Source organism: Rattus norvegicus, chromosome 14, assembly GCF_021556685.1.
Source record: "Rattus norvegicus strain SHRSP/BbbUtx chromosome 14, alternate assembly SHRSP_T2T, whole genome shotgun sequence".
Classification (NCBI taxonomy): Eukaryota; Metazoa; Chordata; class Mammalia; order Rodentia; family Muridae; genus Rattus; species Rattus norvegicus.
Window position 1 is genome coordinate 21,732,718 of NC_141547.1, and position 72,089 is coordinate 21,804,806.

The 72,089-nt window shown below is 39.5% G+C and overlaps 2 protein-coding genes, 1 non-coding gene and 1 pseudogene across 5 annotated transcripts in view; 2 read left to right on the plus strand and 2 right to left on the minus strand.

Moving 5' to 3' along the window:
- Window positions 12,954-13,493, minus strand: Rpl23a-ps20 (ribosomal protein L23a, pseudogene 20; annotated as a pseudogene).
- Tmprss11b (transmembrane serine protease 11B) lies at window positions 17,805-41,559 on the plus strand. Of its 2 annotated transcripts, NM_001412524.1 has the most exon segments (11): window positions 17,817-17,911; window positions 22,263-22,378; window positions 26,538-26,656; window positions 26,745-26,812; window positions 35,325-35,485; window positions 36,136-36,174; window positions 36,683-36,857; window positions 37,823-38,082; window positions 38,545-38,687; window positions 39,504-39,840; window positions 40,348-41,559. In NM_001412524.1, coding segments are annotated over 10 exon segments (1,251 nt in total). In that variant the 5' UTR covers window positions 17,817-17,903; the 3' UTR covers window positions 39,666-39,840; window positions 40,348-41,559.
- On the minus strand, window positions 25,540-25,646 carry LOC120096866 (U6 spliceosomal RNA). Its single transcript, XR_015637813.1, has one exon. It is a non-coding gene; the product is annotated as a U6 spliceosomal RNA (small nuclear RNA).
- Window positions 41,560-63,576: 22,017 nt separating the features above from the next.
- Tmprss11f (transmembrane serine protease 11F) overlaps window positions 63,577-72,089 on the plus strand; it is a 105,286-nt gene continuing 96,773 nt past the window's right edge. The window contains exon 1 of one of the 2 annotated variants that reach the window (XM_087584042.1): window positions 63,577-63,747. The gene's annotated coding sequence lies outside the window, so the exon portion shown is untranslated. 2 annotated transcript variants of the gene reach the window in all.

The following is a 72,089-nucleotide window of genomic DNA, read 5'->3' on the forward strand; positions in this document are numbered from 1 at the left end:
TTAATTCAATGTCAAACAAAGCCAGCGATTCTTCTATGAGGATTCAAGTCTCAAGCTCCCTTAGCTGCCCTTGAGTATATATTGTTAGTAATCCAAGATCTTTCAGAAAATGCCTGCTTTCCTTTAGCCTCTCTTAACATCGTGCAGATACCTAGTGCCTGCAGAGGGCAGCAGAGGGCAGCAGAGAGCAGCAGAGGGCAGCAGAGGGCAGCAGAGGGCAGCAGAGGGCAGCAAAGGGCAGCAGAGGGCAGCAGATGCCCTGGAACCAGAGTTAGAAGAGTTAAATCTGGTTTTCAGGCACCATGTAGTTTCTGGGAACTAAACCTGGGACTCCTGGAAATGCTGAAATGGTTTTTAACTTCTCAGTCATCTCTCCATCCCTCAATACAATGTACTTTTAAATCTTTTTGTTTTGGAGGATACTGATGAGAAGAACTATTTATTATGTGTAGGATGGTAATAACTTTATTAATCTAAATAAAACCTAAAATTTCAGAACATTTTTGTGGTCCTCTTTTATGTTGTTCCTTTACAGTCTAGGGCCTGTGATTTATGCGAAATCCAGTGCTATGAACATGAAATACAAAGACTTCTCTTTAACAGATCTCCAGCTGGTGGACTGCCCACATAGTAAGTGCTTCTTACTGGGGTTGTGAGTCCATTGGAAATCTTAGTAATCAGAGAGTATGTTTGCTAATGTGCTGAATCAAGAAAGCCTTTCAATTATGTTAGCTTGAGCTGCAGTACAAAATAAACAAAAGATGAAAACAGTGGGCACAGAGCCCTAACTTTGTTACTCAGGGCGATCAGTGGAGAAGTGGGAGATTTTGGAGTACAGGTAATTTGTTCTTTAGTACACACACTTCGCCAGAGGTGATTTATATGAGAGCATATAGCATGCCTATGTTTCACAGCTATGTGGCAGGTTAGAAGACTAGAGTAGAAAACTTTGTCTCCAGTGTATGTTGAGAGGAATAAAGGGAAATCAGCTGTGGAGCCCAGCCACTCCCCTGCAGAGATTATGCGGGAGGAGTCCTCCCTCTAGAAGGGTAAGGAATCCCTCTTTCTTTCATTTTCTTGACTTCCCATGGCAGATGATTCAAATGATGATTATACTGGATCCAGGCCCATCCCAGTGAAACAAAGGAAATTGTTGGTTTGCTGAAGAGGCTGTATGGGGAATTGGATAAAAAAAATGGCAGCTACACATCTGATAGGGGATTAACATATAGGATATATAAGGAGCTAAGAAAAGAAAACACCGAACACTGTGAGAACAGGCAACCCACTTAAAACCTGGATATGGGGCTGAAAGAGAGAATTCTTGTAAGAAATACAAATGGCTAAGAAATATTTTAAAGTGTATTCATTATTCTTATCCTTCAGGAAACTGACAAACCACTTTGAGATGTCATCTTAGAGTAGTCAGAATGATTTAGATTAGGAAAACAGACAAAAAATATTGGTATTAGGTAGGAAACAGAGGACCATCATGTTTTGTTCTTGGGAATGTAAATCAATAAAAGTCACTGTGCAAATCAGTATGGCAGTTCCATAGAACACTAGAAACAGATCCTTCATTCCACCCAATTGTACCACCTTTAGATATACACCCGAAGGACTACATTTAACTATGAAGATGTATGCGCTTCCACATTCACTGATGCTCTATTCACAGTAGCTAGAGCATGACAGCAGACTAGGTGATTGGACGGAGAAAACATGGTAGCCACGTATTAGAGGGTTTCATTAATCTCTGAAAAAAAAGTGAAACTATAAAGTTTCCATAATTGTGAATTGTATATGGAACTGGAAAAATTCCAGTTACTGACTGAGGTAACTCAGACCTAGAAAGACAAATATCATATGCTTCAGTCATAGGTGAGGCAGTCAGAGTCATTCAAGAGGCAGAATGGCAAGGAGGCAAAGAAGGCACTTGAGGTAAGGGGGATGGTAGACCGCAGGTGATGTGAAGGAGGGAGTGTGAATAATGGGGAAAGAGGCTTAAGTGGGAGGAGGAGTGGGAGTGTAGGACAGAGGATTGAGATGGGGAGGGGTAACTAACTCTAAGGATGCTAAAAACATAAGGAAATCTATTTTATAATATACATTATACAACACATGCTGTAAAATATGTATCACATAATACACGCACGCACACACACACACACACACACACACACACACACACACACACAAACACACACACAGGTTGGAGATACCCCGCACAAGAGATTACTCTTATCCCTGAAGACATAGATACCAAACAAAAAGTTCAGTGCCAGATGTAGGATACCTCTTCTTATGCTGTTGGTCAAAGATATCTGTAGGTGGTTTGTTGTCCCCATCCCTCCACTGGGGGTGCTGTCTGACTATTGGAGGTGGTCTCTTCAGGATTCATATCCCCACTGTTGGGCATTTTCGCTATGGTTACCCACATGAAGTCCTGGGAGTCTGCCCGATTCCAGATCGCTGGTACTTCCTAGAGATTCCAAACACTGAGAAGCACCCAAAGAAATGTTCAGTATCCATAGTCATCAGGGAAATGCAAATCAAAATGATCCTGAAATTCCACCTCACACCAGTCAGAATGGCTAAAATCAAAAACTCAAGTGACAGCAGATGCTGGCAAGGATCTGGCGAAAGGAGAACACTCCTCCATCGGTGGTATTGCAAACTTGTACAAACACTGTGAAAATCAATCTGGTGATTCCTCAGAACATTGAAAATAGTTATACTTGAAGACCCAGGTATACCGCTCCCGGGAATATATCCAAAAGAGACTCCACCATATCACAAGAACAAATGCTCCACTATGTTCATAGCCAGAAACTGGAAACAACCCCAGATGTCCCTTAACCAAAGAATGGATCAGAAAATGTAGTTTACTTACACAATGGAAAACTATCCAGCTATTAAAAACAAGGATATGATGAATTTTCCAGGTAAATAGATAGAACTATCATCCTGAGTGAAGTGACCCAGACACAAAAGGACATGCATGGTATGTACTCACTGATAAGAGGATATTAGCCAAAAAGTACAGAATATCCATGATACACCCCACAGACCGCAAGAAGGACTGCCCAGGTGAGGATGATTCAATCCCACTTAGAAGGGGAAACAAAACAATTATGGGAGGTAGAAGGAGGGGGGGGCCTGGGTGGGAGTGGGGAGGGGGAGTGGAAAAGGGGAGGAGGATCAGGTATAGGGAGACAGACAAGAAACCGAGAGGGCAAGGAGAATAAATGGATATATGCAGCTGCCGTGGGCAGGGGTCTGGGGGGGTGTGAATCTCTAGAATGTTCCAGAGACCTGGGATGGGAAAGGCTCTAAGGACTCTATGTGGGTGATCTTAGACAAAAAGCCAACATTGGGGAGATGGAGCCTGAAGAGACCATCTCCAGTGGTTAGATATGGCCCCCAGTGGAGAGATGGGGATACCAACCTATCTTCAAAATTTTGACCCAGAATTGTTCCTGTTTATAAAGGAATGCAGGGGCAAAAATGAAGGGAGACTGAAGGAATGGTTGACCAGTGACCAGTCCAACTTGGGATGCATCCCATGCACAGGCACCAATCCTTGACACTATTACTGATGCCATGTACTTACAGACTCACACGGCTGTTCTCTGAGAGGCTCTGCCAGCAGCTGACTGAGACAGATACAGATATTGATAGCTAACCATTGGACTGAGGTTGGAGACCCCTATGGAAGGATCGAAGAGGATGGCAACCCCATAGGAAGAACAACAGTCCCAACTAACCTGGACTCCTGAAGTCCCCAGAGACAAAGCTACCAACCAAGAGCATACACAGGCTGGTCTGAGGCCCCTGGTACATAGGTAGCAGAGACTGACTGCCTTGTCTGGGACGGGATGCATCTAGTTCATGTGTCATGCCCTAGGGAAGGGGGATACCAGGATTTGAAATGGGAATGAGGGAGTGGGTACCCTCTCAGAGGTGAAGGTGAGGAGGAATGGTGGAAGAACTTTGGGAGAGGGGACCAGGAGGGGGGCAACATTTGGCATGTAAATAAAATAAGTAATTAATAAAATTTTTGAAAGCTATATTTTACAATATTACAAATTAGGTGTTGGCAGTTTTCTCAGATGTGTTGTTAAATGCCCTAAGTATTATTTGCTAGAGACTATGGCTAATCAGGTTTTTTATTGCCTTTCATTCCATTGTAGGAATGATTTCAGAAGCACCACCTCGGAAGCACTTGGTATTTACATGTCAAGACATTTTATGTTTGTAGTTTATAGTCACTAAGGTATTAACAAGAGAAGCTCACATTTTAATAATATGTTACCGTTCTGCATAGTCATTGTGCTTAATTGTGAACAGAATTTCATTATACTTTCTTGTGGGTTTTGCTTCAAATGCTTTATAACTTTTAATTTGCCACAGCACTTTCAGTTGACCAAACAAAATTTACTCTAATTTAAGAATCATATTTTAAAATAGCTACATCCAACAGTGTAACAGATATTCAAATCCTAGGCTCATGTTTACTAATTCACCTGCCACATTACGCAACCCACGATTTTAATAGTGGAGAACTTAATAGAGAAATTAATGACAGGTTGTTCTCTTATTACCCTCCCTTAATTAATTTATGAATTAATTAATTAAGACAGGATTTTTTCCCCCTGTAACAGCCCTGTCTGCTCTGGAAGTCACTTTGTAGACCAGGCTGGTCTTGAACTCTGTGATTCACCTGCCTGTGACTCCTGAGTACTGGGTGTGTGCCACCATCTGGATTCCTTTTGAAGAAAATATGGCATGACGCCTAAATTATTGGCCATTTCCCTTATTCCTAAAGCATTAGGGAAGTATTGTTCAGAATTCTGTCCAGTATTTTCCTCTTATTTAGAATCCAGCCCTGCCTCTTCTACTTTCCATCTCAACAGCATTAAAGAAGAAAACCTAAGCCCTTTAGAATGAATTATAAATCCACAAAGTTTGATTCCCTCTTTCCACCTCACGATTGAAACGCAGTTCAAATATGACTTACAGTAGGAGGCATATTGACATCTGCAGGCAGTTAGTCGAGATTGCCCAGAGCTTTATTTCCCATAGACATAAAAAGTAATCTGTCCACATAGAGGAGTATTATCCCAGACTACAGTACTTACAGGGATGTTTTTAATTTCTGTGTTAGGGGATGTGCAGTTGACTCAGGGGGAGGTAAGTTTTGTGTTTGAATAAAACTGCAGTGCATTATCATGATCTGGCTTCTATTTTTGTCTCCTGTGGTGTGTGCTTGTATATAATCTGGTTCCAAAGGGAATATTAAAATTTCTGAAGCATGAAATAGTGCGGACTTTGTCTGAGATACCCACTTCTGACATTTTTGTATTGAAAAACTTGCACAGAATTTTAGAAGTTTGCTTGTACACTTATGAAACCTGTTATTCACTGTGTTCCCATTGATTTTGTGCTTAGAGTCACTGTATTAGGGCTCTCTAGAGTCACTGAACTTATGGAATGTCTCTCTATCTTGAGGAAGTTTATTGTGCTGATTTATAGTCTGTGTAGTTTAACTAAACAAACAATGGTCAGCTGTGAATGGAAAGTCCAAGAATCTAGCAGTTGCTCAGTCCCATAAGGCTAGTTGTTTCAGCTGCTCTTCTGTATAAGCTGGAATCCGGAAAAAGGAGGTAATAACAGATGCACTGGCAAGTAAGTGAAAGCAGATGAAGAAGAGTGAGTCTTCATTTTCCCAGTGTCCTTATGCAGGTCGTCAGCAGACGGTGTGGCCCAGATTAAAGGTGTGTACCACCACACCTGGATCTGGGACTTGCTTTGTCTCAGGCTGACCTTGAACTCCTTGCCTCAGTCTCCTGTGATTAAAGGTTTGTACTCCCTTGCCTGGGCCTAAGCTTTTCATGGCCACTATGCCTCAAGATCTCCATGCCAAGATCCAGGTCAGAAACTTGTGTCCTCCAGCCTCAAGATCTGGATTACAGGTGAGCCCTCCAATTCTGGATTGTAGTTCACTCCAGATATAGTCAAGTTGACAACCAGGAATAGCCACTATAGTCACCAAGTGGCCATCTCACTCTTGAAAATCTGAAAAACAGACAAACACTAAATTTTTTAGTTAATATTATTTTGACATTGACTTTGCAAAAATTTATATTTTATCCACAATATTGTTTTTCTCTACTTGGATTTATGATGATACCCATTTATTTATTTTTTTTTTAATTTTTTTTTTATTAACTTGAGTATTTCTTATATACATTTCGAGTGTTATTCCCTTTCCCGGTTTCCGGGCAAACATCCCCCTCCCCCCTCTCCTTCCTTATGGGTGTTCCCCTCCCAACCCTCCCCCCATTGCCGCCCTCCCCCCATAGACTAGTTCACTGGGGGTTCAGTCTTAGCAGGACCCAGGGCTTCCCCTTCCACTGGTGCTCTTACTAGGATATTCATTGCTACCTATGGGGTCAGAGTCCAGAGTCAGTCTTTAGGTAGTGGCTTAGTCCCTGGAAGCTCTGGTTGCTTGACATTGTTGTACATATGGGGTCTCGAGCCCCTTCAAGCTCTTCCAGTTCTTTCTCTGATTCCTTCAACGGGGGACCTATTCTCAGTTCAGTGGTTTGCTGCTGGCATTCGCCTCTGTATTTGCTGTATTCTGGCTGTGTCTCTCAGGAGCGATCTACATCCGGCTCCTGTCGGTCTGCACTTCTTTGCTTCATCCATCTTGTCTAATTGGGTGGCTGTATATGTATGGGCCACATGTGGGGCAGGTTCTGAACGGGTGTTCCTTCAGTCTCTGTTTTAATCTTTGCCTCTCCGTTCCCTGCCAAGGGTATTCTTTTTCCTCATTTAAAGAAGGAGTGAAGCATTCACATTTTGATCATCCGTCTTGAGTTTCATTTGTTCTAGGGATCTAGGGTAATTCAAGCATTTGGGCTAATAGCCACTTATCAATGACTGCATACCATGTATGTCTTTCTGTGATTGGGTTAGCTCACTCAGGATGATATTTTCCAGTTCCAACCATTTGCCTACGAATTTCATAAACTCGTTGTTTTTGATAGCTGAGTAATATTCCATTGTGTAGATGTACCACATTTTCTGTATCCATTCCTCTGTTGAAGGGCATCTGGGTTCTTTCCAGCTTCTGGCTATTATAAATAAGGCTGCAATGAACATAGTGGAGCACGTGTCTCTTTTATATGTTGGGGCATCTTTTGGGTATATGCCCAAGAGAGGTATAGCTGGATCCTCAGGCAGTTCAATGTCCAATTTTCTGAGGAACCTCCAGACTGATTTCCAGAATGGTTTTACCAGTCTGCAACCCCACCAACAATGGAGGAGTGTTCCTCTTTCTCCACATCCTCGCCAGCATCTGCTGTCACCTGAGTTTTTGATCTTAGCCATTCTCACTGGTGTGAGGTGAAATCTCAGGGTTGTTTTGATTTGCATTTCCCTTATGACTAAAGATGTTGAACATTTCTTTAGGTGTTTCTCAGCCATTCGGCATTCCTCAGCTGTGAATTCTTTGTTTAGCTCTGAACCCCATTTTTTAATAGGGTTATTTGTTTCCCTGCGGTCTAACTTCTTGAGTTCTTTGTATATTTTGGATATAAGGCCTCTATCTGTTGTAGGATTGGTAAAGATCTTTTCCCAATCTGTTGGTTGCCGTTTTGTCCTAACCACAGTGTCCTTTGCCTTACAGAAGCTTTGCAGTTTTATGAGATCCCATTTGTCGATTCTTGATCTTAGAGCATAAGCCATTGGTGTTTTGTTCAGGAAATTTTTTCCAGTGCCCATGTGTTCCAGATGCTTCCCTAGTTTTTCTTCTATTAGTTTGAGTGTGTCTGGTTTGATGTGGAGGTCCTTGATCCACTTGGACTTAAGCTTTGTACAGGGTGATAAGCATGGATCGATCTGCATTCTTCTACATGTTGCCCTCCAGTTGAACCAGCACCATTTGCTGAAAATGCTATCTTTTTTCCATTGGATGGTTTTGGCTCCTTTGTCAAAAATCAAGTGACCATAGGTGTGTGGGTTCATTTCTGGGTCTTCAATTCTATTCCATTGGTCTATCTGTCTGTCTCTGTACCAATACCATGCAGTTTTTATCACTATTGCTCTGTAATACTGCTTGAGTTCAGGGATAGTGATTCCCCCTGAAGTCCTTTTATTGTTGAGGATAGCTTTAGCTATCCTGGGTTTTTTGTTATTCCAGATGAATTTGCAAATTGTTCTGTCTAACTCTTTGAAGAATTGGATTGGTATTTTGATGGGGATTGCATTGAATCTGTAGATTGCTTTTGGTAAAATGGCCATTTTTACTATATTAATCCTGCCAATCCATGAGCATGGGAGATCTTTCCATCTTCTGAGGTCTTCTTCAATTTCTTTCCTCAGTGTCTTGAAGTTCTTATTGTACAGATCTTTTACTTGCTTGGTTAAAGTCACACCGAGGTACTTTATATTATTTGGGTCTATTATGAAGGGTGTCGTTTCCCTAATTTCTTTCTCGGCTTGTTTCTCTTTTGTATAGAGGAAGGCAACTGATTTATTTGAGTTAATTTTATACCCAGCCACTTTGCTGAAGTTGTTTATCAGCTTTAGTAGTTCTCTGGTGGAACTTTTGGGATCACTTAAATATACTATCATGTCATCTGCAAATAGTGACATTTTGACCTCTTCTTTTCCGATCTGTATCCCCTTGATCTCCTTTTGTTGTCTGATTGCTCTGGCTAAAACTTCAAGAACTATATTGAATAAGTAGGGGGAGAGTGGGCAGCCTTGTCTAGTCCCTGATTTTAGTGGGATTGCTTCAAGTTTCTCTCCATTTAGTTTAATGTTAGCAACTGGTTTGCTGTATATGGCTTTTACTATGTTCAGGTATGGGCCTTGAATTCCTATTCTTTCCAGGACTTTTATCATGAAGGGGTGTTGAATTTTGTCAAATGCTTTCTCAGCATCTAATGAAATGATCATGTGGTTCTGTTCTTTCAGTTTGTTTATATAATGGATCACGTTGATGGTTTTCCGTATATTAAACCATCCCTGCATGCCTGGGATGAAGCCTACTTGATCATGGTGGATGATTGTTTTGATGTGCTCTTGAATTCGGTTTGCCAGAATTTTATTGAGTATTTTTGCGTCGATATTCATAAGGGAAATTGGTCTGAAGTTCTCTTTCTTTGTTGTGTCTTTGTGTGGTTTAGGTATAGGAGTAATTGTGGCTTCGTAGAAGGAATTCGGTAGGGCTCCATCTGTTTCAATTTTGTGGAATAGTTTGGATAATATTGGTATGAGGTCTTCTATGAAGGTTTGATAGAATTCTGCACTAAACCCGTCTGGACCTGGACTCTTTTTGGTTGGGAGACCTTTAATGACTGCTTCTATTTCCTTAGGAGTTATGGGGTTGTTTAACTGGTTTATCTGTTCCTGATTTAACTTCGATACCTGGTATCTGTCTAGGAAATTGTCCATTTCCTGAAGATTTTCAAATTTTGTTGAATATAGGTTTTTATAGTAAGATCTGATGATTTTTTGAATTTCCTCTGAATCTGTAGTTATGTCTCCCTTTTCATTTCTGATTTTGTTAATTTGGACGCACTCTCTGTGTCCTCTCGTTAGTCTGGCTAAGGGTTTATCTATCTTGTTGATTTTCTCAAAGAACCAACTTTTGGTTCTGTTGATTCTTTCTATGGTCCTTTTTGTTTCTACTTGGTTGATTTCAGCTCTGAGTTTGATTATTTCCTGCCTTCTGCTCCTCCTGGGTGTATTTGCTTCTTTTTGTTCTAGAGCTTTTAGGTGTGCTGTCAAGCTGCTGACATATGCTCTTTCCTGTTTCTTTCTGCAGGCACTCAGCGCTATGACTTTTCCTCTTAGCACAGCTTTCATTGTGTCCCATAAGTTTGAGTATGTTGTATCTTCATTTTCATTAAATTCTAAAAAGTTTTTAATTTCTTTCTTTATTTCTTCCTTGACCAGGTTATCATTGAGTAGAGCATTGTTCAATTTCCATGTATATGTGGGCATTCTTCCCTTATTGTTATTGAAGACCAGTTTTAGGCCGTGGTGGTCTGATAGCACGCATGGGATTATTTCTATCTTTCTGTACCTGTTGAGGCCCGTTTTTTGACCAATTATATGGTCAATTTTGGAGAAAGTTCCATGAGGAGCTGAGAAGAAGGTATATCCTTTTGCTTTAGGATAGAATGTTCTATAAATATCCGTTAAGTCCATTTGGCTCATGACTTCTCTTAGTCTGTCGACATCACTGTTTAATTTCTGTTTCCATGATCTGTCCATTGATGAGAGTGGGGTGTTGAAATCTCCCACTATTATTGTGTGAGGTGCAATGTGTGTTTTGAGCTTTAGTAAGGTTTCTTTTACATATGTAGGTGCCCTTGTATTTGGGGCATAGATATTTAGGATTGAGAGTTCATCTTGGTGGATTTTTCCTTTGATGAATATGAAGTGTCCTTCCTTATCTTTTTTGATGACTTTTAATTGGAAATTGATTTTATTTGATATTAGAATGGCTACTCCAGCTTGCTTCTTCTGACCATTTGCTTGGAAAGTTGTTTTCCAGCCTTTCACTCTGAGGTAGTGTCTGTCTTTGTCTCTGAGGTGTGTTTCCTGTAGGCAGCAGAATGCAGGGTCCTCGTTACGTATCCAGTTTGTTAATCTATGTCTTTTTATTGGGGAGTTGAGGCCATTGATATTGAGAGATATTAAGGAATAGTGATTATTGTTTCCCTTTATATTCATATTTGGATGTGAGGTTATGTTTGTGTGCTTTCATTCTCTTTGTTTTGTTGCCAAGACGATTAGTTTCTTGCTTCTTCTAGGGTATAGCCTGCCTCATTATGTTGGGCTTTACCCTTTATTATCCTTTGTAGTGCTGGATTTGTAGAAAGATATTGTGTAAATTTGGTTTTGTCATGGAATATCTTGGTTTCTCCATCAATGTTAATTGAGAGTTTTGCTGGATACATTAACCTGGGCTGGCATTTGTGTTCTCTTAGGGTCTGTATGACATCAGTCCAGGATCTTCTGGCCTTCATAGTTTCTGGCGAGAAGTCTGGTGTGATTCTGATAGGTCTCCCTTTATATGTTACTTGACCTTTTTCCCTTACTGCTTTTAATATTCTTTCTTTATTTTGTGCGTTTGGTGTTTTGACAATTATGTGACGGGAGGTGTTTCTTTTCTGGTCCAATCTATTTGGAGTTCTGTAGGCTTCTTGTATGTCTATGGGTATCTCTTTTTTTAGGTTAGGGAAGTTTTCTTCTATGATTTTGTTGAAGATATTTACTGGTCCTTTGAGCTGGGAGTCTTCACTCTCTTCTATACCTATTATCCTTAGGTTTGATCTTCTCATTGAGTCCTGGATTTCCTGTATGTTTTGGACCAGTAGCTTTTTCCGCTTTACATTATCTTTGACAGTTGAGTCAATGATTTCTATGGAATATTCTGCTCCTGAGATTCTCTCTTCCATCTCTTGTATTCTGTTGGTGAAGCTTGTATCTACAGCTCCTTGTCTCTTCTTTTGGTTTTCTATATCCAGGGTTTTTTCCATGTGTTCTTTCTTGATTGCTTCTATTTCCATTTTTAATTCCTTCAACTGTTCGATTGTGTTTTCCTGGAATTCTTTCAGGGATTTTTGCGATTCCTCTCTGTAGGCTTCTACTTGTTTATTAATGTTTTCCTGTGTTTCCCTAAGTGTGTTCATGTCTTTCTTGAATTCCTCCAGCATCATGATCAAATATGATTTTGAAACTAGATCTTGCTTTTCTGGTGTGTTTGGAAATTCCATGTTTGTTTTGGTGGGGGAATTGGGCTCCGATGATGGCATGTAGTCTTGGTTTCTGTTGCTTGGGTTCCTGCGCTTGCCTCTCGCCATCAGATTATCTCTAGTGTTACTTTGTTCTGCTATTTCTGACAGTGGCTAGACTGTCCTATAAGCCTGTGTGTCAGGAGTGCTATAGACATGTTTTCCTGTTTTCTTTCAGCTAGTTATGGGGACAGAGTGTTCTGCTTTCAGGTGTGTAGTTTTTCCTATCTACAGGACTTCAGCTGTTCCTGTGGGCCTGTGTCTTGAGTTCACCAGGCAGCTTTCTTGCAGTAGAAAATTTGGTCTTACCTGTGGTCCTGAGGCTCAAGTTCGCTCGTGGGGTGCTGCCCAGGGGCTCTCCGCAGCGGCAGCAACCAGGAAGACCTGTGCTGCCCCTTCCGGGAGCTTCAGTGCACCAGGGTTCCAGATGGTCTTTGGCTTTTTCCTCTGGCGTCCGAGATGTGTGTGCAGGGAGCAGTCTCTTCTGGTTTCCCAGGCTTGTCTGCCTCTCTCAAGGTTTAGCTCTCTCTCCCACAGGATTTGGGTGCAGAGAACTGTTTATCCGGTCTGTTTCTTTCAGGTTCCGGCGGTGTCTCAGGCAGGTGTCCTGCCGCTCCTGGGCCCTCCCCCACGGGAGCCCAGAGGCCCTATACAGTTTCCTCTTGGGCCAGGGATGTGGGCAGGGGTGAGCAGTGTTAGTGGTCTCCTCTGCTCTGCAGCCTCAGGAGTGCCCACCTGACCAGGCGGTTGGGTCTCTCTCTCACCGGGTCTGGGAGCAGAGAGCTGCTGCGGGCCGGGATCCGCGGGTGTGGCACCCATTTATTTTTTAAAAGTGCAGCAGGTTTATTTAATTTAGAAATATTCATCCCATAAGGAAATCTGAATACTTTATCATTGTGAAGAAAGTGAACCCATTAAACTTAGACTATTGTTTTTCTTTAATTGTCCTTTCCAACTCTGCACAGAATTTTGTTTTTAACAGTGAACCCCATAGGATCTTTTCACATAGTTTGTTTTTAAACTTTTATAAATATTAGAACCCATTTGTAAAAGACAGTATTCTTTCTTTTAAAAAAACTTTAATTGTACCATGATATATTATATATTATTTTATTTAATTACCCATGTGTAATACTTTTTTTTATGGTGGAAAAAAAAGTATATATTTAGAATTAACCATCTGGACTCACTTTAGATGATCCCAATCTTGTTGGCAACATCTAGAGCATCATAATCAGGAGCCAAGCGAACATATGCCTTCTTCTCTCCGTCAGGCCGTATCAGAGTATTGACTTTGGCCACATCTATGTCATAGAGTTTTTTCACGGCCTGTTTGATCTGGTGCTTGTTGGCCTTAACATCCACAATGAACACAAGCGTGTTGTTGTCCTCTATTTTCTTCATAGCCGACTCGGTGGTCAGTGGGAATTTGATGATAGCATAGTGGTCAAGCTTGTTTCTCCTGGGTGCACTCTTTCGAGGATATTTTGGCTGCCTCCGGAGCCGCAGGGTCTTGGGCCGCCGGAAAGTGGGTGACGTTCGGATCTTCTTCTTTTTGTGACTGTGGACACCTTTCAGCACTGCCTTCTTAGCTTTCAAGGCCTTCTCTTTGGCTTCGGCTTTGGGAGGGGCAGGAGCTTCCTTCTTTGCTTTAGGCGCCATCTTGGCGAAAAGGGTCCATGTGTAATATTTTAAGTATATACATAAAGCACAATATATTTACTCAGTTTACACACACACACACACACACACACACACACACACACACACACACACACAGAAGAGAGATTCAGGGATAGAAAGACAGAGAAAGAGACAGACAGGGAGAGACACAGAGCTAGATAGATAGATAGATAGATAGATAGATAGATAGATAGATAGACAGACAGAGAGATAGATACTTTAAATAGGGAAAGGCATGTTCAGCAGAAAGGACTTTGAAGACATTTTCTAAACTACAAAACTTTTGAAAGGCTCTGGACTGAGCCACAGTGATGACTCACAGAGCAGTAGAGAAGTGAGTGCTGTGGGAAGCTATTTTTCGGAACTGAACAGGTAAGATCCGGGAACTATACCATCAGCATTTACTTCCTTGTATCCACAAACTGTTTCTTAGCTCCAGGAAGATGGGGAGTGAGCTAATTCCCCATCACAAGCTAATTGTCTGTTGCTGGAGAACCATAGAAGTCTCATCTCTGCATTAGAAGGCCTCTTGGTGGCTTCATCTAATAAAAAAGAAACAGAATTTGTATGTAGAATTCTAACTGAAAGGAACTATGGGAGATGTAGGTTTTAGACCCTCAGTTTCTGTTGTACCAGAGGGGGACGTTAGAACAGAGAATGGCTGTATTAGACCATAAGACCAACTATAACTTCATTTCCATTCCCATTGAGTAATAATGTTCCATGTACTGGGAGTTGGTATTGATATAAAATGATTAAGTTGGCCATTCTTTGTTGAATAACTTGTTTCCATTTGTCCCTACTAAGGTTTTTGTAACAAATTTCTTCTTGTATTTCTACTTGAATATATGGGCTAAGATAGGTAATCACTTGGTTATGGACAGATTATTTTAAATTTTAGATTGGTGATCTGTCCTGAGAAGGTACTGTCTCAATTCTAAGTTCAGTTATCCAGATGTGAGGATGCATTTCTCTACATTCTTACCGAATCTTCACCCGATTAAAATGTTTGCTTTTCTTTTCTTTTTCTTTTTTCGTTTTTTTTTTAAAGACTGGGTCTCATGTAGCCTTGGCTAGTCTCAAACTCATCATGTAGTCGAGGGTGACTTTGAACTCATGATGATCTTGCCTCTACCTCCCAAGTACCAGGCTCTCCAAAAACTTATATTCCTTTTAAAGATTTGTTTATTTTCACTTGTATGTTTTCTGCATGTATGCCTGTGCAACACGAGTATGCAGGGCCTGCAGAGGCCAGAAGATGATGTTGACTGAACTTGGAACTAGAGTTGCAGATTTTGTGAGCCACCGTGTGAATGCTAGCCACAGAACCCAGGTCCTGTGGAAGAATAGTTAGTCCTGTTAACCACTAAACCAACTCTCCAGCTTTTTTTTTTTTAAGAATCTTTAAGTAGTAAATATTTTAGTTTTAGTACTGACACATGATTTTATTTTTGTTTCTGTAAATGTTAGTTATAATGCGAGTAAATTCAATTTTGTGATAATTGACCACCTCTGTTTTTCTCTGTGAAAAATTTGTCAGAACCATATATCTGTTTGTGTGTATAATATACACTTGAAATTGCATTTAGGAGCAACTCATCTGCAGGCCTCAGGACACACAAACCCAAGAGCAGTCTGGGACAGGACCCTTCAGGTTGCTGCCTGCACCTGGAGCTGAACTGGTCCCACAGCTCTCTGTGCCCAGATGGTACAGAGAAAGAGAGGCAACAGGTCTACAGGAGTGCTGACACACAGACTTACAGGAGGGTCAAGCCGCTGTCAGAGAGCAAGGCAAGCTAACACCAGAGACAACCTGATGGCAGGAGGCAAGCACAGGAACCTAAGCAACAGAAACCAAGACTACTTGGCATCATCAGAGCCTAGTTCGCCCACTAACGCAAATACTGGATATCCAAACACTCTGGAAAAGGAAGATTTGGATACAAAGTTACCTCTCATGATGATGATAGAGGACTTTAAGAAAGACATAAATAAAAATTGCACATTTAATATATTTTGTTCAATTGTAGGAAGCACCCACACATTTTAAGCACATATCTGAAACATAATTATAAATATAATGTTATAAATATAATATAAATTATAATTTATTTGCTAACATCCACTGAACACTATGTTTTATGATCAGCTTCTGAACAACAGAAATGTATGACATAGATCTTGCTCTCAAGTTCTATCAGCTTATATTTAAAAGAATTTTTTTAAAGATTCATTATGTCTACAGCATTCTGACTGTGTGCATGTCTGCAGGCCAGAAAGAGGGCACCGGATCCCATTACAGATGGTTGTGAGCCACCCCATAGTTGCTGGGAATTGAACTCAGGACCTCTGGAAGAGCAGACAGTGCTCTTAACCCCTGAGCCATCTCTCCAGCTTACATTTAAGCGATAAGATTACCCAAAGGACGATTACAAATAGAAATTGATATAGTGGTAGATAATCAAACACAAAACTAGCATCGATAAGTCTATATAATTATGAAGAAGATAAGGCTTTGCGAGAAAGTCTTGGAGAAAGGAATGTAACTAGGTCGGGCCATGAGGCAAGAATACTCACTAGGTAAGATATGTGGAAATTTGGGGAGCATCATGAATCCTGAATAAGATTAAGATGGCAGGAAAACACTTGCCTTTCAAGACAGATGAAGAAGTGGCCGAAGTGAAATCAAGCTGTAATTGTTCAGACAAAACAAGCTGGGTGATCAGTGGTATACATCTTTAATCTCGGCACTAGAGAAGCAGAGGCAGGCAGGTCTGTCTCTACAAGTTGGAGGCCAGCCTGATCTACCGAACCAGTTCCAGGACAGCTAACAATACACAGAGAAACCCTACCCTGAAAAGCATAAAACAAACAAACAAACAAACACCAAATCCAAAAACAATATTCTTGGCACCGTGACAAGCACTTGTCAATTAATGCAACAGTCTCCCAAACACAGTCCTGTTGGCTCACATATATGTACTTATGACCTTGTCCTCAAGGTCAGAAGATTTATGTCAAACAGTCAGTTGTCACTCAGTCTGGCGTTGGAGTGGAGGCCATGTCTTCTCTGTTATATCATGGTATTATGTGGATAAAGAGAGACTGTGCTATGAGTGGTATAGAATAACGTATTTTGAGATGCAATTGTCACCGAACCCAGAGCTTGCCATTTCAGCTAGATCGGCAGGCCACAGATTACAGGGACCCCCACCTGTTTCCACCTTATTAATATTGAGGTCATGAGCATGCTGCTGTGTCTGGATTTTATGCATGTTCTGGAGACCCAACCTCAGGTTCTAATGCTTGTATGACAAATACATTATTATTTAGATTATTACCTCAGCCATTAATTTTTTTTTAATGAAAATGTCACATGTAAGTAATAGTGCAACAAGCTACAGCAATTATATCATTATTCTGGTCTTTGCTCAAAGCTTCATCTTCTAGGTTTGTCTGAGTACTCTAAAGCTAGCCATCCTACCCATCACATTTTCCACTTTCTACTCAACTATCCTCTCTTTCTAGCATTGTTAAATCTCTTATTCAAGTATAGATTCACTATTCTATATTTGTTGGTCTTTCCCACCAGTGTATAAGGGTGTATCACTATTTCTGGAAACAATATGAAACTTCAGGAAGTATGTAAGATACTAACCTAATGCGAAGATAGGGAAATGTGTTCTTCAAGACACCGAAAATAGTCACAAGAATCAAGGCAGTTGTATTACAAATACACAAATGGATCCCGGAGCTGTTTTTATAAGAACTTAGCATGTCACTCAAAAACTTGATACACCTTCATTCGTTAAAAGATCTCTCAGCTGCTTAATTAGTTTGTTCCATTTTCTATACAAAGAGTCATAAAAGCAAAAGGTGTTTCTCTAAACCCTACTTTTCACCTGCAATTTCATTCCTATAACAATGCTCACCTATCCCCATGAGACTCTTTAAATTAAGGACATTTCAAATGACTTAGGCTCTCATAAGGTTGTTTATCCTAAGAGACACAACTTACAGTTAAGTGATTTGTCTGGTGCTTGCTAGTTTCTCCGGGAAGAGTCTCTGTGCTGAAAGAACGGATAGTTCCTGAGTCAGAGCACTGACTCACTATAGTGTGGTGGTAGTTTGGGGTGGGTCTTTCTGATGACCAAGTCAGACGCATTGTTTGTATTCTAGGTTTTCAATTCAAAGATAATCTTTGTTACTTCCTCTAAGCTGCAGATCCTCACTTGTTACCACACCTGTTAAACAAGTTTCTTTTTAAGGACTTTCGGACCAGCCCTTAAAATCTCAAATATCCTCGTAGCTAGCTGGCACATTTACCCAAGAACCACTATCAACACATAAAGAGTTCAGAAGTTCCCTCCACATTAACATCAGCCAGCACTGTACCAGCAAGTTATGTACAGGTAAGTGGTAATTCGCCTGCCTAACATTCTGACGAAACAGAATTTCCTTTTCTCCCCTATTTGAGTCTTATCTGAAGGACTGTGGCAAAAACAATTGTGTCTAGGTGGTGGTAGTGATTTCACAGTCTTTTGGAACTTTAGCATGGAGACGGATTGCCACAAATATGCATTTGTGTTTGCAGTCTCAAGTGTTAAGCCCTGTTTTGAGGGGTGCTTCAAAACAGGGGTGTGTAACTTAATACCATGTGAATGAAAAATATGAGGACTGTGTGACTGTTCTCCAGTAGAGAGGTAATAGTGGAGCCATTTTATTTCCTTGTGACTTAAATGCGCAATGTACTTAGAAAGGATGATGATCATGAACTCTATTTGTTTAAAAGTTCATGCTTTCTATCATGAATTATATATATTGTCTTGGATTTCACAGTATTGCTACATCATGGATGTATAAATGTATATCTACATAAATATTTTTCTGAATATACATTATTATATCTATATATTTAGGACAAAAACAGCTCCTAAGACACATCTATATTGGTAACATCCAGTGTTATTCTAACTGTACTACTGGAACAGATATACTCATTTATGCTAGAACCTACTAACAACATCTTTATTAAAGATTTATTGTGTGATTTTTGTTTTGTATTAAAGATGCTATTTTATTTATGATCTTTATTTTTTCTTATTTTCAATAGCTCTGATATAAAGTAAAAGAGCCATCAAGCAAATTTAAGTTTTACAAAAAAATACAGTATGATTGGAATTTTGTTGTTGGTTTTTTTTTTTTTTTATAAATAATTATCGCCTTTAGTCTGGGTAGATGATAGATTTTATTTTTGTAGCATTTCAGTCTTTCTCCATTACTAGTCTACACCTGTGTAAAGTCCTAAGTTGAGAGAAAGGTAAAAGGATTAAGCCACAGTTCCAAGAAATTTGAGATGCCTAGGCAAAGCCCTAATTCTGTAATCAGCTTCTCAGAGTAAGACAGGGAGCCAATTACATTCCTGAGCTAGGAAGGATTAGGAAACGTGGTTGATTGCACTGGCGGTTTTCAGGCTTGGATGAACTTTCGGATGCATGTAGGTGCTTGAATGATGAATGGTTGCACGTAGTGAAAATAACATCAGATGGATTTCAGAACCAAATGTTACCATTTTCAATGCTTCCTTAGCATTAAAGACAGCCTGTAGAATAGAAAGAAAATCTGACTTACAGCCTAATGAACATGACAGTGAGAAATTCATGCTCAGCCGTTCTTATGGCAAAACACATCTTAGATTCCATATCATCTTGAAGTATCTCTCATGAGATTTTCCCAAAGAATATATGGGGTGATATCAGGAACTGGCCACACCGGAAAGAGTTTTCTCTTGAGCTTGAGCAGTTTCCTTCTGATCGTTAGCATTTATTTAATCAACTCTGCTAGATTATAGTTTGGGACGTCTTTATGTGATTGCCAAAGAAAGCTAAAACTCAGAAAAGAAAATCTGGACAGTCCCATGAAATAATCTAGAGGGAATATGGATAGGGAGTGAAATGTAAAACCCTGTGTCCTGTGGTAATTTCAAAAAATAAGATCAGTAAGTAGCAAGCTGCTTCAATTCTTTTCCTTCAAACGGAAGGAAAAATGAACACTAACAGATTTGGTTTGGCAAAAGTTTAATAAAAGTAAATACTTTGTGTTTTAATTCGAATATACAAAGTGACATGGAAACTTGAACTGAACTAAAAGTCTCTAAACAAAACTTATCGAAAGCAGAGGTACAAACATGAATCCTCGATTAAGAGAGAATTAGAAAGATAATAATTTGTAAAAGTTCGCAGAGGACAGACAAGCAAAGGGTATGGATTATGACTAGGAACCCTTCAGTGAGGGACACGTTGTTGAGGATGACTGTTTCTAAGCTGAGGTAAGTAGCCACTCAGGAGACAGGATTTCTATTCTTCTGGAGCAAGGTGGGCATGGGTGTGGGGTGTGGAGAGTGGAGGTGCAGGGGTGTGGGTAAATTCCTCTTCTCAGAGATCTGTCGGGGAGAATCTGTGTGAGGGGGTATTGTGAGGAATGGGTCAGACATTGGGATGTAAAGTGAATAAATACATTAATTAAAAAAGACTTATACCTTGAAGGGGCCACCAAGATTTTAGAATTGAAACTTCAGGAAACACACGAAAGGCTTATGACAACGCAATCACTATTAGACTGGAAACAAATATTTTACGCTGGAAAGGGAAATTATAATTTGGTGAAGCATTTTAATCCCTTTCCCACACTGGTCCAGTTTTACCGTCTCTGTTCTCCCTGCATGCGATGCTTGCTAAGTTTGCATCCACAGTTGTGGTTCCTTGGTTAAGCAACAGCATGGCACATCGGGTATGTACTCGAAATCTGTAAATCCTTCAAACTCCATGTTTATAAAACATTACGAGCTCCCATATAAAACATATCCCTTCCTTTTATTAATATAGTTCTTAAGTTCTGGTAAATATTTTCTCAAATGGTTCATTTTTTTCTCCTTATCGATATTCACCTCCCAGGTTCCCATTGTTCCGTTCCCAAGGATCATAATAGTCTCAGCTCTGGATTTTTTTACTTTTTAAAATTTTCAAAAGGATTCTTTATTTCATGTATATAAGTACACTGTTGCTGTCTTCAGACACACCAGAAGAGGGCATCAGATCTTATTGCAGATGGTTGTGAGCCACCATGTGGCTGCTGGGAATTGAACTCAGGTCCTCTGGAAGAGTGGTCAGTACTCTTAACCACTGAGCCATCTCTCCAGCCCCTCAGCTCTGGATTTTAATAGTCTCCACAGTCCTTTTCCTCTTCTTTCAACTATGGTCATGGGCACTGCCTGCTGGTGTTTTTCTTCCTAAGCAGTATAAGTCGTCATGTTAGTAGCTTTAAGAGGATAAAAATTCAAGTCGTAAACAGACTGTATCTTTTTTGCTAGCTTTATCCCATAAGATATACAGTTGTTGATCTTCCTGTTTTCATTCATCTACTTGTTCCATAAACATCTGTGATACCTGGCTCCAGACTATGATCAAAGCATAGAAACAACAGCCCTAGACTGCAGGATGCTAATGACAAGAGAGAAAGGGAATGATATGTAAAAATTAGAAAATATTCTTAATGTGAGACCATAGGAAGGTTGGACTTGATAGATGATGTCAATAAAGAGAATTCGCCAGAATAGAAAGATGATGTTTGAATGACAGGTCACTGGGGTAACATGAGGTGAATATATCAGGCAAAAGTACAGAGTGTGTAACAGAGACGTGGGGTTGTAGAGTCTGGTGTGTCCTCAGAACCTTGTGAGGTTTGACATGGTGAGAATCCACAATATCTCTTCATGAGTCAGATTCGTGCCTCAGTGTGATCCAGAAACTAAACTACCAGTCATCAGCCGTGATTTGAGTACTACATGTTGTTTCTTCTCCCTAGACTGTCTGCCCAGACGTTTTTCTTGATAAATTCCTGCAGAGCTTAACCTCAACTCAACCCAAGGCATTCAACCACATAGGTTGCTATGAAACATAATACATGTCTAACTTGTAGATCTATCGTTCCGTGCTTTTAGAGAAAAGATTTATTTGATCCACCACAATAAGCTAATAAGCAGGATAGACACTGCCCTCTCCCAGGACAGAACGTGATATTTTCACATGTACTGTGCACATCATAAGGACATAATAATATTGGCACATAATCATATTTAGATTTAGTGTTTAGACAGTCTTAGCTATAAATTTTTCTAAGGCATTTCTCTTCTTCTCTCTTCCTGTCTGCCCTGACATCTTTCCTGATGGATACGAACTCTATTTCTTCCCAATGATAATGGGGAAGAAATGGATCTTCCTAATGTTAGATATGACAACAGCAAGCATCTTCTGGGAAAAGCTTCTATAGTATAGATATGGGGAAAAAGGAAAAATTTCACAGTGTAACTTTTAAGGAAAGCATTTTTTACCTTTTCCCCTTCTTTCATTTTCTTTAATTTTTTTTACTACATTTCATTTGTGTGTGTGTGTGTGTGTGTGTGTGTGTGTGTGTGTGTGTGTGTGTGTTACACCATGCTACATTAAGTGTATATTTGAGGACAGCCCACAAGACTCAGCTCTCTCCTTCCATAATGTGAATTCCTGAGATAAAATTCAAGTCTCGCGGCTCAGCAGGAAAGCACTTTTACCTGCTGAGCCATCTTGCTAATCATTTGTTCTCCTTTCTTCTTTGTCTTTTAATGTTTCTGTACCTAATTGTGATGTTTTCGTAGGCAGCAAGAGTAAAGTAGTAGAGAGAAATATGTATGTTTTATGATGTGTTTTTCATTTCCTTCATTTGCAGACCAGTCATAGCATCCCGCAAATCTTTCCCACCATGGATGATCATCCTCGGTGTGCTTGGAGTGCTGGCCATCCTTGGGCTAATTATTGGACTCTTAGTTCACTTCCTGGCAGTAGGTAGGTATGCATTTGCGTTAATTCTGCTATGCTGTTTATTTCAATTTCTATGAGATATAAAGAAGCAATTGCAATTCATGAATCATCTCCCACTATTGGGGACCTCTGGTCCTGCAAGAAAGTATTAGCATTTGCAAATGCTGTACTGTGGCAACACTTCTCCTACACACAGGTATAAGACTGAATATCAGTTGAGACACAAATGTACAGAACCTGATAGACTAGCAAAAGAACTTATTCTGTCATGCCACATGTTCGTTACAGTGTGATTCAAGTTTTAGAGTTATTGTGTGTGAAGAAGAGAATTCAAGAGATACTGACATTTCAGCTAGTTATTTATTAATAAGAAAGAATATAGAATTCATTCTTAACAGATTAAAATGTTGGACATTTTTAAAAAGAATTATTTATTTATTTTATGTATGTGAGTACACTGTCACTGTCTTCAGACACACCAGAGGAGGGCATCAGATCTCATTACAGATGGTTGTGAGCCACCATGTGGTTGCTGGGATTTGAACTCAGGACCTCTGGAAGAGTAGTCGGGGCTCTAACCACTGAGCCATCTCTCCAGTTCCGACATTTTTTAAATTAAAATGGAGCCATATCACCTTACCTTGTAGTCTTTCCTTCCTCCAGCCTGTCCCAGCTAGCTTCTCTCCAACCCTTCCTATGCCTTCCTCTTTTATGACCACCTCATTTCTTTGATTGTTATTGTTGCACACATACACACATACACACCCGCCAAAGTATATAAATGTAACCTGCCAAGTCTGTTTTTGTTGGTGGTACATATATGGTTTCCACTGTGTATTGGATGAGCAATAAAGGGTTCGTCCTTGAGAAAGGCTCCCAAGTATCCCCTTCCAAGTATCATCAGTTTGCTTCCTATAGTCCTTGTCTAGGGGTGGAGACCCATGAAAATGTCTTAGAGTTAACACGTGTGTTGACTTCGCGATTCTTCCAGCCTTGTTTTTGCAGCCACTTCATCTTTTATTCCCCTTTATTGCAAATAGATATTCTCCATGCTGTCTATTCTGCTTACATTAGAGAATAATCGACATCAAGGGATAATAATAAAGTAAAACAAACAAATAAAAAAATAAGACAATACAAAAAATAAGCAAACGAGAAAAAGGTCAAGGAAAAAGCACAAGAAGTGTAGACAGATGCAGAGACACAAAGTTCACACAGGAATCACATAAAAACACAAAGCCAGGAATATACAAAGCGAAGGGTTATTAGGGTTAATAAATGCCCCAAATTAACATTATGAGGCAAGGAACCTTCAAAGATGGCATTGAGTTCATTTGGTGCTGGGCCATAAGAGTGTTTGTAACACCATAGGAAGAACAACAATACCAACCAACCAGACCCCCCAGAGCTCCAGGGACTAAACCACCAACCAATGAGTACACATGGAGGGAACCATGGCTCCAATTGTATATGTAGTAGAAGATGACATTGTTTGGCATCAAAAGGAGGAGAAGCCCCTAGTTCTGTGAAGGCTCAATGCCCCAGTGTAGGAGGATACCAGGGCGGTGAGGTGGGAGTTTGGTGGGTGGGAGTGAGAGCATCTTCATAGAAACAGAGGGAGAGGGGATGCGGGGGTGGTTTCAGAGGGAAAACCGGGAAAGGGGATGGGGGAGCGGTTTCAGAGGGGAAACCGGGAAAGGGGATAACATTTGAAATTTAAATACATAAAATATTCAATTAAAAAAGGAGTGGTTTATTTCCTGAGAGAAATTCCCTTGGAGACAATTATTTTTCATTTGCAAGTGGTTATCAAATGGAGATAGCTGCTGTGTTAGAGATGGGGGCATATATCCACTTCTCTCAGCTCTAAAATCCCACCTGTTGTACACTTGTGTGGGTCTTGTATGCAGCCATTCCTAAGACTGCAGACTTCTGATATTATGGCTGTCACATTTCCATACCCTACTCCATGATATTCTCTGAGGCACAGATGAAGGAGCTGTGATAGGGTTCTGTGTATTCAAGCTGGTTTTCTGTGATCTGTTGCTTTCCTTATTTTATCCAATTGTGTTTGTCTGTGATGGTCTCCATTCCCTGAAAAGAGAATTTCCTTTGATGGGGTCATGCTTGTTTGGTATCCGGGGTCACTCTATGTTGTATACTCACATCTGAAGATTTGGAACCAGGGATATCAGATGAGAGAGAACATGTGGTATGTGTCCTCCTGGGTCTTTCTGAGTTACGTTACCCAGTATAATATTTCCTAGGTCTATTTCTTCACCTAAAAATCTCACAATCTCATTTTTCTTTACAGTGTGAATAGTATTCCTGTGTGCACATGTGCCGCATTGTTATTATCTGTCCATTGGTTCAAGGGCCGCTAGGTTGTTTCCATTTCCTAGTCATTGTGAACACAGTGATGAGCATGGCTTTGCAAGGGGCTGTGGAGTAGGATAGGGGACCCGTTGGTCATATGTCAGAGAGCGCTCATACTGGATCATGTGGTAGATTTTCTTTTTGAGCATTTTGCAAACTGATTTCCAGAATTACTGCATCAAGTTGCCTTCCCAACAGCAGTGAATGAGAAGTCAGAGCTCCTTTCCCCTTACAGCTTGGCCAGCATTTGTTGTCAGTTATTTTGTTGTCTTTATCATTTTGACTGGGGATTGTCTTCTGACAACAGCAAATGCCTTTTGACATTATTTATATTAAACATAAGATATTGTATATATTGATTAGGCTAGTATCTGTGAAAGTTGAATGTAATGTGTTAGTTGTATGCCTTAGAGTCAGATGATTGAGTTTTTAATCATTGGTTCTTCTTAATACACTATAATATTAGGTTCATTACCTAATTACTCTGAGACTGTATTTCTCTTGAAAAATTAGTATGTTTCTTAAGATTTTTCTATAGTATCATCTAGTAGTAATAGTTAATGAAGGTATCTTTAAAAATCTATAGTCTGGCAACTGGTTACTCAAACAGAAGCAATTGCAGTGTATAGTTCTTTCTGTCTTAATCAAGATGCCATTCTTAAGGCTGAGGAAATTTGCTCAGTTGGAATGCACCTTGCCTACTGTCTTAGTTTGGGTTTTACTGCTGTGAACAGACACCATGACTAAGGCAACTCTTTTTTTTTTTTAAGGGATAAATTATTTTTAATTCTTTTTTTTTCTTTTTTTTTAAAAATATGGAACACTTCACGAATTTGCGTGTCATCCTTGCGCAGGGGCCATGCTAATCTTCTCTGTATCGTTCCAATTTTAGTATATGTGCTGCCGAAGCGAGCACGACTAAGGCAACTCTTATAAGGACAAACATTTCATTGGGGCTGGCTTACAGGTTCAAAGGTTCAATCTATTATCATCAAGGCAAGAGCATGGCAGTATCCAATCAGGCATGGTGCAAAGAGTTCTGAAAGTCTTCATCTGAAGGCACTAGTGGAAGACTCACTTCCAGGCAGCTAAGAGTAGGGTCTCAAAGTACACACACACAGTGACACACCTACTCCAACAAAGCCACACCTACTTCATCAAAGCCATATCTTCAAATAGAGCCATCCCCTGGGCCAAGCATATACAAACTATCACATCTCCCAATTTGAGGAATGGGGTTAGACTCCAGAACCCAGGCAAATACAGATCCAGTAGTGCACATCTGTAATGAGAGTATTCCCATGGGAAGATGGGAGTTTGATATAAGAGAACCCTTGGAAGCTGACAGGCCAGTTAGCCAGGCATATACTGTAACAAACAAAAGAGACCCTGTCTCAAATAATATAGAAGGTAAGGATTGATTCCTGAGGTTGTCCTCTGACTTTCACACATGCACAGTGGCACTTGTATGTCCCAACTCACACACACAAATATGCAAGTACATATGTATATTAGACACACAAACCATTCATGTATATGTACACACATACATACAAAGATAACAAGATGTTATTATTCTTTGTAATTCTTTGTTATTCTCTCTCTCTCTCTGTTTTTTATTATTTGTTTTAAAAGCATTTTCTACAACACCAAGATGATTTACTCAGTTGTTCCAGAAATACTAATCATAAGGGGCAATCAAAATCTAAGGAGCACAAAACATCCTGTTTTGTGTTATTATGCAATCTGAGTCTTGATTTGAAGTACATGTAATTTGAATAGTTCTTGGGTCATTTTTATCTTACAGAAAACAAGATCTACTACTATCAAGGTAGTTTTAAAGTTCTGAATATTCCATATGACAGAAATTATGAAAGAGAGACATCACTAGAAAGTAACTACCTCAGTAAAATCCTCGAGATTAAAGTAAGCTGGATTTTCTTGTATTTGTTAACTGCCTAAAGTATAACTATATTATTGAAATTTGATGTTGAACTTTGCTTTCTCTTAACAGATGGTTGATGCCTTTGAGAGTTCTAACATTTATAAACAATATATCAACTCTCAGATCATCACATTGGTGTAAGTAGCTATCATTAATCATCAGAAAAAGAGATAAAGCCATCATACGTATAATTATACTTCATGTGCTCCAGGGAGAATGAATCTAGAATCTTCTGATATGGCACAGCCATTGCCAAAAATGACTAAGCACTGACTCTATCATACAAGTCAGCCTAATTGTTCAATATAACACCAGAGCAAAACTTGTGCTTATGTGATTAAGTAATTAGGTTTAAGGGAATCATTAAATGGTTCCCAAGTCAAACATTTGATGATCCTCTATTAGTTTTTTTTTTTTATTAACTTGAGTATTTCTTATTTACATTTTGAGTGTTATTCCCTTTCCCGGTTTCCGGGCAAACATCCCCCTAATCCTTCCCCCTCCCGTCCTTTATGGGTGTTCCCCTCCCCATCCTCCCCCCATTGCCGCCCTCCCCCCAACAATCTAGTTCACTGGGGGTTCAGTCTTAGCAGGACCCAGGGCTTCCCCTTCCACTGGTGCTCTTACTAGGATATTCATTGCTACCTATGAGGTCAGAGTCCAGGGTCAGTCCATATATAGTCTATAGGTAGTGGCTTAGTCCCTGGAAGCTCTGGTTGCTTGGCATTGTTGTACATATGGGGTCTCGAGCCCCTTCAAGCTCTTCCTGTTCTTTCTCTGATTCCTTCCTATTCTCAGTTCAGTGGTTTGCTGCTGGCATTCGCCTCTGTATTTGCTGTATTCTGACTGTGTCTCTCAGGAGCGATCTACATCCGGCTCCTGTCGGTCTGCACTTCTTTGCTTCATCCATCTTGTCTAATTGGATGGCTGTATATGTATGGGCCACATGTGGGGCAGGCTCTGAATGGGTGTTCCTTCTGTGTCTGTTTTAATCTTTGCCTCTCTCTTCCGTGCCAAGGGTATTCTTGTTCCCCTTTTAAAGAAGGAGTGAAGCATTCCCATTTTGATCATCTGTCTTGAGTTTCATTTTTCTAGGCATCTAGGGTAATTCAAGTATTTGGGCTAATAGCCACTTATCAATGAGTGCATACCATATGTGTCTTTCTGTGATTGGGTTACCTCACTCAGGATGATATTTTCCAGTTCCAATCATTTGCCTACGAATTTCATAAAGTCATTGTTTTTGATAGCTGAGTAATATTCCATTGTGTAGATGTACCACATTTTCTGTAACCATTCCTCTGGTGAAGGGCATATGGGTTCTTTCCAGCTTCTGGCTATTATAAATAAGGCTGCGATGAACATAGTGGAGCACGTGTCTTTTTTATATGTTGGGGCATCTTTTGGGTATATGCCCAAGAGAGGTATAGCTGGATCCTCAGGCAGTTCAATGTCCAATTTTCTGAGGAACCTCCAGACTGATTTCCAGAATGGTTGTACCAGTCTGCAATCTCACCAACAATGGAGGAGTGTTCCTCTTTCTCCATATCGTCGCCAGCATCTGCTGTCACCTGAGTTTTTGATCTGAGCCATTCTCACTGGTGTGAGGGGGAATCTCAGGGTTGTTTTGATTTGCATTTCTCTTATGACTAAAGATGTTGAACATTTCTTTAGTTGTTTCTCAGCCATTCGGCATTCCTCAGCTGTGAGTTCTTTGTTTAGCTCTGAACCCCATTTTTTAATAGGGTTATTTGTCTCCCTGCGGTCTAACTTCTTGAGTTCTTTGTATATTTTGGATATAAGGCCTCTATCTGTTGTAGGATTGGTAAAGATCTTTTCTCAATCTGTTGGTTGCTGTTTTGTCCTAACCACAGTGTCCTTTGCCTTACAGAAGCTTTGCAGTTTTATGAGATCCCATTTGTCGATTCTTGATCTTAGAGCATAAGCCATTGGTGTGTTGTTCAGGAAATTTTTTCCAGTGCCCATGTGTTCCAGATGCTTCCCTAGTTTTTCTTCTATTAGTTTGAGTGTATCTGGTTTGATGTGGAGGTCCTTGATCCACTTGGACTTAAGCTTTGTACACGGTGATAAGCATGGATCGATCTGCATTCTTCTACATGTTGACCTGCAGTTGAACCAGCACCATTTGCTGAAAATGCTATCTTTTTTCCATTGGATGGTTTTGGCTCCTTTGTCAAAAATCAAGTGCCCATAGGTGTGTGGGTTCATTTCTGGTCTTCAATTCTGTTCCATTGGTCTATCTATCTGTCTCTGTACCAATACCACGAAGTTTTTATCACTATTGCTCTGTAATACTGCTTGAGTTCAGGGATAGTGATTCTCCCTGAAGTCCTTTTATTGTTGAGGATAGTTTTAGCTATCCTGTGTTTTTTGTTATTCCAGATGAATTTGCAAATTGTTCTGTCTAGCTCTGTGAAGAATTGGTTTGGTATTTTGATGGGGATTGCATTGAATCTGTAGATTGCTTTTGGTAAAATGGCCATTTTTACTATATTAACCCTGCCAATCCATGAGCATGGGAGATCTTTCCATCTTCTGAGGTCTTCTTCAATTTCTTTCTTCAGAGTCTTGAAGTTCTTATTGTACAGATCTTTTACTTGCTTGGTTAAAGTCACACCGAGGTACTTCATATTGTTTGGGTCTATTATGAAGGGTGTCATTTCCCTAATTTCTTTCTCGGCTTGTTTCTCTTTTGTGTAGAGGAAGGCTATTGATTTATTTGAGTTAATTTTATACCCAGCCACTTTGCTGAAGTTGTTTATCAGCTTTAGTAGTTCTCTGGTGGAACTTTTGGGATCACTTAAATATACTATCATATCATCTGCAAATAGTGATATTTTGACTTCTTCTTTTCCGATCTGTATCCTCTTGACCTCCTTTTGTTGTCTGATTGCTCTGGCTAGAACTTCAAGAACTATATTGAATAAGTAGGGAGAGAGTGGGCAGCCTTCTCTAGTCCCTGATTTTAGTGGGATTGCTTCAAGTTTCTCTCCATTTAGTTTAATGTTAGCAACTGGTTTGCTGTATATGGCTTTTACTATGTTTAGGTATGGGCCTTGAATTCCTATTCTTTCCAGGACTTTTATCATGAAGGGGTGTTGAATTTTGTCACATGCTTTCTCAGCATCTAATGAAATGATCATGTGGTTTTGTTCTTTCAGTTTGTTTATATAATGGATCACGTTGATGGTTTTCCATATATTAAACAATCCATGCATGCCTGGGATGAAGCCTACTTGGTCATGGTGGATGATTGTTTTGATGTGCTCTTGGATTCGGTTTGCCAGAATTTTATTGAGTATTTTTGCGTCGATATTCATAAGGGAAATTGGTCTGAAGTTCTTTTTCTTTGTTGTGTCTTTGTGTGGTTTAGGTATAAGAGTAATGGTGGCTTCATAGAAGGAATTCGGTAGTGCTCCATCTGTTTCAATTTTGTGGAATAGTTTGGATAATATTGGTATGAGGTTTTCTATGAAGGTCTGATAGAATTCTGCACTAAACCCATCTGGACCTGGGCTCTTTTTGGTTGGGAGACCTTTAATGACTGCTTCTATTTCCTTAGGAGTTATGGGGTTGTTTAACTGGTTTATCTGTTCCTGATTTAACTTCGGGACCTGATATCTGTCTAGGAAATTGTCCATTTTCTGAAGATTTTCAAGTTTTGTTGAATATAGGCTTTTATAGTAAGATCTGATGATTTTTTGAATTTCCTCTGAATCTGTAGTTATGTCTCCCTTTTCATTTCTGATTTTGTTAATTTGGATACTCTCTCTGTGTCCTCTCATTAGTCTGGCTAAGGGTTTATCTATCTTGTTGATTTTCTCAAAGAACCAACTTTTGGTTCTGTTGATTCTTTCTATGGTCCTTTTTGTTTCTACTTGGTTGATTTCAGCTCTGAGTTTGATTATTTCCTGCCTTCTACTCCTCTTGGGTGTATTTGCTTCGTTTTGTTCTTGAGCTTTTAGGTGTGCTGTCAAGCTGCTGACATATGCTCTTTCCTGTTTCTTTCTGCAGGCACTCAGCGCTATGAGTTTTCCTCTTAGCACAGCTTTCATTGTGTCCCATAAGTTTGGGTATGTTGAACCTTCATTTTCACTAAATTCTAAGAAGTCTTTAATTTCTTTCTTTATTTCTTCCCTGACCAGGTTATCATTGAGTAGAGCATTGTTCAATTTCCACGTATATGTGGGCATTCTACCCTTATTGTTATTGAAGACCAGTTTTAGGCTGTGGTGGTCTGATAGCACGCATGTGATTATTTCTATCTTTCTGTACCTGTTGAGGCCCGTCTTTTGACCAATTATATGGTCCATTTTGGAGAAAGTACCATGAGGAGCTGAGAAGAAGGTATACTTTTGCTTTAGGATAGAATGTTCTATAAATATCTGTTAAGTCCATTTGGTTCATGACTTCTCTTAGTCTGTCTATGTCTCTGTTTAATTTCTGCTTCCATTGATGAGAGTGGGGTGTTGAAATCTCCTACTATTATTGTGTGAGGTGCAATGTGTGTTTTGAGCTTTAGTAAGGTTTCTTTTACGTATGTAGGTGCCCTTGTATTTGGCGCATAGATATTTAGGATTTAGTGTTCATTTTGTTGGATTTTTCCTTTGATGAATATGAAGTGTCCTTCCTTATCTTTTTTTGATGAATTTTAGTTTAAAATTGATTTTATTTGATATTAGAATGGCTACTCCAGCTTGCTTCTTCTGACCATTTGCTTGGAAAGTTGTTTTCCAGCCTTTCACTCTGAGGTAGCATCTGTCTTTGTGTCTGAGGTGTGTTTCCTGTAGGCAGCAGAATGCAGGGTCCTCGTTGCGTATCCAGTTTGTTAATTTATGTCTTTTATTGGGGAGTTGAGACCATTGATGTTGAGAGATATTAGGGAATAGTGATTTTTGCTTCCTGTTAATTTCATATTTGGATATGAGGTTATGTTTGTGTGCTTTTCTTTTCTTTGTTTTGTGTCCTAGATGATTAGTTTCTTGCTTCTTCTAGGGTATAGCTTGCCTCCTTATGTTGGGCTTTACCATTTATTATCCTTTGTAGTGCTGGATTTGTAGAAAGATATTGTATAATTTGGTTTTGTCATGGAATATCTTGTTTTCTCCTTCTATGTTAATTGAGAGTTTTGCAGGATACAGTAACCTGGGCTGGCATTTGTGTTCACTTAGGGTCTGTATGACATCTGTCCAGGATCTTCTGGCTTTCATAGTTTCTGGCGAAAAGTCTGGTGTGATTCTGATAGGTCTGCCTTTATATGTTACTTGTTACTTTATATGTTACTTTATGTGTTATATGTTATATGTTACATTTTTCCCTTACTGCTTTTAATATTCTTTCTTTATTTTGTGCATTTGGTGTTTTGACTATTATGTGACAGGAGGAGTTTCTTTTCTGGTCCAATCTATTTGGAGTTCTGTAGGCTTCTTGTGTGCTTATGGGTATCTCTTTCTTTAGGTTAGGGAAGTTTTCTTCTATGATTTTGTTGAAGACATTTACTGGTCCTTTGAGCTGGGAGTCTTCACTCTCTTCTATACCTATTATCCTTAGGTTTGATCTTCTCATTGAGTCCTGGATTTCCTGTATGTTTTGGACCAGTAGCTTTTTCCGCTTTACATTATCTTTGACAGTTGAGTCAATGATTTCTATGGAATCTTCTGCTCCTGAGATTCTCTCTTCCATCTCTTGTATTCTGTTGGTGAAGCTCGTATCTACAGCTCCTTGTCTCTTCTTTTGGTTTTCTATATCCAGGGTTGTTTCCATGTGTTCTTTCTTGATTGCTTCTATTTCCATTTTTAATTCCTTCAACTGTTTGATTGTGTTTTCCTGGAATTCTTTCAGGGATTTTTGTGTCTCCTCTCTATGGGCTTCTACTTGTTTATTTATGTTTTCCTGGAATTCTTTCAGGGATTTTTGCGATTCCTCTCTATGAGCTTCTACTTGTTTATTAATGTTTTCCTGTGTTTCTCTAAGGGAGTTCTTCACGTCTTTCTTGAAGTCCTCCAGCATCATGATCAAATATGATTTTGAAACTAGATCTTGCTTTTCTGGTGTGTTTGGATATTCCATGTTTGCTTTGGTGGGAGAATTGGGCTCCGATGATGGCATGTAGTCTTGGTTTCTGTTGCTTGGGTTCCTGCGCTTGCCTCTCACCATCAGATTATCTCTAGTGTTACTTTGTTCTGCTATTTCTGACAGTGCCTAGACTGTCCTATAAGCCTGTGTGTCAGGAGTGCTGTAGACCTGTTTTCCTGTTTTCTTTCAGCCAGTTATGGGGACAGAGTGTTCTGCTTTCGGGCGTGTAGTTTTTCCTCTCTACAGGTCTTCAGCTGTTCCTGTGGGCCAGTGTCTTGAGTTCACCAGGCAGGTCACTTGCAGCAGAAAAGTTGGTCTTACCTGTGGTTCTGAGGCTCAAGTTTGCTCGTGGGGTGCTGCCTACGACCTCTCTGCAGCGGCAGCAACCAGGAAGATCTGCGCCTCCCTTTCCGGGAGCTTCCGTGCACCAGGGTTCCAGATGGCGTTTGGTGTTTTCCCCTGGCCTCAGAGATGTGTGCAGAGTGCAGTCTCTTCTGGTTTCCCAGGCGTGTCTGCCTCTCTGGAGGTTTAGCTCTCCCTCCCACGGGATTTGGGTGCAGAGAACTGTTTATCCTGTCGGTCCCTTCAGGTTCTGGCAGTGTCTCAGACGCAGGAGACCTGTTGCTCCTGGGCCCTCCTCTATGGGAACCCAGAGGCTGTCCCTCTATTAGTTTTATTAATCTAGATAAAATATAGATTCTATATTCTTCTGTTTTTCTACTTAAAAGTCAGATGAAAGTCTTTTGAAACTGTACTAAGGGTTCTTCTTAAACAGAACAGAATCACATATGGACCAGGCTTTGATGCCACAAAAGGCTTTCACATACCAATAAAAGAAATGCAGTGTTCCCTGCACATGAGATTAAGCAGCAAAGTGTAGCAGAGGGAACTCCAGAATAGGGACAGTGCAACATGAGCCCAGGTTTCAGTTTAATGACCCCAGAGTCTTAAAAGAGTCACATGACCATTTGGTTCATCTCTGTGTTATGAAATATGAGTGAGAGCAGCTGTCATGTCTTTGTCATAGACTTTAATGCAAAATCTAAAATATGTGTCAAAATATTTGCACATAAACATATTTCTTTTTCATGTGTATCTCAGTTTACAAACACATCTCAAATGAAGGTGAACATTGATTTTATTTTTGTCAATGCCACCAATGTCTACCTTTCTTCCCCCTTCCCTGAACTCATATGACTCTTAGAATTGAAGAACTGCAGAGTGGATTAAGGCTCCCATTATCATTAACCTCGGGTTAATTTTACTACTGGGGCAAAATGGAAAACCAAAGTCTTTGAGGTGTCTGAACACATTGTGCTTGTGTGTGTGTGTGTGTGTGTGTGTGTGTGTGTGTGTGTGTGTGTTTCTTTTTTGTTTTGTTACCCATGGATGGAATTCAGATGTGTCTGTAAGTAGCAAGATTCCAGACAAAGTGAAGAAGAGGCCACAGGACAGAGTATTTCTCTTTGACATGTAGTGCTATACGTACTAAATTCACATGAACTAAGTATCCTATAGGAATTATTAGTTTATACACACATTATTGAAGCTACTTCCAGACACTGTCCCCAGGGATCATAATTTTGTCATCATCGCTGTGCACTGGCTAGCATTAAAGCCCTTCTACATCTAAGTCCAATTTCCTAGAGATGGGGTAACTAGGCATAGGGCAACACTGTATAATGTAAAGAATCCAGAGTCTAGTATAGGATCTATCATCTTCACTGAGTAAAATTTCTTCTTTGGTAGTGGCATACTCCTGAATACATTACATAGTCTCTAAGATATTGAATTAATGATCATTTATAAAATCATACCACAATATCTTTACTATAGACTAGTAAAGATGATGAAACATACAATAATAAATGTAACAGAAAGTATCTATAACATAGCACTAACCAATACATGCTAATTAATATCTTTACCAATGGCTATTACGTGATATTGCTCTTCTAAGCTGAGCTTGATGAAAATTTCAGTTTGATGACAAAATAGAAATAAAAGTACTTTAATGTTCATTGTTTATTAATGCTTCCATGAACTTTTCCTTAACTTCTTAAGTAAAAGTTATGTGTAACTCCTCCAAGTACCTCTAGTAAAAAAAATGCCTTTCTGTTTCTTCCTCATTTGTTACAGTCCTTTTCACACACACCTTATCTCTCGTTAAAGTCTGAAAATTCCTAGAGGGTAGGAACTGTGCCTTAGTCATCACTCAGTGAAATTCAGCAAAGTCTCGCATCGATAGCAATTGCTCAACAAGTGATTGTTGAATATAGAGATCTGAGTCAGGTCTTCAGCGATCGTCTTTCCGAGGTACCTCAGGCTAGTTCTGTTTCTGAGAAGTATATAGAACCTTATGTCCTCCAAAATGCACAGTGTAGCTATGCGTCTTTAGTGGACACATACATGTAAGCATGTGGCAGACTAAAAGCTTCATCTAAAGTGATGTTATTGCGCAAACCCATAAAGAGGAAGCTGAATCGAGATAAGAAAGAGGAAAGGAGGAAATGTGAGCCTTAATACTGTCTGAGAACTTTATATTGTCTCCAGTCCTGAAAACAACAGCGTGACAGCACATATATGGCTGGTGTTTAAGAACCCCTGGTCAAACAAGGAAAACCTAAGAAGAAGAATTGAAAGCATCTTACATCAGATGCTGGAGAACAACTCGGGATCCTTGACTACAGATCCTGGGTCTCTGAAGCTCACGGGTAAGCATACCCATTGGATGAGCACAATGCCAGTTTATCATTTTGTGCTTAGAACGTGTCATAAACACCAAGTATAAGACTGTCCTCAGTATAATTTTTAAATGAATATTTTCATAGATTACAGAAAACTCATTCTTTCATCCCTTTCCTAGTACATTTTGTGGTTGCTTAGAACAAAATGGGATGGCTTCTTATTCTACACTAGGTATTCATACATTTAGCAAACATTGTTAAATGATGGTATATCTTGTTTGTATTTCCTTGATGTATGAAAATTAACATTAGATTTGCATCTTAATACTTGTTACTTTTTAGTAGTTCTTTTATGTACTGACATGATTCAGATTTACTTATGGAACTTAATCCTTTTTTTCAAGAGAAGATAGTCCTGATTTTTGACATTAGATGATGTTAATGAAAATATTAGCTCCAGTTAGCAAAATGTAATTCCTCAATGAAAGTATGAAGATAGTCCTTTAATACAATGTGTTCAAATGTAGCAGAAGAAAAATTCCAATAAGCTAATTCTTACCTTTTTATGATACTTTGTTCTGGATACCAATCACTGCTGGGCCTTCTGGTCTGTGGGAAATGCTTTCTATACTGCCCAGCTTAAATTTAATGTGGATTTTTTTTTTGCTCTATTTCAGAAATCACTAAAGTTGATGCTGAGAAGATTATCAACAACCGTAAGTGCAAATCGCTTTCCAACGAAATATGAGGTAATCTAAACGGTAAAAGTCAAGATCATTACAACAGGGAACAGTACATTTTACATGCAGTAATAGCTCACACAATCTTCAGAACGCTCCACAGAGGGGTGTGATTAGAATTGCATTTCAGAGATGATGGCCCAGAAAAATAAAAAGTGCAAAACTTGCCTGGATTCACCCAGCTCTTAAATGATAAGCCTAGGGTTCAAATCCAGCAGTCTAGTGGCAGAGCCCATGGGTTAACCATGGCTTTGCCTTCCACAACTTACATATTCTCCAAGGGTTAAAGGAACCATGTGAGAGACTCTTGGGGCTGCTGCTGCTGCTTCCTGTATGGATGGTCCTATTCCTATGTAGTGTTGGATGCTGACGGCATCAGATGTAACCAAGCAGAACTGCTAAAAGCCCAGTCCACTTTCTGCATTGTCACACACACGACAATATCTTTCTATTCTCAATGAAATCAAACCGACTACCTCTGAAGGCTGCGGGAGACGGCCAAGAATGTCGGCAACCTATGACAGAATCACGGGAGGCTCCACGGCTCAGAAAGGAGAATGGCCTTGGCAAGCGAGTCTCAGGGTGAATGGCAAACACCACTGTGGAGCATCTCTCATTGGCGAAAGATTCCTGCTAACAGCAGCGCATTGCTTTCTAAGGTGAGACGATCGTGTTCTCTGTTAGGGCAACCCAAGGAGCTGGATGGTCCTTGTCTTAGGCAAATTGTCTTCTATCCTCACAAGTGTCCTGGATCGGAAAAGCAAATTACTGATAAGCCTATCTCAGCCTTTTCTACTTTACCAATTAAAAATTGGGAAAGCCATTAGGTTTTTTTAATTGCTTCTTATGCCATTCATTTTTGATATACTTTTTTTTCTTACATGTGTCTTATTTCTCATCACTTTATACTTCAGATTCTAAACCACCTGCAGTTGCTAAAATACTACATCGCATCTCTTTTCTTCCTCTGTCCTATCACACACCTACCCAACATTTAAGCAACTGTGACTCAGTCTAAAATGCTGTTTTCTCTAAAAGGAGAAATTTCTTCTTTCTTAAGCATGGAGGTTTACATCCCCCTATTTATTGGTCTCATTAAGTATGTGTGCAGACATTAAGCATTTATGATTACCTGTGTATATGCTCAACTTGCATTAAATTTAAGCCTTTTAAAGACATATACTATATCCCTCTGTCTAGTGTACAGTGAAGAGATTCAAACAAGATGTTTTAAAAATGAATTTAAAAGTCGAATTGCATGGGGTTGGAGAGATAGGTAAGCATTTAAGATCACTTGCAGAAGAACTGGGTTTGGTTCCTAGCACCCATATGGCCACTCCCAGTTGTTCATAACTACAGTGACAGGGGATACAATACCATCTTCTCACCTCTAGGGGTTGTTCAAGATATGCATGAGGTGTATAGATATACATTCATGCTAGCAGAACACTTCTACGCATAAAAGCAATCAGAAAAAAAGAAAAATCAGACACCATTGCAGTGGGCTGTAATGCAAGGAAATATTGATGTCATAAAAGCATGCGGTAGACGTTGCTATGTACTGTAAATTGTAGTATTTCTGTCAACTAAAACCAAGCACAAAAATATGTTTTTGTTCCCTCAGGACAAATAATCCAAAGAACTTAACTGTTAGCTTTGGCACTAGAGTAACTCCAGCCTACATGCAGCATTATGTTGAAGAAGTTATTATCCATGAAGATTATGTTAAGGGGCAGCATCATGATGATGTCGCAATTATAAAGCTCACTGAAAAAGTTTCATTCAGGAATGACGTACATCGGGTTTGCCTCCCGGAAGCCACACAGGTTTTCCCACCAGGGGAAGGGGTCGTTGTTACAGGATGGGGATCACTTTCTTACAATGGTGAGTCGAACAGCGGAACACAGCAATGTGAACATACAGTAATCTTAGTACTGCGTGTACTGAGTACTACATCAGTTCTGTATGCACCGTTTTATCTCTGGGTGTCCAATCCCTGCAGGCCATCTCTCAGGGGACATTGCAAGGACCTGGCAAACTGCTTTGGTTTGGAACATTCAAAGGATGCCAGTTTAGGTGTAGAAGCTCTCTCTCCTGTAGAAACTAATAGAAAAGTTTCTGGACCAGTTATGCAGAAAGGGAAAAAAATGGTAACACTTGAAAGGTGTTTCTAATGAACATTTTGAACATCGTTTTCATTAGTTTGGGGGAGAGAGAAGTGGATGTGTTTATCCTTAAAAGAAAGGGAAGAGTTAATAAAGGTTCATACCCATAGAAGCCCAAAGTCAGTATCCATTCTGATCAGGTTCTTGGAAGCTGTTTCTCTGACACGATGGTTTCCTTTAGGTAAATCCCCACTGTTACTTCAGAAAGCATCCATTAAAATTATCGATACAAATGCTTGCAATTCTGAAGAAGCTTATGGAGGCAGGATAATGGACACAATGCTCTGCGCTGGTTACATGGAAGGCTATGTCGATGCTTGCCAGGTAGGTCTGGAAACCATTCATAAGGACCACAGAGTGTACAAACAACTGCTATCCTTTTGTTAAGGTCAGAATTGTGGAGACCATTCTGCTCTTCACTTAGGTGTTCTTTGATGTTCCTGTCAGCAACCGTTTAAAGTGATTATTGCCCATGGGTAGCCCATGTTTATGAGTGTTTGATAAACACTCATGGCATATTTTCTCTGAGTTGAGTTCTGTCCTTGGTCGTTCACAAGTATTAATTAGTTTAATTCTTATGAGAACTGTCTGATGTAAGTACTATGATTCTCATTTTATACATAAGAAAATGGAGGCAGGGGAACATTATGTACTGTATTACAACAGAGCTAATACGTGGTAGAAATGTGCATATTTCTGGCTTGTCCCGAATTATAATCTATCTTCTTAACTGTAGATCAGAAAAAGTTAAGTCTAGGAGATATTCCAGTATTGTCAGGTCATCTCCAAATTACTCTTAGTTTCTTATCCCTCCCATGCCTAACGTTCTGGCTATTCCTGTCAGATACAAACGTCTGAAGTTTAAGCACACTCAAATGTATTTCCTAAGAACCTTCTTCATAACTAGCTTGTAACTTCTTAGATCATACTTTCAAATTCTCATACTCACAAAAGAGAATCAGGGAACACATTTGGTCAGTATTAGTGGTGGCTAGTGGTGTCTAGGGATTTAAATCACATACCTCGCCACAATCTCTGTGAAGCACCAATAATTGACAACCTCATCTGGAACATCTTTACCTGCAGCTAAATTATCTATGAGGGACCTGTCAAATGATAAGTGTTCTTTGTTTTATTTAGGGTGACTCTGGAGGACCCCTAGTTCATCCCAATTCTCGAGATATTTGGTACCTTGTTGGGATAGTGAGCTGGGGACATGAATGTGGCAGAGTCAACAAGCCAGGGGTCTATATGAGAGTGACTTCCTACCGTGACTGGATTGCCTCCAAGACTGGTATCTAGTAGAAAAATCATCTTCTAATAATGAGTGCAGATCGTATTGCCTGGTACTCTATCATGGAACACCCATTTCTTTATTTTTTTCCATTTTATGTGTGTTTTTGCATATGTGTGGGTAAATGTGTGTTTGCGCTCACATATGGAAGTGTGCATGTCAGTAGAGGCTTAAGTTGATGTTAAGAATCATCCTCCAATGTATATCGCTCCTGAGAGACACAGCCAGAATACAGCAAATACATAGGTGAATGCCAGCAGCAAACCACTGAACTGAGAATAGGACCCCCGTTGAAGGAATCAGAGAAAGAACTGGAAGAGCTTGAAGGGGCTCGAGACCCCATATGAACAACAATGCCAAGCAACCAGAGCTTCCAGGGACTAAGCCACTACCTAAAGACTATACATGGACTGACCCTGGACTCTGACCCCATAGGTAGCAATGAATATCCTAGTAAGATCACCAGTGGAAGGGGAAGCCCTGGGTCCTGCTAAGACTGAACCCCCAGTGAACTAGATTGTTGGGGGGAGGGCAGTAATGGGGGGAGGGTGGGGAGGGGAACACCCATAAAGAAGGGGAGGGGAGGGGTTAGGGGGATGTTTGCCTGGAAACCGGGGAAAGGGAATAACACTCGAAATGTAAATAAGAAACACTCAAGTTAATAAAAAGCTCTCTTTGTTAAAAAAAAAAAAGAATCATCCTCAATAATTTCAATGAGACAGGATCTTGGTCAAACCAAGAGCTCTCAGATATATACTGCCTTACAAGTCAGGTTGCTGTTAGAACAGGCAGAATACAGCAAATACATAGGTGAATGCCAGCAGCAAACCACTGAACTGAGAACAGGACCCCCGTTGAAGGAATCTTAGAAAGGACTGAAAGAGCTTGAAGGGGCTCGAGACCCCATATGAACAACAATGCCAAGCAACCAGAGCTTCCAGGACTAAGCCACTATCCAAAGACTATACATGAACTGACCCTGGGCTCCAACCTCATAGGTAGCAATGAATATCCTAGTAAGAGCACCAGTGGAAGGGGAAGCCCTTGGTCCTGCCAAGACTGAACCCCCAGTGAACGTGATTGTTGGGGGGAGGGCAGTAATGGGGGGAGGATGGGGAGGGGAATACCCATATAAAAGGGAAGGGGGGGTGAAGGGGATGTTGGCCCGGAAACGGGGAAGGGGAATAACAATCAAAATGTAAATAAGAAATACTCAAGTTAATAAAGATGGAAAAAAAAAAGAACTGCCTATTTCTGTCTTCTAAGGACAGAAGTACAGACAGGCTTCTATGCCTGCCAGGTATTTGTGAGCGTCCTGGGGCTCCCATTTCTAGTCTTTAGGTTTTCTTGCTTAATCACTGAGCAAGCCCTCAGCTGACTTTAAACATTACTATTTTGTGTATATGGGTGTTTTTTTCCTGCCCCACATACATGCCTAGAGGTCAGAAGAGGATGCTGAATCCTCTGGGACTGGAGTTACAGACAGTATGAGCCACCCTATGGGTGCTGGGAATTCAACCTAGGTCTGTTGGAAGAACAGCTGGGCCTCTTCACCGTAGAGCCATTCCCACTGATTACTTTACATACTTTTTAAATGTGTATAATGGTTATTTTGAAAGAATTATAGCCCTAAGGGAATATTTGTAAACTTTTAAGCAAACTAAACAAGACAAAATGAGAGACCCCTGAGTTTCTTGGTTCAGAAAACCCTTAGCCAAGAAAGTGCTTCCACCAAAATGCTGGTGAAATACTATTTGTGTCCTACTTTATCAGCCTACATTATTGCTATTTCAGTGCACAAGGTTCTTGGTTTTTATCATATAGATTTTGTAAAACTGTGGAAGCATAGCATTGACTGTGGTGATTTATGAGACTGTCTGAGGGGAGAGGAGTAACTCCCAAAGGCTGGGTTGAAACATGCTGGACTTTCATGTCAGAGCTTTGTGGAAAGCTGTGATTGTGACCTGACCTACTCTGAAAACAGGTATTGAATTGCAACCTCTTGTTACTGAGGCCTTCACCAGGTCTGCAATCATTCTGAGTTTCCCACCATGAATAAAACCAGACATGTTTTAAGTTACAGAGAATAAGTACAGTAATTCTTCAGCATAGGTACAGATTTTTGTGGAAATTCTCTATGTGTAATATATTTTTTAAAAATTATCTGAACTCAATAAAAATGTATGGTATATCCTAATTAAAGCAAAGGAATATCTTTATATCCAGTAACAGTTTGATTGTTTGATTGATTGATTGATTGTATGTTTACTTAATAGACTTATTATTAAATATGCTAGCTCTTCTTTCCTCCCACAGGGGGATGAGGTCAGTGTTTCTATTCTTACTTGAAGGTGAGCACACTAGCTCACATTGGAATCCTCCAGTCTGCAGAGCTTCCTAATGTGGTCCTTCATCTTCCTGATGAGTTTCAGCTCTCCTAATTGATCTGAGAATTGATTCTTCATGAAGCTGCAGAGGTGGGAGTCAGAGCCTTAGAGCCCAGATCATACAGATACCAAAGCTGACTTCAGGCTCATCCCCAAAGCCTCTGATCTTCGGAAGGCTACTGTTCTCCTTGGGATTGATCTGGTTATACATTCTCAATAACCAGGCATTCTGGCATTCCTTTGACAATTCAAGAGAGTCCCCTGATTTCCTGTGCCCACCATCCTGGTGGAAATAAGAACCCAGAGAGAGTCTGTAAGAAAGGCCTGGGGATGGGGTGATGGTGATGGAATAATGGGATACCCTGAGCTTGTCATCAGCAGAGTCAGCCATATACAATGGCATTTGTGGGTGTTGGAAGAGAGATGAGGCGGGGCCTATGGTGTTTCTAGAAGCAGCAGTGGGATCAGGGAGGGATAGGTATGATGTGTCTGTAGGAAGATGCTTTGCAACGGAAAATGTTAATAACCAGGCCATCTAGTGCCTCCGTTCCTAGAAGTGAGCCCAGTACATTTTATATGAGGCACAAGTCTCTACAGTCAAGTGACTTCAATCTAGTAATCACCCTTAAAATTTTTAATCAGCATTTTCTGAAATCTTCATCTATCGACTTCATAAGTCTTTTTAAGATTTTAACATTTTATTAAACGTTTAGCAACTTACACTAGTTTTAGAAGAGATTTTTTTTCCATAAAGTATGTGCTAACCACATGGACTGACCCTGGACTCTGACCTCATAGGTAGCAATGAATATCCTAGTAAGAGCACCAGTGGAAGGGGAAGCCCTGGGTCCTGCTAAGACTGAACCCCCAGTGAACTAGATTGTTGGGGGGAGGGCGGCAATGGGGGGGAGGATGGGGAGGGGAACACCCATAAAGAAGGGGAGGGGGGAGGGGGATGTTTGCCCGGAAACCGGGAAAGGGAATAACACTCGAAATGTATATAAGAAATACTCAAGTTAATAAAAAAAAAAAAAGAAAAAAAAAAAAAAGAAAGCTTTAAATCCAGGATCTATCAGGAAAAAAAAATATGTGCTAACCAAATAATTTTCCACTGTGCTTGTATAATGATAGGCCTGTAGGAGAAAATATTTTATCCAATTTTCTTTTTTCCTAAACATTGGTTTTATACTACCTGGAATTAACAATTTTCTATGTTATTAAATATCTTGAATCTGTACATGTCATATGTAGCCACACTATGTACTTGTTACACTTGTTATAAAGTTTAATAAATTAAACTCTTTAAACTGAGGGTTGTTTTGTTTTTTGCTTTTTGGCAGGCGATTTTTTTGGGGGGGAGGTTCTGGGATTGTGGGCATATGTCACCACACCCAGGTTATAAATTTACTTTTAAGTAATGATTTTAGTTCTCTTATGTCACACATAATTTCAGTTTCTTAAACTGTTCAAAGACCAGTTCTCCTAAAGTAGCTTTGGCATACTAAACTCCAATTAGTTATCTTGATAATCAATCTATTTTGTCACAATTATTACTACATCATATTCATTGTCATCATAATAGTAAATTAAACGATAATGTTTAACAACTGTTAAGTTCTTACTATGTATCAAGAATTGGTTCTAAAGACCCTAACCCAAATGAGTCCTCTGTCTATTCTATAAAGAAAGCTGCTAACCTGCCTTTACAGATAAAGAGTCTGAAACACAAAGTGGTTAACAGCCTTCCTCCAGAGTACAAAACAGTTCCCACCCTGGCCCACTCCAATCAGTCACAGAAGTCCCAATAAGGAGGTAGCTCTGACAAGAAGTTTGAGCAGTTCGTATTTCCTGTGTGTTCATTTGTTTTGATATGACTTTGTTATTTGTTTGTTTGAGTTTTTCTGTAATTATTTTAAAAATTTTTGTATTCACTTTACATCTCAATATCAGACCCCCCCTTCCTCCTCCCAGAACTCCTCCCCTATTCCCCCTTTCCCTCCTCCTCTCAGAAGGAAGACCCACCAGGGTATCATCCTACTCCCTCCCAGGCATCCTACCCCCTCAATAACTTCAGGACTAGGTGCATCCTTTCTACTGACGACAGACAAGGCAGCTCAGTCAGGAGAATGGGATCCACAGGCAAGCAAGAGATTTAGGGCATCTCTCGCTTCAGTTGTTGGCAGATCGGCATGAAAACCAAGCTACACATCTGCTACATATGTGCGTAGGGGTGGGAAGAGGTTAAGTCTCTAGGCCCAGCCCATACTCGCTCTTGGGTTAGCGGTCGAGTCTCTGGGAGCCCCCAAGGGTCCAGGTTAGTTGACTCTGTTTGGTTTTCCTGTAGAGTCCCTGTCTTCTTTGGTCCACCAGTCCTTCCCCCAACTCTTCCCAGACTCCCTGAGTTCCATCTAATATTTGGCCCAGGGTCTCTGCATCTGTTTCCATTTGTTGCTGGATGGAGCCTTTCAGAGGGCAGTTATGCTAACTTTTTGTCTGCAACCATAACAGAGTATCATTAATAGTGTCAGGGATCGTTTCCTGCCCATGGGATGGGTCTCAGTTTGGGTCAGTTTTTGGTTGGGCATTCTCTCTATCTTTGCTTTATCTTTTTTTTTGTAATATTTAATCTTTTCTAAATTTTACATTACAGATTTTATCCCCCTCCTGGCCCACCCTCTGACTGTTCCACGTCCCATACCCCCGCCCCCTCCACGAGGATGTCCCCATCCCCCAACACCCACCCCACTAGACACTCCCTGGGGCCTCCAGTCTCTTGACGGTTAGGTGCATCTTCTCTGACTGAACTCAGACCCAGCAGTCCTCTGCTGTATATGTGTTGGAGGCCTCATCTCAGCTGGTGTATGCTGCTTGGTCGGTGGTCCAGTGTCTGAGAGATCTCGGGGGTCCAGGTTAATTGAGACTGCTGGTCCTCTTACAGAGTCACCCTCCTCCTAATCTTTGTCCAGCTTTCCCCTAATTTACCCACAGGAGTCAGCAGCTTGGCTGGGTGTGAATATCTGCATCCGGATTTTACAGCTACTTGCTGGGTCTTTCGGGGCCAGTCATGAAAGGTCCCTTTGTGTGAGCGCTACACACCCTCTGCAATAGCGTCAGGCCTTGGGCCTCCCCTTGAGCTGGATCCCACTTTGGGCCTGTCACTGGACCTTCTTTTCCTCAGGCTCTTCTCAATTTTTGTCCCTGTGCAGTTCTTTCAGACAGGAACAATTAAGGGTCAGAGTTTTTGACTGTGGGATGGCAACCCCATCCCTCACTTGATGCCTCTGTCTTTCTGCTGGAGGTGAGCTCTACAAGTTTGCTCTCCCCACTGTAGGGCATTTCATCTAAGGTACCTTCCTTTGAGTCCTGAGAGTCTCTCTCCGCCTAGGTCTGGTACACTCGGGGAGCGTGGGGGTGTGTGGGGTCCCTGCCACTTCCTGCCTCCCGAGGTCGCTTGTTTCCATTCTTTCTGCTGGAGCTTAGGGCTTCAGTCCTTTTCTCCTACCCAATACCTGATCATGTTCCCCTCTTCCCCTCCCTCTCCCCTTTCCCACCCAGGTTTTTCCCTCCCTCCCAACTCCTATGATTGCTTTCTTCTCCCCCCTTTCCCAAGTGAGATTGAAGCATCCTCACTTGGGCTCTTTGGTTTGTTAATCTTTTTGATTTCTGTGCACTGTATCTTGGTATTCTGTACCACGCATGTCCTTTTGGGTCTGGGTTACCTCACTCAGGATGACATTTCCTAGTTCCATCCATTTGTCTGCAAAAGTCAGGATGTCCTCATTCTTAAGAGCTGAGTAGTACTCCATTATGTAGATAAACCACATTTTCTGTATCCATTCTTCTGTCGTGGGACATCTGGGTTGTTTCCAGCGTCTGGCTATCTTAAACAAGGTCTCTATGAACATAGTGGAACACCTGCCCTTCTGGTATATTGGGGCATCTTTTGGGTATATTCCCAAGAATGGTATAGCTGGGTCTTCAGGTAGATCAATGTCCAATTTTCTGAGAAACCTCCAGATTGATTTCCAGAGTGGTTGTACCAGTTTACATTCCCACCAGGAATGGAGGAGTGTTCCTCTTTCTCCACATCCTCACCAACATGTGTTGTCACTTGATGTTTTGATCTTGGTCATTCTGACTAGTGTAAGGTGAAATCTCAGTGTTGTTTTGGTTTGTATTTCCCTGATCACTAAGGACTTTGAACATTTCTTTAGGTGCTACTCAGCCATTTGAGATCTCTCTACTGTGAATTCTTGGTTTAGTTCTATCCTCATGTTTTGGTTGGGTTGATTGGTTTTTTTTTTTTTGGTGGTTAGCTTCTCGTGTTCTTTATCTATTTTGGATATTAGTTCTTTATCAGATGTGGGGTTAGTGAAGATTTTTTCCTAGTCTGTAGGTTGCTGATTTGTCCTATTGACTATGTCCTTTGCCTTACAGAAGCTTTGCACTTTCATGAGGTCACATTTATCAATTCTTGATCTTAGAGTATGAGCTATTGGAGTTCTGTTTAGGAAATTTCTCCCTGTGCCAATAAGTTAAAGGTTCTTACCCACTTTCTCTTCTACTTGATTCAGTGTATCTCACTTTATGTTGAAGTCCTTGATCCACTTGTACTCGAGCTTTGTGCAAGGTGACAAATATGGGTCTATTTTCATTTTTCTATTTTTTAGCAGTAAGCAACTGTAAGTTTTAACATTTTAATCATGTAACAGTAAGTAAAGTAATATATTCCACATCTTAAAGTTATATGTGCAAATTTTCTTGAAAATATTGAATAAATTAAACATAGATTTTACAGAATTTTTCTACATGCAGATAGACAGTCAGACCAGCACCATTTATTGAAGATGCTTTCTTTTTTTCATTGTATATTTTTGGCTTCTTTATCAAGCTTTATCTGTTTGTGAGTGTGTGGTTTTTATAAAAATTTTTTATTAGATATATTTCTTTACTTACATTTCAAATGGTATTCCCTTTCCTGGTTTCCTGTCCATAAGCCCTCATCCCCACCCCTTCCCTCACACAGGTGTTCCCCCCATCCACCTCCGTTACCACCCCCCTTCTGACATTCCCCTGCACTGGGGATCCAACCTTGGCAGGAGCAAGGGCTTCCCCTTCCACTGGTGCCCCCAACAAGGCAATTCTCTGCTACATATGCAGTTGGAGCCCTGGGTCAGTCCATGTATAGTCTTTCAGTAGTAGTTTAGTTCCTGGAAGCTCTGGTTGGTTGGCAATATTGTTCTTAAGGGGCTGCAAGCCCCTTCAGCTCTTTCAATCCTTCCTCTAATTCCCCTAAATGTGGTCCTATTCTCAGTTCAGTGATTTGCTGGTAGCATTGACCTCTGTATTGGACATGCTTTGGATGTGTCTCTCAGGAGAGATCTATATCCGGTTCCTTTCAGCATGCATTTTTTTAGCTTCATCAATCTTATCTAGTTTTGGTGGCTGTATATATATGGGCCACATGTGGGGCAGACTCTGAATGGCCATTCCTTCAGTCGCTGCTCTAAACTTTCTTCCATATACCCTCCTATAGATACTTTTTAATAGAAGGAGTGGAAACATCCGCATTTTGGTCATCCTTCTTCTTGAGCTTCCTGTGGTCTGTGGATTGCATCTTGGGTAATTCGAGCTTTTGGGCTAATATCCACTTATCAATGAATGCATACCAAGTGTGTTTTTCTGTGATTGGGTTACCTCACTCAGGATGATATTTTCTAGTTCCTTCCATTCGCCTATGAATTTCATGAAGTCATTGTTTTTGATAGTTGAGTAGTAGGTTTTATTTTTTTAAAGAGTAAAAATTCCTTGTAGCTTTGCATAATCCTAACAGTATCAAGAAATCCACACTTTCTCCAAACACATTTGTATTTCAGAAACATTGTATCTTTCTCACTTGAACCCATATAGAAACCACCTGTGTTTATAGAGGATTGTCTTAAATTATTTGGTGGAAAGAGACAAACCACTGTGAGTAGCACCATCTCCTAGGCAGTGAGTCATTAACTATGTAAGAATGAATAGACAGAGTGAGCACAGGCAAGCAAGTTTATTCATTTCTCTGTGCTCTTGATTGTGGATAGGATGAGAACAGCTGTGTTGTGTTTAGATTAGTGATTAAAGGTAAGCGACACACTGTAGTTATAAAGTGAATGTTTTCATTTATTCAAAACTGTTGAAAAATCTCAAGGAGTTTTTTAAAGCAATGAGTTTTTTCGGTTGTTGTTTAAAAAAAAATCCATCTATTAGTGGTAAATTGAGGGTTAAAACTGAAAAACACTTGAAAGTTAAATTAAACAGGACTGAGAAATGCCACAGGGATTATGAATGGTTGAAAAGACAGATTTTTTTCAGGCCTAACCTAGTTCCTTAGAAAAATTCCTGGTACTAATTTTATGTGTGGAAGGAACAAAATACATCCACAGTCAAGAGCTCTGAAGAACAACCAGGATGATAAGTCACAAAAGTCACAGTGCATTTCTAGATGGAAGGACAGAAGTTTGAAATAGATGTCACCGTGGTGCAAAGATCAGTGTCTATTGGCAAGCTCAGTATTTTATTAAAGTAAGTTGAGAAGGGAAAGAAATACTGTGCTGAAAGGAGAAGCATTCACGGCTGCTCAGATAGATGTGACACTTCAAGGTGAAATGCTTCGGCAACGAGGCCATGTAGCACGGCTCCTTCTGTAGAGAAATGTGAATTAGGCTGGAAGGAAACGTAGGAATATGGTGTGTTTTGATTGACTTTATCTTGGAGTTTATTCTAATGATGCTAGTGATGGTTTTAACTTTCTGCAGCCTGTCATTGTTTTCTATAAAGAGAATGGTTACTTTACAGCGAATGAGCTTTGTTGTACAATGGTATGAGAGTGAAGGACGGGCTTGGATTCTTAGCAGTAGCAGCGATTTCTGAAGGTGCTGCACATAATTTCATCCACGCTAACTGGCTCAAATCCAAAACAGATTTGAATTTTTTAATCAAACAATCTTAGAAAAAATCCTTTTGATTCCGTATCAAGCAAGAGCTGAAAGGGTGTCACAGTGTCTCTTTACATTTTAAAGTGTGATAGATTGAGCTTTTACAAACTAGATTATATTTTCTAAAACTAAGTGGCACTTAAATAAACATAATTAGTTTGAATTATTTTTCTGCAAGTGAATTCTCTCATTTGTTTAATTATTACTCTGGCTTCAGGCTTCTGGCTCCTGTATTTTTCTTCTACTAGCGGAACACACCCGGGTCTTATCATTTCCTACAGCAGAGGGCGCTGAAACCCAAGAATCAGGATTCAGGTTTTTCCTATGCTGTCAAACTTCCATATTTAGCAACTCTGACAAGAAGTCACCGATGGACCCCACCCCCACCCCCCAGTGTAGGGGAATGTTGGGAGGTAAGGGGGGTGGTTGGGGAGGGGAACACCCTTAATAGAAGAAGCGGAGTGGGAATGAGATAGGGACTTATGTCCGGGAAACCGGGAAAGGGAATAACATTTGAAATGAAAAAAGAAAGTCACGGAAGGAGCCTAACGCCCAAAGAAAAACCTCTCTGACCTTCACTTCATTTAATAACGACGGTGAACCAAAACGTTTTATGCACAGTCTCATCAGTTTCAACCAAAGTTTTTCTTTTATTAAGGATATTTCCATCTTCCGCCCCACTCTCCTCCCTGATATATGTCATGCTCTGTGCTACACAGCATGCCAGGTAGCGGAACAGTGCAAAAGTCAGTAGCTTTGAGCTTCTATTCTTCTTGAAATTAATTAACTAATTAATTAATTAACTAGATGTGTATGGCATTTTGCTTGCATTTGTGTCTGCATACTACATTTGTGCCAGTGACCGTGGAGGTCAGAAGAGAGCGTCAGACCCCCTGCGCCTGGAGTTATCGATGGTGGTTATGAGTGGTCAGGAACCGAACCCAGGTTTTCTGAAGAGCAGTTAGTGTCCTAACCACTGGGCCATCTCTCTAGCTCTCACAACTGTATTCTGATATCTAACTCTTGTGATAACTTCCATGAAAGAGCTCAGGTTTACATTTTAAACATTTTCAAAGATGCATACCCAAGGGAGGACTTGGTCCAGTTGGATCTGTTGGGGATCCTCTTCCCATTCAATATTTTTAGGTTAAACCCGCTAATAAACAGTAAATCCCTGGGTACGGTGCTTATGAAACCTCTACAAAGAAACTCTTGAGAAGTCCACTGTTTTTCAGCCATCACAAGGACTTTTTCTGATTTTTTAAAAAATAGGATTAGCAGACCATGTCATGTATAAACGTAAAATTAGAAAAGAAAGAACCTTACCGGCAAAAGAAGCTTTTCCTATTTTTGTTCTGTCATCTTCTACAACTAAATTCTGAGTACAAACTAAATTACTAGAAAATGTTATTACATTTACTCTGGGTGTGTGTGTGTGTGTGTGTGTGTGTGTGTGTGTGTGTGTGTGTGTGTGTGTGTACGCACATCACAATGTGCATATCAGGGTCAGAGTAGAGTTGGTTCTCACATGTGCACACAGAAAGCCAAATGTACACATAGAGGAATCTAAAAAACAATTGACATGAAATAAAATGCACCTATCTACATTGTTCAGAGGTCTTACATCTTTGCACAGTATCACTGACCACATATACTTCAGACGAGACCAGCGACTTCAGGGTGGTATGCCATAGGTGGTCACTTATATATACCTCAATGGTCTCTGATAACACTCCTGCCTTCACGTGATGTGGGACTCCCAGGAGCCTCTCTGAGGATTTGTCGTAGTTGCTGTTTTTCCACATTCTGCTGGTCATTTTGTTATCAAGATCTACTTTGCTATTTCCAACTCTTGATTTTACCTTAAGAACCACAAGAAAAATTAAGATATTCTTCTCCAGTTGTATGAGGGGATTGCCACTGCCTTCTTTTCAGTGCAGCCTGTGTCCTCCATTTTGAGAGCCTCTTTAAGAATCCCAAGAGTCTTCTTCTGTCCTTTGGCCCTTCAGTTCTCACCCCACTCCCATGCCTGTTGCTTAGCAGTGCCGACGCCCTACTTAGGATCTTGGCGATCCTAAGATCTATTTCTTTCTAACATCCATTCAACTTGTCCTAGCATCTGTTGGAACCCAGTGGTGCAGGTCCTGGAAAGAACTCAGCTAAATCCGAGTGAAGAAAGACGTTTATGTAAAGAGTACACCTGAGGAAGGTAGTGGGCAGGGTAACAGAACAACTGCTTAGTACCGGATGGTCCGCTGTAGCTGTGTTATGTGAGAGCGGCCCTCTTTGCAGTTTGGGCTCTCGCCACGCAAGTCAGGGCAGTTCAGACTGGCAGATATCTGGCTCTTCTTGGCTGTGGGCTGTGTTTATAGGGTGGCACCTCTGTGGTAGAAGTGGGTGGTTGATCATGAAAGGTCCCACTCAGTCATTTCATTTGTTTAGTTCCCAACAGACTGAGGGCGAACTTAAAATCTCAGAGTAGCCTAGAAACTGGTTTGACCTGAAAGAATACAGAAGTGTTTGGCATGTTTGGTTTTCGTTGTTTAAAAGAAGTAATGTTATTAGAAATGCTTCCTGACCCAGGCTTGTATCATACCAGAGACAACTATCAATCTTGATATGTTCCCACTTTAGAAGTTTATAATAGGTGCATTATCAAACTTTTCCTGCCCCACCCCTTCATTATTATCTCAAACACTTTAATTCAGATTTTTTCTCAGGGAAGTGGTCAAAGACCGTATTTTATAATATTTTACCCTTCTGGACTAGACACGATAATAAAATTAGTCTCAACACATGCAGATTAAGAAACATTTGATAATTAAGCACTAAGTAGAAATAAAAAAGAGATAGATCTTAGGATCACAATTTAGTATGGCTTATAACACGGGCATTGGAGTCCCCAGAACTATGCTGGGATTCTATTCCTGGAAGTGCTGGTCTTAAGTTATGAACTTAAGCAAGATTATTTAATTTCCCACTGTCCCATGTGCTCATTTGAAAATGGAATCATAGTAGTTACGTGTTCTGAAACATGCATAAGACATATAAGCGTATTAAATGTGAACATTTAGTTCAGTGACTAGCATACAACAAATTACAAAGGAAACTTGCCAATTTGATGCTATAGAATTTAGGTATTGTTGGGAAGAGATTTTGGGTATGCATAGAATCAGACAAAGTTGTCATTTCTGACAAGAGAATATTAATTGGGAGCACCAAAGCGAGACAGCAAAGAGAAGACGGGTAAAGTGGGCGGGGCCTTGATCTGAAGGCACAGCTGCAGGTTAGAGGAGGGAGGGGTGTGCACTTATCATCAGAATCTTCTAATCCACTCTTGCTCTATAAAGGATGCTCGAAACTGAAGATGTATTCCCCACCACTTCTGAATATGAATACAGGTTAATATTCTAATAAAAATGTATTCATTTAAAGGAGTAAATCAATTAATGGATATTTTAACTTTACAGGTGATTGCTATTCTTCAGGTTCTGTTCTCATAACCTTAGAGAATTTCTTTTTCCTCCCAGTGTTTCTATTTTTTCCTCGTGCCCTTGCCTCATAGCACCCAAAACAGCCTCATAGTATATTATATATTTACTTGGTCACTCCTCGTCTCTCTGAACATAAGTTATCACGAGGGCAAGGGTTTTTCCCAAATCTCTCACTATTATTCCTTCACCCAGAAGAAGACCCAGCTATGGAGGCATTTAATAAATATTTGCTGAAATACTAGTTTCAGAAGTTCAAAATATAGTAAATGAATGTTTGTTTTACGTGAAGCCACTTTTATGTTCTCTGAATAATACAACTCAAAATAGATTGATTTCAGAGCGATTCCTTGATCTGCCAAAATGGAGAGATCATTAGTAGTTGAGGCCATGGAAGGATTGGTCCAGTGAGATCCATGAGAAGGAATGAAAGGCTTTGCTCTAAAGAGCTGCAGCTGAACATGTGAGAGATCGTTGCTTTTGATATACATCTACAGGACATAGTTGTTCACGTCAGTGTTCAAATGATAAAGAGATCAATTGTAACTTCCTCTAACCTCAGGTAAGTTAAGCCTATGACATAGTCATTATTATTATTAGTCAATGGTTATGTGGACACGTATTCATCTACTACCAATGCTTTGAAATTATACAAGATAACCCACAAGACAAAAATATGACGAAGAATATTTGTATAGCAGAAACAAGATCTATTCTTGCATATCAATCAATTAGATGTCTATGCTTAATATTTGATGATATATCTGATTGTACCCCAAACATTAAATTATAGTGTTATGACGTAGTTGGATATCTGAACTTTTGCTATTATGGCATATTATTTGAACCCTTATTGGGTTAGGTCCCCTGCTTTTTATTATTGAACACTACAGACACAAATCAATTAGATTACACTAAATGTAAGGCAAAAGTTGGAACTTCCTCTAGGGTCTGAATTTCCATTTCCCAACAACTGGAAAATACTGTTTCAACTTCATTTTCTTACTGTGAAACAAGTGGAAGCAGAGGTCTTAGTATGTTCCTTTTCCCCCTTCAAACTGGCTATGATTCTTCAAGCATAGCTCATTAGCTAATTTATCATAGATACTTGACAGTGAATGCACAGTACAAGAATATGCATGAGACAACCTGTTTGTCAATATACTGTCCTATTGCCCCATCTGCCTCTTACAAATCAAACGAGATATTTTCAGTACTTGAATGTTGTATGTGTAATCCCGCCTACCCACCATACCTTGTGTATAATGAACAAAAGTTAGAGTCAGGAAAGTATCTGTCTGAACATTCATGAGTGGAGTATCCTTAGGAGTGGAATTTAAGAGCTGCCTTGGCCTTTGGACTCTGTGTTGCTCACTGAGCAAAGCAAAGACTCAGGGAACTAGAATGACCACTGAGATGTGTTTTGGCTGCTCTCGATGTGATGACCCTCTCCCACTCACTGGCTATTATTTTGCAATGTTGTTATATATAAAGCAATTAGAAGAATGATCTGCCTTATGGATATTGATCTCCTCTTTAAAAAACCACTCAATTTCACCTATTTTCTAAGTATATAGTAGGTTATTATAAAATGTGATTTTTAAATTATTTCAGTTATGTTTATTAATTTCTACTTTTTACATTTTTGTTAAATTTATTTATTTTGTTCATAAAAAAAAGAAGGTGTCTGTCGCTGGTGACACAAGCTCTCCTCTCCTGTAGTACAGAATACTGGGCTTCCATTTTTTGCACTTCTTTTATTTTTCAACAGTTAGCTACCAGAATACCAGCCTAAATAGATTTACATGCCATAGCTTAGAGTTGTTGCTAATTGTTTCTAATATGATGAACATTGTTTGGGCTTTAGAAATGGACATTGAAGTTAGTGATTCGTCAGCTCATAGCTGTCTTCTTCTAAATGTCACGGTAGAAAATACAATAATGCTCTCATTTTATTAGTTGTGTGATTCTTGAGATGGAGACAGGAAGAGCAGGGAAAGACGAGATGGTAAATGAATCCAAGGGTATATCACCGTCTTCACTGGACTTTCCCATCAATATTTTGGGGATCCTTTTCTGAAAAGTCTGAGCAGGGAGAGAGAAGCAGACACATTTATCTTCTTCCAGCCGCGAATTAGAAAAAGTTGATCTCACGATACATCAACCGTGACACAGTTTACGTTTCGCCACTAGGCCATTGTAGCTGCTATGAGGATGCTAGACCTCAAAAACAGCAGAGCAAGCAACCAGAGTATCTGGAACACTGCATGGAGCATGCTCTTGGGTGGAAGAAGGTCAGAGAGACTTGACACCTACCCATGCAGAGTCTGCAGCTCCCGAGCCCTGCTCAGCAAGCTAAGGCACCGCCCTAACTCAAAGTCAGCAGGAAGACTTCAGATGGGATGCGAGAGACGCGGCACAACGAGTGAGACAACATGCTCAGGTCTTACTTGAGGATGTCATGATGGCCCAGGAGCAGCAACTTAATAGTCTGGCTAGCCTGGTGGAGCAGCAAGAAAGCAGGTCTCTCACTATGAAGGCATCAGCATCTGGAACTCAAGTCTAATGGTTTACTCTAATGGAGTGGGTACCAGGCAGTCCTCTGCAGCAACATCCAGAGCATTCTACAGAGAGGAAAAGTCACACACAAAAATCTAAATAATTCACAACAATTGGCTTCCACAAGTGGCTCAGCAAAGTTTCATAGTTGAGCGCAACACTGAGGAAAAAGGAACCAGAGAATCTTGAGAAACAATCTACAGATGCTTGATCAGAATTTATTCCTCAAAAATGTAAATTTTATTAAAAAACAAAGCATGAGAAACCGTTTCAGCTAACATAATGCTAAGGAAATGAACTAACTGGGGTTTATAATACACAGAAAGGAGCCACTGGTATATTGGTTTCAATATGTGAATTAGTGCTGATATATGATAATTCAAGTTCAGACTTTATTTCTTTAGTTTTTTTAAAATAAAATGATCTCTAACAAAGCAAAACAAAACAAAAATCATCATTCTCAACAACAGCAAAACATCAATAAGACAACAACAAAACAAAACAAAACAAAACAACGCATACAAAACCCCATGAAGTCTTGGCCAACTACTCCTAGGCATGAGGTCAAGTGTGGGGGAAAGGGGGAGAGGGGGAGAGGGGAAGAAGGGGAGAGGGGGAGAGGGGGAGAGGAGGAGAGAACTTGTGTGCATGGTAGTGTGGGTAGGGACATAGAAAGGATCTGGGAGGAGTTGGGGGAAGGAAAATATGATGGAAATATAATGCACAAAACTTAAATGAATAAACATGTTTTAAAGTAATAAAAGTCTTAAAAACCACTGAATAAATCAAATCATTTATTTATCACAAATTCCATATGTGAATACAAATTATTTTGATCATATTATGCTCCCACCTCCTCCATCTCTTCTCAGGACCCACCAAGCTGTCTCCTTCCCAAATTCTTTATGTTCTTTTTTTTAAAAAAAAACATTATTTTTAAAAGCCTGTTGAGGTCAGCGCTGAGCATGTGTTATGTCAAAAAGACATAGCGTAGGTCTCGTCCCATTTTGCAACTCTTACATTCTTTATGCCCTGCCTTGGCATTCAATGTCCCCCTTGTCTTGGCTGAGAGTAAATAGATACAGAGGACTCATCACTGACAGTGTCATCACAATCACTTCCCATATCAGACCCACCCACTGACTGCTGGATGACCTTGGTAGTGTTTCATGAGACTTAGCTGTGTTCCTACCTCCTATGGTTCTCACTAAAAATTGAACAAGTCTATCTGCATAAAGAATTTGAACTTTATAGCCAAATTAAGTGTTCACGAAATGCTAGTTTAGGTGTAACAAGTCTCCCAGGTCCCAGGATTCCCCCACACTGATATCATGATGGAAATATCACTCATGCCTTGGAATCCCGTCCCTGGGTGGCACACATGCCAACATGACTATAAAGATCTAATCACTCAAAATCATTAGTTCCAAGAAAGTCCCTAAAAAGATGAGGCTTGCCTTTTAGCTTTTGTAGTCCTGCTTCTGGCTCACTGTTCTTTCCTATCTGAGCTGTGTCAACCAAGTACGTAGTTTTTTTTGTGTCCCCATCCTGAGAAAGGCTCAGGACTGCACTTGGGTTCCAAACACCCAGTGTAGTCTCTGGGCAGCTAATAAAGATTTTCTTTTGGCTAGAATCCATGTCCAAGTGGTCTTTTCTGGTGGATGCCTCACGACATTAATATGGTTTTAAGATTTTTCATTTATTTCGTATGTGCGGGCTATGAGTAGCAAAGAAGTCAGATACATTTGCAAACTTAAACAGTGAGCATCTCTAGTGTGTGATTGTGGGTTTCAAGTTTTCATATATATACACACACATATACATATATAAACAAATATACATATATAAACATATATACACAAATATAAATATATATACACACATATATATACATATATACACACATATACATATATTTCTCTTCCTCCTCCTCCTCCTCCTCCTCCTCCTCCTCCTCCTCCTCCTCCTCCTCCTCCTCCTCCTTCTTCTTGAGACAGTTTCTTGCTATGTAGCCCAGGCTGACTTTGTTCAAGGTTTTTTTGCCTCAGCCTCCTAAGTGCTGGTATTATAGGAGTGAGTTACAATATAAAGATTCTAAACATATATACATATATATATAATTTAAATGATAGTATAATTATTTTAGTAGGAGAAAAATAAATTTTGTTCCTGGACACATAAGGAATACAGATTTTCTTATTGTTACTGCTCCGTCTCAAATCTTCCAACTTCATTTCTCTTCTCCCTTCTGTACACACAGGCAGGTGCACAATGTGAAGACAAACACACACTAACCATACTGCCAACATGGTTGAAGTACGCACATAGAAAACCACACACTCTGGAGTAAAATCTCAAGATTTTTCAAGTAAAAATATGGACTATTCAAGTAAATAGGATTTCACTCTACAAAAAAATATTCACCTAACTTTGCCCTAAATACCTTGGAAAATAAGTGGCTGGCTTCAAATTTAGACACTATAGTTAGGGAGATAGAGTATGCTAAACATTTCATGGAACTAGTACTAACACGTATTTATCTGAAGTTCAAATCCAATTTGGAATCATATTTTATCTGACAAATCTTCTTATCCCTGTTAGTAGTAGATTATTTACCCAAAATTTCTTCCTCTATCTTTAACTTGTTCTATGTATAATGAATTTTAATTCATGAAGATTGTGAATTTGAGGCAAGCCTTGGATATATAGTAAATTTTAGGGTATCTTAGGCCCTATATAAATTCTGTGTTTCAATTCTCTCTCTCTGTCTCTCTCTCTCAGTGTCTCTCTGTCTCTGTATGTCTCCCTCTCTCTAGCTCTCTGTCCCTCTCTCCATTTCTCTCTCTCTCTCTCTGTATCTCTCTCAGTGTCTCTGTCTCTGTGTGCCTCCCTGTCTCTGGATCTCTCTCTCTCTCTCTCTCTCTCTCTGTCTTTCTGTATCTCTCTGTATCTCTCTCAGTGTCTCTCTGTCTCTGTGTGTCTCACTCTCTCTGGGTCTCTGTCCCTCTCTCCATTTCTCTCTCTCTCTCTCTCTCTCTCTCTCTCTCTCTCTCTCTCACACACACACACACACACACAGAGCTGTATGTATGCCATGTGTGTATCTTCATCAGTTTGAACAGAAGGTCTATCTATGATACTGTCACATGAAACATAAATGTAGACCCAAATAGCTCAACATCTCTACACAGAATAAAACTAAATATCCAAAGGAGCAAACATAACTGTGGTGTGTCTGCTCCAAAGTTTTGCCCTGTCAAATACAAACAAAACCATACATTCAGGAACTGTTCCTTCTCTTCCTTCAGACCTTCCTTCCAGCATCATAATGACCCATCCCTTCCTTTCTTGTGGTCTGTCATATTGTTTTAAGAGATAAGAAAACATAACTGAAACACTACACTGTGGAGGTAAAACAAATATGTCTGAATCAGAGTGACAAATCCTGTTCTTCTTGTCCCCTGGTCTGGGCTGCCTCCCCAGGTACTACATGAGTCAGGAGTGACAAGCCTTCCTCAGCTTTACTGAAACACCAATGACAGCTTTTGGGCAAATTCTCTGATATGGGCTATTATACGACAAATGGCACTGATGAAGACCTTCTCTTTCTCCAGAGTGCAAGTTACCTTGGATAACACCTCCTCTTCTTTTCTTTTTGCTTCTCTGTTTACCATTCTCGTTGGTTTCTTTACAGCTAGGGACTCAGCCTATTTGGGTATCAGGGAGTGTGTCTTGTAATTTAGTTTTCCTGTCTAGACTACTTGATTCTATCCCTTTTAAGGTGAGGAGATCATTGCTGTTTGGGATGTTACTCCATTTCTCAATTGCCCTTCTTTATGAAGACATAACCTCTTTTGAGACAAAGGACGTTAATACTTCCTGTTTAGAAGCCTCAGTTTTCTGAGGCTCAGGTCTACTCTTATTTTATGCTTGTAGATTTGGAGAAGTTAGAGATAATGACATTCCTGATACTCTACAATCCTTGCTCAAATTAAGAATAGACTTGTAGAAAACTGCTAAAGAGAAGAATGTCTCTCTTCAAACTATAAACTAAAATGTATTGGAAAAATCATTTTACCTTAAAATCCTGGTTCTGTTGCTTACCATCTACGTAGTGTTGAATTTGTTCATTAACTTCCCTAATTTTTTTCTTACTTTTAAAGAGGGATAACAACACTCTGGGTGCTCTGGTATGAATTAATTTTGATATAATGTAATATATATGACACAAACCAATAGGTACTTTTCACCTCAGGAAACTCTTATAATTGAGAATGTAAGAGCTAAGTTGCTAATAAAGTATTAGCATTCTTACTTAAATGTATTTGCATTTTTCAGCTCTCTCAATAATTTGAATATACTCAACCCAATTTCTCAATGAGTCACGAAGGAAGCAGTGACATGTCTTTCAGCTATTCTGATAAGACTGTATGTCATATAAAGTTTCATCACAAAGAGAACTGTTGTGAAGTTCTTGAAGAATCTTTCTGTGCTACCTAAGGTTATAATTTTGGAAAAGTTCAACGTATCAGCTTTGTATTTTGTTTTTCTTGCCTTTTTCTTTCTTGTAACTAACTGAAGCCACTTAGACTTTATTGTTTATCTCATATTAGAATTTTAAAATACATTTACTATGTGCATGGCTTTGTAAACTTGATATTAGGCACAATTGTTTTTAATAGTGAATGATAAAGGGTAGTTAATTGGAAAAGAAAAAAAACTCATTGAGTGGTAAAATAAGATTTTACATTGATATTCTCTACTAAACCATAAATATCTTTATTAGAAATAACTAGAATTATATTGATGTAAAACAATGAACTATAATTGAACATACATCGTTAGATTTACATAGTTCAGTTGGAGGTGCCTATCTTAGGTCACAGACAGAGTAAGGTAATAAAAAAATGGAAAAAAAAAAGTATAAGTGACTAGATGATCTAGCATCTCCTAATCCTCCAGGAAATTCAATTCAGATGGCTAAAATGTACACTGTCACAAGAAATAAAAGATCTTTTGTAAATAACATTAATATATCTTATTTTTGTATTTGTTAATGTATCAACAACCCCTTATCAACCCCAAGTGAATTTACTAGGTTAGGATTTTTTCAAAGAAAGAATAGAAATAATAGAAATGTTAAAGATTTTTGTGAGTGCATGTGATTATTATTTTTGTGAGTGTATATGTGCCTGTGTGAGTGTTTGTGTGTATGAGTGTATGCATATATTTGCATGCATGTTTTTATATGTGTGTACATGTGAAAAGGTGTTGGTGCATTTGTGTGTGTATGTATGTGTCTGTGCGTGTGTGCACATGTATGCATGCACACTATGTGTGTGAATACAGTGCCAAGAGAAGCAAGAAGAGAGATCTGGATTCCCTGAATATAAAGTAACAGGCAGTTGTGAGCCATTTGGTCTGGTACTGGGAACCAAACACCCGTATTCTGGAAAAACAGCCAGCACATTTAAGAGTCAGATCATCCCTCATCTCAAGATACAACTTTTAAAATTCCAAATAAGATTAACTTGTATTTCAAGAAACAAAGAGATTTTAAGACCTAACCTTTGCCAAGCCAGAAAAAAGAGATGACCTTAATGAACAATGTTATTGTTTTAGGCTTGGCCTGTTAATATTTCCACAGTTATTGAAGAACATTTCTTCTTCAAAACCAAATGGGATTACTGCCTCATGGATGGCACTGATGGAGTAAGGTAAATGTGTGTTGAAAAAAGGAAGACAAAGGCATCTCTTTTATTCCAGTGAAGTCTGGGGAGAAAGGGAAAAATCACAAGTTAACCAAGGAAGTCAGGCACCTTTTCATGGTTTCGCTTGAGGTGGGACTCCAAGAGAATGAGAGAAATGGATGAGTGTAAGGATACTGGAGATGTGGTAGCTTAGGTGAACTGTGATATATATCTGTACATCTAGGTAAACTCCTGCACACACAGCTTTGAAAAGTCTACAGTGGGGACAGCATAGTGCATGTACTAGGGAAGGGTGGCATGGTAGTTAAGTGTGAAGTCTGATCCCCACGACATAAATACAGGAGTGAAGCTGTTCCTGTGTAAGTCAGGGGAGAGACATGGGATGTTTAGAGGCATCGAGAACTGATGGAAACCTAGGCTAAACTGGGTAAAGAGAAACAATGACTGAGACTGGACCTTCGAGCTGAGTGCTAGTAGCATGGTAGCAGGTCCCAGGTAGGACAATAACACTTCAGCTTCAGCGTTGAAAAGTCCAAGGACCAGACCAGAGATGTGGAAAGACCTTTCCTAATAAGCTTCCCTTGATTTCAAATAATCTTTAACTGTGTATCAATGTATTGTCTTCAAAAAGAGAAGTATTAAGAAATCAATAAAATGTTAAAACACATCTGTTTCTGAACAGAATTATCGAGATTCCAGACAAACTCTGAGGAGAAACTGAACTTGGAATTCAATGTACCACCCAGATCAGTTGTCTAGGAGAACAAAACATTCATTTAACTTGTAACTTCTGACTCAGCCTTAGAAAGCCTTGGCTCCAAAGAACTCTGGTGGAAAGTAATGTTCCAAGCACCAAACATGCATGCTGCTTGCTAAGGTGCTGGGACTCTAATCCCTCATAGTGAACAGAGCTAAAAGATGCACATTTAGACACACATGACACTTTCCGTGTGCATGCACATGCTTATTTCCATCTTCCTTCGGTGTAGATACCGTCCCACTCAGGCTTTATTTCAGACTGCCTCATATCGGTAGCTACAATTATCAGGACCAAGTAATTAATGCGTTTTGAGTGAGTTCTGTGTGAAGTGGAAGGAAGGACACAGACAATCAAGGAAGTGAAAGGCCAGGCTTCACAAACATTCACGTCATTTCTTAAAACTTAGAAGTCTGAGAAGAGAGTCTGCTCTTCTTTGGAAACGATTGTGGAGCTGTCTTCTCTCAGACCCAAGATCAATTGTTGTGGTGTGGCTAAGAATTCTCTACACTCTCCTCATGGCCAGTGGGTAAGGAAAGTGCCTTTTCCTGGGACAGGTTAAGGTGATGGAGAAGTAGTTGTGAAATTGCCGCAGAGGATAATTATTAAATTAGCGACAAGAGGTGTAAGGGGCAATTTGGAACACAAGTGAAAATGTCTAGTGAGATTTCGACATACAAGCCCAGAGCTCAGGGGGATGTCAGGATCGAAAATGTTGTCTGACAGTCATGAACTTATAGATAACAATTTAAATAAAGACGTGGATTAAAAAAATGTGATAAGGAAGATCCATGAACGCCAAACTCAGAGAATTTGAAATATTTTCTAGGCGGAGGATTGGGGAAGGTCTTCGAGGTGTTGTGCCATAATGAAATATTTAAGGTGTTTCATGACTCATCTATTTCATCTGCCAAGGATTAGTTAAATCGCCAGCACAAAAGCTACAGTGATAACATAGTAGACCATATTTTAAGATTATCTTCACTGATAATTAGCAACACTTTGAAGCCAAGGTCTACTTAAAATTTTTCTCTTGGGATATTTGTTCAATGTCCTTTTGAACTTGATGCAGGATCTAATACTGAAGGTGCATCTAACACCCTTTTTTTTTTTTTTTTGGCCTCATACTTTTAATTAACATCAAGCAAATGTCTGCTCATGTTTCTAGATTGTTGGTTCCCACAGTGGTCTGTTTCATGCCACAGACTGGATTATTCATAAAGAAAAGAAACTTGGGGTTGGGGATTTAGCTCAGTGGTAGAGCGCTTGCCTAGCAAGGCAAGCGGAAGGCCCTGGGTTCGGTCCTCAGCTCCAAAAAAAAAAAAAAAAAAAAAAAGAAAGAAAGAAAGAAAGAAAGAAAGAAACTTATTGCTCATTGTTAAAAAGAAGAGTATATCTGTTGGTAGATTTTTCTGTGCCCTAGTGGATAGCTCCACTCCTATGCATGCATGGGCAGCACTAATTGAACTGAAGGGAGTTGCTAAAAATAAATAAGAAATGGTTAGGGAGCAGCTGTAGTGTGATGATATGAGGGGAGTTAGGGAAGACAGGGAGGGATTTGATCATTTTTCTTTATATACATGTACTAAATTCTCAGCAGTAAAGAGGATAATAGACAGTAAAATGTAGCCAGATCAAGGTGTTACATCTTATGAAGACTTCTTGCCAATTCTCTTTTGGAGTATCAAAGCATATAAATGAGAACAAAAGTATTTCCAGAAATAAAAAGACTTACTCCATCTTTGATCAGTTTTGCTCTTGATGAACTCAGGGATTGGACGAATTATTTAACCCATGTCTAAAAAAAGAGTACAATGTTTCCTATCTTATTTGGAAAGCTGTAAAACCTGATGGGTTATTTGCTATTCTGGAGCCATCTGGCATAGTGCCATACATAATGACAGTGGTACTCACAGGCTGGCAGATGAATGTCTCAATTGAGCAGCTGTTGACTGAAGCCCGAACTTACTATTGGCTAAGGAAAGATGACGTGACTTAACTTCCAGGCAAGAGCCCTTTTGATTGACTCTGCAGTCCATGGCTGAGTCAGAGGTAAAGGGTTAAGGCTAAGAACTGGAGGGTGTGTGTGCATGTCTTTGTCTGTTTTGGATCTCAGAGAAAAGATTCCAGTGTCGTTTTCAACAACTGCAAACTGAAGAAGCACATGCTATGTGAGGAAGGAACAATATCAAGGTAATAAGCCAAAAGGTATGGAAAGCAGTACAGGGACTAGTACGTGCTCTAACGTTTGTTTGTATTTTCTCCTTTCTGCTTCATGTTAACCTCTTAGGCCTGTGACTTTAGAAATTCTTAGGATTATTTAAAAGTGTTGTTTTGTTGAAAAGTTTCTCTACTCAAACATTAATGAATAATTTTGTGCTTTAATTTATTGCTAAGAATTTTACTTTCAGAAAATTAAGAAGAGTCTTGGAAAATTTGAAATGTTTAATTCAGTGCTTCTCAAACTTGCACCAAGTGCCTCTGAGGAGCCCTGAGGCTCCTCACAGGTTGCTGAAGTCAAAACTATTTTGCAGGTAACAAAAATGCCAGTTTCTATTTTTACTGTATTAGCAAAATTCACAATTAAAAAAAACAATTATGCTGTGCTAGCATCAGTACAGGAACATTAAACAAATACACAAACAAAAAAAGGAAAACCAGCTTCCTGGAGGACTGACTGCTCCTCACAAAGCAGTACAGTTTTGACTTAGTAATATTGACCACAGGTTCAGATATTTCCAAATGGCCTGGTAACAAAATGAATACCATGTGGGGATGCTTCTTGTATATATTGAAGTACAATGAGTACGCGAAGAAAAATTGATGTGGTGAGGATGTTCAGACTTACATTTACATAAGACAACGTGTTGGAAGTCAGTTAAGTAAGCTTCTCACTTTGATGAGTGAGGAAACTCAATCTCTGAAGTAAAAATAAGAAAATTTAAAGCTCGTAAATTTGACTGGTCCTCAAGATTTAGAATTTTACAGAACGAATTTGGCGTTGATGTTAAATGATATTTTTTTATATGATGAAATGTGTCACTATGTAGATGTGTTGGCATCCGCATGTGAATAAAATCAGGCACAACAAAAGAACCAACCAGCTATGCAGAACTGGTAAGTTTTAGTGTAATACAGTAGGGCATCACATTTTATGCTACTAATAACTTAAGAAATGATTAGGGAGAACCAAAGCATGCCCATTAGTTTGACAATGGAATCCATTAGTTTTGAGAAAGCTTAATTTAAAAAAAAATGAAAGACATATTTTAAACTGTTTATTAGTGTGACCTTAAATAAATTGGTACTGTAACTTTCTTGTTTAAATTCCTAATATAGTAAATGTTGTTGATGCCTCATATAATAAATAGTTCACTGAATGTAGTACAAACAGGCCTTAACACCAAAGTACGTGAAAAAAAAATCGGGGCTTAATTCTTTACAAAAGAAAAGTCAGGCATAAAAGAATCATGTAATGATAGGGTGTTGATATGTTGCTCTTACAGCTAGAATCAAAATATATACAAGCCCACAGAAGTCCTACTGTTCTTTTTTACCCAGTGACTCAGCCCAACTTGTATTCAGCATTCTGATGATGCATGGGATGACTATGTGGGCCAGAAGCTTCAAAGACTGCAATGCTGTGTGCCCGGGGTGCATTTAACTGTGATGAATACTGCTGCACCAACCAGAGGCACTTTACATTTTAGTAATTCCCATAGTCGTGCTGAAAATCAGAAACAATTTGTACTCCCTAGGGAGCAGAATTATTTTGACCCTCATGACGGCAGTGCTATGTCTCTTATAGGTCAGTTTGTCCTGGAAGTATAATTATTTTAGAATAGAAAAGAGTATCAAAACTAATGTCGGCTGAACTTCCTCATGACAAACATGGAAGAAGAGGTCCAGAGACAGAAAGAAACCACAGCAAGTTTCACGCTGCTTATTCAGGAACGGTGCTGCCTTTCCTCAGTGAAAGCTCTCCCTACTGTATTGTCCCTTGTCCTCTATTGTTGAACACACTCTCCTGTGTGCAGTCTTTAATCTTGAGGACAAATACTGAAGGTACAAACCCGAACAACAATCATTGAAACCTTTGCCTTCTTTTTCAGCACTCCAGGAAGGTTTTATTTTATTATTATTATTATTTTTATTATTTTATTTTTATTATTTTATTTGCGGTACAAATCAGAGACTGGCAAGTACGATGTTGAAAGTCAAATTTGGAAGACTAGTTTAGGTTCCTATCATTTTACTGCCATCACTGATAGGTGCACACATGTGTGAGCGTCTATCTATTTCTATATAAAGTAAATATATATATGCACATGCATAAGTATATGTATGTGTATATGTATACATACCTGTACATGATGTGTATGTATAATGTATAATTTCTTCTCTATGTATCTCTCAGCATATACATTATATACATATGTATTTGTAAGGTTTATTTAGGTAATATTGCTATTTCATCCAGGATTATAAACAAAAAGTAGTGGAATACTTTGCTCTGAGAACAATCTGAAAGTTTTTACGATTTTAAACTTTTCCTAGATTATTTTTCATCCATTCTTTTCTTTTACTATTTCTACACTACTCACCTTCTTTCCAATCTGAAAGCTAATATGAACTTTTACATTAAAATATTATATTGTTAAATAATTATTGCCTCTTTCACATATGAAATAATATTTAAGCTTGCATTAATATGTCCCCATTTTGCATATTTTTATAAAAAAGGAACTACTTGTTAAATGATTAAATTTGGTATGTTTCTATGTTTTATTAAGTCACTTTGAAATGTTTCAAAGCATGTCAGTTTTCTCATAATTAAATATCCATGTGGAAAATTACATTTCCTGCAAATTGCATTTTTTTCTCATCAGTTCTTTAGTCACTGTATACCTGCTGTCTTGCCATAACATCTTAACATCATTAAAATACACTAACTATTAGAAATTAAAGTCTCGACTAACACATGCTCTTAAGAAGAAGTACATATATCTATCTATAATCATTCCATGCAGTCCCTATGGAAACAAGTTTAGGTTCATCTCACTTGACATGAACTATATGTATGACCATGCAGAACTAAGACCTGGAACTCACCATCTTCAAACCATTACCTAAGGTTAGATGACAAACCTTTAGTTGCTTATAATAACATTCTGGAAATGATAATGACCGCCCATGTCTACAACTGGTATCTAGCCTAAGACCAAGTGTAGATAAGAGAGAATAATTTGTAATACTGCAGATGTGTCATCAAGTTTAAGCCTCTCATCTTGGTGTTAATTGAGCATGTAACTATAGATTTCAGGAGGAAATCCTGACCTGCAGAAGTTGTGTCATTGCTGGTTTCATTCATGAGCTATGAGCACAGAGTCACACCTCCCGTGACAGGCACCCTGAATTATGCATAGACAGTGAGAGAGATAACCAATGAATTAGTGCACTCACTGTAGATGAAAGAAACAAAACACAAGTTTAAGAAAAAGCTTTGATGAATTAGGTTCAGTGTTTGGTGTGCCTGGAATTGTCAATGAAAGTGGCCAGAACTGAATGCATTGTAGATAAATAAATGTCAATGCATTGTAGATAAAGAGTCAAGGAAAACTCGAGAGGCAGTGCCAGACTTGGAGAAAGAAAACACAGAAGGTCAAAGATGGGTATCATTGGGTGATGTTCACTTCCCAAGCTGTCAGCTTCTGCATTCTATTACCCTTGTTGCCTATGTCTCCTGTATGAAGGGACATAAATCAAAGCCCTCCGTTTCTGCCCTCACCCTAGAGTCTACTTAATTTCTGATTTGAATGAAAACTTCTTGACAACAGCCCACAGCAGCTATCTAGTTCATCCTACAAATCTTTCTGTGATTAAACACCACATCAGAGTAATATTTTTCATAATCAGTGTCACAAACTATTAATATAAAATATGACAGTTTTTATGGCAGAACACAGTACAAAAAGCTGGTCTGGCACAATAGACCCACAGGAAAAGTCAGCTGCTACGAAGCCTGATGACTTGTGTTTAATCTCTGGAATCCATATAATGGGAGAGAAGTGACTCCTACTAGCTGTCTGTCCTCTGACTTCTTTATACTCATGTATGCCCATACACACATACAAATGAGGTGGCACGAATGATTTCTTTGTTTTAAAGGTGTTCTGTGATATTTTAGAATCCTCATAGGAACCAGAAAAAGCCCAACTTTTTTAGGGTGGTTTTCAAAACAGTGCTGTGGGAGGTAGCATGCTCGTGGGTATCACTAAAAGTGACTCCAGCAGGAAGGAGTATTTTATCGATGATGTCGCTTAGCACTGCTGGTACACAGTGATAATTACCAAAGCAACTTAATTTTTTTCCTTATTTCTTTTCAATTCTTTAAAGGTTATATGTATCCCTAGTTCCTATATGTAGAACAGGCTGCTTCTATCCTACCTGGTGTTAATCTTCACATGCCAGTACTTTATAACATCAATAGACTTCCTGTGGCATTTCATACCAGCATTGATTTCTTTGATCAAGACTGAATATTTAGATAAGCCACTACAAAAAAACATCAATAGGCTAGAAACAAACAAGGCACATCTTTAAAAGACAGGACTATCCTGACTTAAGTCTAATTTATCATCTGATTCCTGGATTCCCCAGTAAAGAAAGAATAATAAATACTGAAAGAGTTCTAGAGAGGTAGCAATTTAATTTAATCTGTGGAACTTTATGTTTTTATTTCCTAGGCCAGGGTAAAAAATGAAGGGGCAGACGCTGTTCCCACCTCTAGATCTTATACACAGGGTAAATACGAACTACACTGTGAAACCTGATAGGAATAACTCACCCTCTTTCTGTTAAAGGACTTCCTGTCTGGGCCTAAAATTCATATGAGATAAAGGTAAAAGTTAAAAATCTAGTTTCTGTTCTTCAGGGTTGAAGAGAGAGACCCAGAACACTCTCAGGTGATATCAGTGACAGAAATCTGAATCTCATTAAGGTCACATTCTATGTCATTTTTATAAATAATAGGAAAGTCTACCAGAAGAAAAGATTAGGGTTGCAGAGGAATATATTACCACTGCCAAATGACTCCTGCAGCAAGGATTATTGGGTTATTGCTTTTTATATTCCAAATATTTAATTTGCTACTCAAACTATTCTAAGGACAGGTGACATGTTCACCAGTCTTATATGGGCAAAAAATCTAAGGCAAGGAATATCACCTGTTTTAAGAGAAGTAAGTAAATTATTGGCAGAACAAGGACTTGAATCAAAGTGTATGTGCACAACTAATAACGTCCCTTAAACTGCTACCTAAGCTGTTGAAGGTTTAAGTAAAAAGTGGTAATTAAGTTGGGTTTATTACAGAGACATATTTAAATGAGACAAAATAATAGAGAAGACACCTCAACGGGATGGAGACTGATAACAGCAGAGAATTACACTGTTAAAATATGATTACACGCTTTAAGCATGACAAAGTGTAGGAAGGCTTGAAAGGTCATGATCAATGTCTTGAAAAATGAGTTGGGAAGACATTGCTCCTTAGAGGACTGTGAATTGTATTCAGCCATGTATTAGTTGGCTTATTGCCGGTACAAAATATTTGACAGGAAAAAAAAAAACATAAGCGAAAAAGAGTGCCTCTAGGTCATGGTTTTAGAGGTCATGATTTTAGAGCCCATGACTCCATACTCTTTGGTGGGACATCATGGTAGGAGAAGCATGTGGTGTAGGAGCTTTTTCACTTCATGCAAGGCAGGAAGCAGGGAGAAAGAGCAAGGACCCCAGCAACATACTCGCCACACTGTTGGGAAATCTCCGAATAAGTAGTTGAAGACTAACTTCTACTATTTAACCCCTTGGTGGGCATTTTATATTCAAAGCAAGACAATAACATTTTTGATAAAGTAGAAAATAAGGCTCCATTAAAATACCTTAAAGAATGTTTTTATTGCCTATTTTTTGAGAATTTCATATGATTCATTTTGCTCACATTCATCCACCACAACACTTTGATAACCACCTTTTCCACCCTCGCACTCAATGGTGACCTTTTTCATCATTCCCAGTTTGTTTTGCTCAACTCTTCTTGAGAATGGGAACTTATTGCAGTGTGGTTTGAATCACCAGGGGTCATGTCATTAAAGGAAGCTGTGACACTCTGACAATAACTCTTATGCCAGAGCACGGGTAATTGATTTTAGATTAGCCTGGATTGTACTGATGAGAGAAAGGAACAGTGGTCATGAAACTGTGGCAGGAAACTGCTCTAAAATTAGAAACTAGTTAGGAAAAATGAGGCTACATATACAAAACAGCAATATGAGGAAATGATTATGAAATTTTGGACTGGATGCAAAGAGTGAAATTGAACTGTGATTTAAGCATGCTGTACAGATTTTGAAAGCAGCCAATTGAAACTAAGTGTAGTGGCTGACTAAGACAGAAAAGCACAAAGAGCCAAGACTCCGTTCTCTAATGGCAGCATAACTTTAACATGTTCACCTTGTACAATGTCAGGCACAGTGTGTGTCAGGTATATAACAGATGATAAAATTCATTTAAAATACAGTTGAACAAGACTCTGGCAAGATAATGAAACAAAGACCACTAGTGGGTGTCTACAAGACTACAATCACAGGTAAGCAGAGTTATAAATTTTCTTTTCCTTTTTTTCTTTTTTATTAGATATATTTCTTTACTTACATTTCAAAGGTTATTCCCCTTCCCGGTTTCCTGTCCATAAGCCCCCATCTCATCCCCTCCCCAACCCCATATGGGTATTCCCCTTATACATCCCCCTAATTGCCCTCCATATTCCCCTGCACTGGAGGTCCAACCTTGGCAAGACCAAGGGCTTTCCCTTCCCCTGGTGCCCCAACAAGGCTATTCTCTGCTACATATGCGGCTGGAGCCCTGGGTCAGTCCATGTATAGTCTTTCGGTAGTGGTTTAGTCCCTGGAAGCTCTGGTTGCTTGGCATTGTTGTTTTTATGGGGTTGCAAACTCCTTCAACTCTTTCAATCCTTCCTCTAATTCCCCCCCAAGGGGGTCCTATTCTCAGTTCTGTGGTTTGCTACTAGCATTGACCTCTGTATTGGACATGCTCTGGATGTGTCTCTCAGGAGAGATCTATATCCAGTCCCTTTCCGCATGCATTTTCTAGCTTCATCAATCTTATCTACTTTGGGCCACATGTGGGGCAGGCTCTGAATGGCCATTCCTTGAGTCGTTGCTCTAAACTTTGCTTCCATATCCCCTCCTACGAATATTTTCCCCCTTTTAAGAAGGAGTGGGAGCAAAATTTTTGAATTGCCTGAATAGAAGAATATTATATAAAGACCTTAAAATTTATTCAGTCATGAATGAAAAATCACTTGAAAAAGAAATAACCAGAGCCCCTAGTGTAGAGACCTCTATCTTGAGGGCTTGAAGATGTAAGCAATAGAAAAGTCAAGGGTCCTAGGAGAGTTTGTGAACTCCCAGTCTTTGAGACATTAAAGAATTGCATTAAAATGCATTAAAGTGCTTTGCCAACTACAAATTTTAAGTGATTAATGTCATCAATTATGGACATAAGTGTTTCTGCATTTTGAAAACAGAACATATAAAAATAGCTGGGAGGAAGAATTCTAGGTTGATTAAACTATGTTGGTTAATGTTTCTTAAAAGAAGGCAATTTCCAGAAACAATGTGCAAGAATATTCCAGGGTTGACATAGTCATACTCATTCTTTCAACTGATATATTCAGTATCTGTCAAAAGTAGATATGAACTGTTTATATATATATGTATATATATATATATATATATATATATATATATATATATAAAACTAGATAAGATTGATGAAGCTAAAAACGCATGCTGAAAGGGACCAGATATAGATCTCTCCTGAGAAACACATCCAGAGCATGTCCAATACAGAGGTCAATGTTAGCAGCAAACCACCAAACTGAGAACAGGACCCCCTTGGGGGGAATTAGAGAAAGTATTGAAAGAGTTGAAGGAGCTTGCAACCCCATAAAAACAACAATGCCAACCAACCAGAGCTTCCAGGGACTAAACCACTAACGAAAGACTATACATGGACTCCAACTGCATATGTGGCAGAGAATAAACTTGTTGGGGCACCAGTGGAAGGGGAAGCCCTTGGTCCTGCCAAGGTTGGACCCCCAGTGCAGGGGAATATGGGGGGCAGTTAAGGGGGATGTATGGGGGGAATACCCATATGGGGGAGAGGGAAGTGAGGGGATGGGGGCTTATGGATAGGAAACCGGGAAGGGGAATAACATTTGAACTGTAAGTAAAGAAATATATCTAGTAAAAATTTTTTTAAACAAAGGTAGGTAAGGACAAGATCTTACTCTAAAACTGTACATTTTTTTGTCTGAAGGGAATGCCCCCCTAATTATATTGCAGTAGTTTGTAAGCTGAAAAGAAAAGACAAGTAAAGGTAAAATGGAGAAGGGGATGGAAATTCATTTATTTCAAAATCAGCAAAGAAACATATGGGATAATAGAGTATTACCTGCAATAAGAAAG

What these genes read in the sequence shown, in the direction of transcription:
- Tmprss11b (XM_087583998.1), top strand. An exon ending in AGTTCACTTCCTGGCAGTAG is followed by an intron (nt 22,379 to 26,537) that starts GTAGGTATGCAT and finishes TTTATCTTACAG; the next exon opens with AAAACAAGATCTACTACTAT. An exon ending in TCTCAGATCATCACATTGGT is followed by an intron (nt 26,813 to 35,324) that starts GTAAGTAGCTAT and finishes TATTGTCTCCAG; the next exon opens with TCCTGAAAACAACAGCGTGA.